The sequence below is a fragment of the Bufo bufo genome, chromosome 1 (genome assembly GCF_905171765.1).
Source record: "Bufo bufo chromosome 1, aBufBuf1.1, whole genome shotgun sequence".
Taxonomy (NCBI): Eukaryota; Metazoa; Chordata; class Amphibia; order Anura; family Bufonidae; genus Bufo; species Bufo bufo.
Window position 1 is genome coordinate 604,979,719 of NC_053389.1, and position 72,089 is coordinate 605,051,807.

General features: G+C 43.7%; 1 protein-coding gene across 1 annotated transcript; it reads left to right on the forward strand.

Moving 5' to 3' along the window:
• The first annotated feature begins 10,388 nt into the window (after window positions 1-10,388).
• LOC120985567 (TRPM8 channel-associated factor homolog) lies at window positions 10,389-48,149 on the forward strand. The gene is made up of 7 exons (XM_040413585.1): window positions 10,389-11,041; window positions 11,244-12,193; window positions 28,639-28,733; window positions 29,623-29,836; window positions 34,455-34,694; window positions 41,074-41,408; window positions 47,674-48,149. The coding sequence occupies exons 1-7, from the start codon at window positions 10,389-10,391 to the stop codon at window positions 47,917-47,919; spliced, it is 2,733 nt and encodes a 910-aa protein (XP_040269519.1). The 3' UTR covers window positions 47,920-48,149.
• The last annotated feature ends 23,940 nt before the right edge of the window (window positions 48,150-72,089 follow it).

A 72,089-nucleotide genomic window follows, 5' to 3' on the forward strand; every position in this document is an offset into this window, starting at 1 on the left:
TTAAAGTGGGGGCATCTGGAGCTGGGGCATTTATGGGGGTGCACCTAAATCAGAGGCATTGGGAGGGGACCTAGGGCAGAGTCCCCCCAATGCCACTCTGAACTCTGCAGAAAGCAGCATACATTCATAGATCTGTGTCTGCTATAAACAAATCCCCTATTTCCCCCTTACAGTCTCCTACAGCTCACTACTGTCACACACCTGAGAAATCAGCCCAGCACCGCAGAGGAGTCCTTCTCTCCTGCAGCCACAGTTTTCTGACAGCAGGGAGGGCAGGAGGATGCCCAGACATGTTCTCTCCTCCATCACTGCCAGCAGCCCGGAAAGTTTAGAAGATACTGTAGGGCCTCCTGTACAATTTACACCAGTAGGAGGCTGCATCACTGTGCAATATTGCCACCTAGTGGCTACAATAATTATCTCTCCTGAGAAAGGAGAAATTATTACTCCTCCATCTTAACTCCGGGCGCAGGAGACTGGGGACCCACCGAGGAATCCCCCACCTCCCCGGTGGGCCAGTTTCAGCCTGTCAAAGTGTGTGGCTTAGCTGGAAAGGAACATTGTATAAGATGCAACATTTTAGCACAAAACTCTTTCACAAAATAAGCCAAACAATAGGTGGTATAAAATTAGAAAAAAGTGTAAAGTCATGCCCCATTAATCATCCAGCCAGAGCCACGGTGAGAAATTTTGATTAAACTTTATAAAAGTTTTAGCTGTCTACATTTTGGACAGGATTAGTAAATCTGTCCAATATACAGTATTTTCTCCAGTGGTGCTATTTTTAAACACTTCATTAAGCACTTCATTAAAATATATTAAAGGGATACTAATGTTTTTATTTTTTTATTTGTTTACTAGCAGAAGGACCCGGCTTCGCACGGGTATATTTCATCTATTTCATTGAATGTTTGTGTGTGTCGTTAAAAGATATTGACAGTATCCACAGTAACAGTGACATCTACAGTGCCCCGCCCCTTCAACAGTGACCTCCACAGTGGCCTGCCCCCTTAACAGTAACATCCACAGCGCCCTCCACTTTAACAGTGACCTCCACAACAGCCTCCCCTTTATTAGTGACCTCCACAGTACCCTGTCTGGTTAACAGTGATTTCCACAATAACCTGCCCCCTTAACAGTGATCTCTACAGAGCTCTATTCCCTTAAAATGTGACCTCCACAACAACCCGCCCCTTAACAGTGACCTCTACAGCACCCTGCCCATTTACACTGAACTTCATAGTCGACTGCCCCCTCCACAGTTCCCTGTCCCCTTAACAGAGACCTCCACCACGCGCGCCCCTTTAACAGTGACCTTCACAGCAGCCCACCCCTTTAACAGTGACTTCCACAGCATCCTGCCCCTTTATTAGTGACCTCCACAGTACCCCATTTCCTTAACAGTGATTTCTACAACACCCCATTCCCTTAACAATGGCCTCTACAGCAATCTGCGTATGTGACCGTGTGTATGGCAGTTGGGATATGAAGCAAAAGACTTGCAGGCTTGTATTGGCTAATGGAGGTCATTTTTTGGGAATATCTCAGGAATTGTACGTCCTAGAGAGCTGTGACCCCCGCAAGATTTTTTCAAGGTAGCAATGGATGTGTATACGAAGTTTCGTTGAAATTGATTGTTGTGTTTTTGATTGATCGCAGAACATACATACACACATAAATACACACCTACATACATATATACGTCCTTTTTTTTATATATATATAAAAAAAATAAGAAATCATTACATTTTCTAATATACATGTATTTAAAATTCTGCATTCACATCTTTCTTATATCAGGCAGTTGACCACTATATGCAGTACCATGGTATAGCCAATGTATCAGTCCTCTGTTATGCATCCATGGCCTAACTGAACCATGGCATCAGTCATGCGACACCCTACACATCATGTAATCTCTGACATTCAGTAAGCAACATGACATACTTGTGATAACTAAACAGGACTAGTGTTGAAATAATCATTTGTATTGTGGTTATTATAACTACATCATTGTGTGTATTCACATGGCTGAGTGTCTCTAGGTGATATAAAAATGTTTGCCTGTCTCTAGGTGATGTAAAATGGCTGCTTGTTGTCATGTTATTAATAATGTTTAATGTTAAAAAACAAACACCTGCCTCTGCATTGACTCTGACAGACAAGATGAACAGATGCTGCTGTAGGTAGTACTGTATACGTTTTGCTCCTCAATACACTATTATTCACCTTTTGTTCTGCATGAGGCAGCCACCTAGCACCAGCTATTGGCTATAGATGCGGTTCACAGGTTCATAGAGACAGCGACAAGCAATCAGCACACAGTGGTGGGGGTAAAATGCCATACTCGCCAGTGTGGGAATTTTTCATCAAGTCGCCGGAGGACGTCAGCGTGGCCATATGTAGGATCTGTGGGCAGAAGGTGAAGCGCGGCCAGGGTGTTGGCACCACGGCCCTGCGTCAACACATGTAGTGTCATCATAAAGTGGCCTGGGAAAAAACGTGGTGGTAATGTAGTGGTACAGCCTGTCGCATTTTCCAACGGCCCTCACCCCTTCTCAAGCAGTCAGGGCTCCACCACCTCAGCAGAAGGGAGCTGTGTTTCCTTCCCCCTGGTCTTGATGCTCCTCTTTCTACTCCTTGTCACACGTTTTGCCAGCAATTGATAATCGAGTCGATTGAAAAAAGACAAAAGTATGCGTGCACTCAACCAACAGCGCAGAAGTTGAATGTGCTCCTAGCCAAGTTGCTGGTACTACAGTCCCTCCCTTTCTATATTGTGGACATTTCAGAGAACTGGTGGCTTGTGCCAAGCCAAGGTGGAGAGTCCCAAACCATCACTACTTCTCTAAAAAAAAGCTGTCTGGTATAGTTCAAGAATAGTGATATATATTCGTAATTTCGAATATTCAAGATTTTTTTTATTGCGAATTTTCGTAATGCAAATTTTTATCGCAAATTTTTCAATTGCCGAGAAAAAACATGATTCCTCCCTGCTTCTTGCTTGTGGGCCAATGACTCGAATATAGAGCAATTTAGCTAAGATAGTGCTATAATCTTTGTCTAAGGCCCCTTTCACACGGGCGAGTATTCCGCGCTGATGCGATGCGTGAGTTGAACGCATTGCACCCGCACTGAATCCCGACCCATTCATTTCTATGGGGCTGTTCACATGAGCGGTGATTTTCACGCATCACTTGTGCGTTGCGTGAAAATCGCAGCATGCTCTATTTTGTGCATTTTTCACGTAACGCAGGCCCCATAGAAATGAATGGGGTTGCGTGAAAATCGCAAGCATCCGCAAGCAAGTGCGGATGCGGTGCGATTTTCATGCACGGTTGCTAGCAGACGATCAGCATGGAGACCCGATCATTATTATTTTCCCTTATAACATGGTTATAAGGGAAAATAATCGCATTCTGAATACAGAATGCATAGTAAAATAGCGCTGGAGGGGTTAAAAAAATAAATAAATATTTAACTCACTTTAGTCGCGCAGCCGGCATCGCTTCTGTCTTCTTTCTTTGCTGTGTGCAGGAACAGGACCTGTGGTGACGTCACTCCGGTCATTACATGATCCATCACATGATCTTTTACCATGGTGATGGATCATGTGATGGACCATGTGATGACCGGAGTGACGTCACCACAGGTCCTGTTCCTGCACACAGCAAAGAAAGAAGACAGAAGCGATGCCGACTGCGCGATCAAGTGGATTAAGGTGAGTTAAATTATTATTATTATCATTTTAACCCCTCCAGCGCTGTTTTGCTATTCATTCTGTATTAAGAATGCTATTATTTTCCCTTATAACCATGTTATAAGGGAAAATAATACAATCTACAGAACACCGATCCCAAGCCCGAACTTCTGTGAAGAAGTTCGGGTTTGCGTACTAAACATGCGCAATTTTTCTCACGCAAGTGCAAAACGCATTACAATGTTTTGCACTCGCGCGGAAAAATCGTGCATGTTCCCGAAACATAATCGCACCTTTTCCCGCAACGCCTGTCTGAAAGAGTCCTAATAGTTGTAATTTTTTTCTCATCTGAAGTTCAGATTGGAAAAAAATTACAACTATTTAAAAAAAAAGATTATAGCACTATATTAGCTAAATTACTCTACATTTGTTTTTTCTAATTTTGGCTGTATTGCTATATATTCTTGTTTTAGAATATTACGAATATTCGAAAAAACAAATATATTCGATATAGTGCTATGACTCATTGGCCCACAAGCAAGAAGCAGGGAGGAATCATGTTTTTGCTCGGCAATTGAAAAATTTGCGATAAAAATTTGCATTACGAAAATTTGCATATTACGCGATCATTACCTTGTCGATTTTTAGAGTTAAAAAAAGTCGTAGAATATAACGAATATTCGAATTTGCAAATATTCGCCGAATATTCTGCAAAATATTCGCGAAATATCGCGAATTCGAATATGACTACTGCCGCTCATCTCTATTCAAGAAAGGAAAAATAAACAGTGACGTAAACACAAACTTACTGCTGACACCCTCTCCACTCTGTCACGGGGGCTTTACTCGTATCAGTGGCTAACAAAATAGATTAGTAATCTATGTGGAAGCAGCAGACAGGGTAAAACGATACAGCTCTTTCACTCTATAGTCGAATCTTGGACCACTGCACCTTATATAAGTACATTATACCTGTCACTAACATTGACCTGTAAGGCTGAGTTCACACTTCAGTTACTGGATGATTAGACAAATCAGGAGCCAATCCTACTCACAGATAACTTATCATGAAAAGATCTGCACCTGTTCTGTGTGACTTTTGACTCCTAAGTGACCAAATAAGTCAAGTGTGAACTGAGCCTAAGGCTTCATGCACACGGACGTTTTTTTTTGCGGTCCGCAAAACGGATTTCCGTTGTTCAGTGATCCGTGACCGTTTTTTCTTCCGTGGGTCTTCCTTGATTTTTAGAGGATCCACGGACATGAAAAAAAAAGTCATTTTGGTGTCCGCCTGGCCGTGCGGAGCCAAACGGATCCGTCCTGACTTACAATGCAAGTCAATGGGGACGGATCCGTTTGACGTTGACACAATATGGTGCAATTGCAAACGGATCCGTCCACCATTGACTTTCAATGTAAAGTCAGGAGTTAATATACCATAGGATCGGAGTTTTCTCCAATCCGATGGTATATTTTAACTTGAAGCGTCCCCATCACCATGGGAACGCCTCTATGTTAGAATATACCATCGGATTTGAGTTAGATCGTGAAAACTCATATCCGACAGTATATTCTAACACAGAGGCGTTCCCATAGTGATGGGGACGCTTCAAGTTAGAATATACTAAGAACTTTGTACATGACTGCCCCCTGCTGCCTGGCAGCACCCGATCTCTTACAGGGGGCTGTGATCCGCACAAATTAACCCCTTAGGTGCGGATCACATATGGGCATGATCAACAGGAGAGGGGAGTCATTGTGAATAGAGATGAGCAACTTTTTCAAAAATTTGATTCGGTTCTTTCGCCGAATAAAAAATATTTTTTTGGTTCGATCTGAATTTGTTCGCAGCAAAACGCATTAAAAAACGTCTATTTCCTGGCTGAAGAGAGCCTTTATAGTGGTGTAGAACACTGTGACTTGCATTAACACGCACAGTCTGCTGTGGTAGTGAAATAATACTGTGAGTCAGTATGACATGCAGATGACAGGCGTCGCTCTTAGGCCTCTTTCACACGAGCGTGGCGTGTGAGGGCCCGATAAGATGCGGGTGCGTTGCGGTAAAATGTGCGATTTTTCCGCGCGAGTGCAAAGCGTTTTAATGCGTTTTACACGTGCGTGAGAAAAATCGCCATGTTTGGAAACCAGACGCAAACCCGGACTTTATCATTGAAGTTCAGGTTTGGGTTAGGTGTTGTGTAGATTTTATTATTTTCCCTTATAACATGGTTATAAGGGAAAATAATAGCATTCTTAATACAGAATGCAAAGTAACATAGGGATGCAGGGGTTAAAAAAAAAAAAAAAAGTTAACTTACCTGCTCCATAGCTGCCGGTCTCTATCTTCAGGACCTGGCAAAAGACCTGTGGTGACGTCACTGTGCTCATCACATGGTCCAATCACATGGTTCATCACCATGGTGAGGGACCATGTGATTGGACCTTGTGATGTGACGTCACCACAGGTCCTTAGCCGGCAGCTCAACACTACAGAAGAAGACAGAGATCCGCAACTACGCGATCAAGTGGACTGAAAGAGTAAATTTTTTTATTTTTAACCCCTCCATCACTATTTTACTTTGCATTCTGTATTCAGAATGCTATTATTTTCCCTTATAACCATGTTATAAGGGAAAATAATACAGATCGGGTCCCCAGCCCGATCGTCACCTAGCAACCATGCGTGAAAATCGCATCGCATCCGCACTTGCTTTTCACGAGGCCCCATTGACTTTTATGGTGCCTGCGTTGAGTGAAAAACGCAAAATATAGAGCATGCTGCGATTTTCACGCAAGGCACAAGTGATGCGTGAAAATCACAGCTCATGTGCACAGCCCCATAGAAATGGATGGGTCCAGATTCAGTGCGGGTGCAATGCATTCACATCACGCATTGCACCCGCACGGAATACTCGCCCGTGTGAAAGGGGCCTTAGAATCACTGCACACTTCACTTATTTGGGCAGTCACAAGGCTAAAACTGACCAAATAACTCAAGTATGAACTGTGGCGATGTTAGCGCCAAGAAGTCGTCAGCTGATTCCACATAGATGTCTACAGAACCTGTTCTATTAAACGCTTATACAAGTAGAGCCCCCGACAGAGTGGAGAGGGTGTCAGCAGTAAGTTTGTGTTGACGTCACTGAACATATAACTGCACCGCTGAACGGCAAATATATTTCACTTTTGCCACTAATACACGACAAAAAGGGCTTTAGAACATATAACTGCACCGCTGAACAGCAAATATATTTTACTTTTGCCACTAATACACGCCAAAAAGGCCTTTAGAACATATAACTGCACCGCTGAACGGCAAATGTATTTTTCTTTTGCCACTAATACACAACAAAAAGGGCTTTAGAACATATAACTGCACCGCTGAACGGCAAATATATTTTTATTTCGCCACTATTACAGGACAAAAAGGGCTTTTGAACATATAACTGCACCGCTGAATCGCAAATAGGCCCTTATTTTTTCCACTTATACACGCCACAGAAGGCTTTAGAACATATAACTGCACTGCTGAACGACAAATATATTTTACTTTTGCCACTAATACATGGCAAAAAGGGCTTTAGAACATATAACTGCACCGCTGAACGGCAAATATATTTTACTTTTGCCACTAGTACACAGAAAAAAGGGCTTTAGAACTTATAACTACACCGTTGAATAGCAAATATATTTTACTTTTGCCACTAATACATGGCAAAAAGGGCTTTAGAACATATACTGTAACTGCTTCGCTGAATGGCAAATAGGCCCTTATTTTTTCCAGTTATGCACGCCACAAAAGGCTTTAGAACATATAACTGCACCGCTGAACCGCAAATATATTTTTCTTTTGCCACTAATACACGACAAAAAGGGCTGTAATTTTCGCACTTCACCACACAATGGCTAATAAGCCCTTTTTTTCCCACTAATATAAGCCAAAATATGCTTTAGAACATATAACTGCACCGCTCAAGGGCAAATAAGACATAGAAATTTTTCCTTGTAATAAATCCTGTTAATGACTGTATCAAACAGCACTTGCACACCAATAACAAGAACGGTTTGCTGGAATTACAGAGCTGTATAATGGCAATTTGGATCCCCAGTCAGTGCAGCAAGGTGTAATAAGATTGTTCCTATTACCCAGGCTGTAATCTCCCCTACTGAACCCTGTTCTACATAAATGCTGTGGAATGATTCCTCCCTATCCTTTCCCTACACCTTGAATAATCTGTCCATCTTTCCCTGCACTTGTAAATAATTTTTTTAGCACAATGAAGTTTTTTCTAGCACTGTCCCTAGTCCCTGCTGACATCTCTCCCTGCACTAAGTACACTGGAAAATGGCAGAATCCAAGATGGCTGAAGCTATTTATAGGGCTGTGACATCACAGGGTTGGCTGGCTGCTGATTGGCTGCATGCATAGCATTATGTGTGATCCTGCCTTCCAAGAGTTCCTTGCTCCATGTTCTTACATGTGCAGCAGCCATTTTAGGAAAAATGCGATTCGTTACCATGAAGTGTGAGGAAATTCGGTTTCGGTGCAAATCGAATTTTTCCTGAAATTCAGATCGAATTCCAATTCGTCAACTTCGATATGCTCATCTCTAATTATGAAGCAAAGGACGCATCGCTAAAGCAGTGCTTGGATGGCATAATCCTGCCTCCGAGTGCTCACATACTTAATTTTCATATTTATAAAAGTTGTTTTTTCTCCACCACCGGAACAACTACAGAAGAAATAAAGGTATCATTTTTGTCATTGTCATCAACCCTACCAGGCTATATGCCTGGTAGGGTAGGGTTGATCTGGGTGACAGAGCCTCTTTTTTACCTGTTTTCAACCCCTAGAGGATATCATCTAATTTTAAAAGCCAAATTAAAACAGCTCACTTGGAGTATTATCAAATTTGAGCTGAATTTATTAAACAACCAAGATTCCCTCTCTCTGAAGGAATGCTCAGATTAATCCAAGCCATACAAAGAAGGAATCACTAGCTTATTTATAACATCTAGGCCACAATATCATAGCTTTGACTGATACTCTAAGAGCATGGACTCTTATGCTATGGAAAATGCTGGCACATATACAACTACTTTGGAGCCCACGATATGGAAAGGGCTACTTCTTTATGAGCTTCTACAAAGGGTGTTCCTTAATATTAAGCAGCTAGATGGTCTATAAAACGTGCTTTAATTAAGTTCTATTGTCATCTTTCAGAAATTGAACTACCGTAATACAAATTCTGAGAGGTGCTACTGTACCCAACAGCTGGTGCTGGGTAGCTGTCTCCTGAAGAACAGTGCACAGTTTGCAGAAATCTATGATCTGCAAATGATATTTGTTATAGGGAAGGGACAGTGGCCCTCCCAATACCCAACCCATTTAGGTTTTCTATTGGTAGCAGGGGATACTAATTAAACTATACAAATGTTCCTTTGGAAAAAAAAAACACATCAAGAAAACCACATTTCTAAAAAGTTAATTGCAGTTGATCAGAGTTTGTATTGCGGAAACCCCTTTAAATGGGTTTTCAAGTTACTTAGAGCGCAGGGCTGAAATAAACAGACACATCTGTAACACCCCAAAATGGTGTTACCACAACTGCACCCTGCTACTGTCTTTATTGGGCTAATACAATGTCATCTATGTATTCTGTTCCAGGTTCACCACAATGTGCATCTATAATATTGTTACATAACTGTTATAAATGTAATGTACCTGGTTCACCAGCAGGTGGCAGCTAACACGGCAGAGCTGTACAGTACTTAGATAGAATGGAGCGTTCCATTCAATTCTAACCCCCCTCTGTAGGGAAGTGGGCTAGTCCTTCAGGAAGGGTGGGGACCAGTTAGAGTGAGTTTAGTTTGCCCCCAGCAAGGGGAAGGGTGTGCAGAGGCACGTCTCTGCTGGACGTGCCCACGCTAGCCAGAGCACCTTAAGCTCTGCTGGCCAGGGAGGCTGAACCATAGAAGCCTCAGGAGCCAGGAGATCAGTTCCTCGGCTGAAGCTAAGTCCGATTAAAGAGTGAAGTGCAGCATAAAGAAGAAGCCAAGTTACTAAGTCAGCTTGTTAGTACAGCAGAGTGAGAGAAAGATATAGCAGAGTTGAGTTTGCCTGCCAGTTTATGCTAAAGCCTGCTCGAACCAAGACAAAGCCTGTAAACTGTTTGAAAAAAAGTTTATTCAAAGTAAACCTGCCATTGAACTTCATCTCAAGGTCTGGACTCAAGTTCTTTCCGAATTTCCTTGCTTCGGAGCCAAAGCCTGTGGTCTAGCAGTATCCAGGTAGGAGCACCGTGACACATAAAGAGACATTTAGGCCGCATGACACCACTCAGCATTTCCTACACCTGGGACGCGATATAGGAGGGCTGTGGGGGGAGGCGCCCGTTTCACATCCACTACCATGTACCATCCACTGCGTCATTTCTCCATGCACCGATTTCCTACTGGGGTTCTGGCAGTATCGTCCTTATACACATGAGGCAGCCTTGTAAAGCATGGAAGTATACAAATTCCTTCATGACTTTCCAAACTGATCAAGTCGCTGCCCCCTGCCCATATAGCATTGCCAATTACGTAACTGCAGTATAAAAGTAATCAAGCAGTAGTCCCCATGACTACAGTATTTCCATACCTTTTTATACTGTTTTGACAAATGTGTTTTACAGTTTTTGTTTTTATGCTTACTTATTATCTTTACAGTTATCAAGAAATCATGTTGGCTAATGAAGATTATGCCTCACTTACCAAAGGCATCCAGAATCTGAATTTTACAGGAGACAGTATTCCTTGTAGGCTTCTTCTTACTGGTGACACAGCATTCCCAGTGCTGGAGACTCCTGCAAAGAATGCTCTCATTGCTGCATCCAGATACGGCAAGGGCCGCTTGATTGTCATGAGTCATGAATCATATTTGAATGAGCCACAATTTAAGGATTTTCTGCAGAATGCGATATCCTGGTTGAAACCATCCTCAGAAGCAGTAATTGGCATCGAAAACAGCCTAGGTCTCCTGGCAGACACTCTATCTATCTCTGGACATAAAATTGACACGACCTCTGGCTTTAAGGAAGATTTGGGAGTGTTCTGCATGACACAATATAATGAAAGCCAATTATCAGAAATTGTCTCATTTTTGAGGGAAGGTGGCGGTCTCCTTATTGGAGCTCAAGCCTGCCATTGGTCTGAATGCCACCCAGAATTAAACGTTTTCTTCGATTTTCCTGGAAACAAAATAACATCTGTAGCTGGAGTCTATTTCACTAATAAGACTGGAGAAAATGGGATTTTCCCAGTGAGTGAGAAACCAACACCATTTCCGTCTTTTGATGAGTAAGTACATATTTGCACCATGTAAGTACTAATGAGGTTTTCTAATTCATCTTCTAGTTCTGTGTAGATAATGCACTTATTTCATGATATTCATTACTGTTTTTCTCTTGCTTTGACATGGTTTAGTTATGATGTCATCCAGAAATTCTTTTCTTTAGTGTGTTACTGAGAAATATTCAAGTCATTATACATCTATTTGCAGTGTGGACTTCTCCATGGACCTAAAACAGCTCTTCAATGGAGTATCCAGTCTGGATATTAGTGGGAGTGCTGTTGCTTCTGAACTCCTGCTACATGGACCGTTGACTTTTCCACTTGGACTGACAAGCAGCCACCAGTGTTTTTTTGCTGCTGCATACTATGGCAGAGGACGTGTTGTAGTGGGGTCACATGAAGGCTTCCTTACAAAACTAAAGCTGAAGTCTTTTATCCTAAATGCCATTTCATGGCTGGATGCAGGAAGAAATGGGAGGATTGCTGTTAACAAGGCAATGCGAGGCCTGATTCCCATACTACAGGCTGAGGGTATCTTGTGTGCGACTTCCAACGTGAGTTCTGAATTCAGCATTTATTGTTGCAATTCTTATGGTGATGCAGAAGTAGACGAAATCCATCAGTTTGTTGCAGAAGGAGGAAGTCTTCTTATTGCTGGACATGCCTGGTACTGGTCATACTCCCATTCAGACGTTCCTTCTCAGTATCCAGGAAACAAAATCCTTAATAGATTTGGGATAAGCATTCTGGAAAGAACCATACAAAATGGCAATTATAAAGTTCCTGAGTCTACTACTAACGCATATCATTTTCTCAGATCAGTGTGTCAGTTTCTGAGAGACTTGAAAAATGGAGTGGAGATCAAACCCCCTCTAAGCTCCTGGTTATCAGAGCTCAATCAAGATGTCTGTAGCTATCTGAAGTTGCCTGCCACGCCTCTTAGGGTGTCCCTATGGCAAGAACTTTCATATCTGGTACAAAAATTTAATTTACCCGAAGTTAGTAAAGAGAATCCAGTGAAAAACCAATCCAAAGAGGCTTTTCTAATGTGTTTGGCTCAAGAAGTCAACTGCCTATATGACTCAGTTCAAGAGGACACAGGAGAGCTTGATGTTCAAGGAGAACCCACACATATAGATATTGATGGCACAACTCCTGGTAAAGTATAATTAAAAATGCATTTGAAAATGTGGAAAATTGTGTGCTCACGTCAAAAGGAATTGTGAACAAATCTGATAAAGATTTTCCATGAAGTGAGTTTTGCATCACAATAGATTTGCTTTGGGTAAAGTTTTAACATTGTATACAAGTGTATTTAGATAAAGGACTAAAAAGGAACTACTTTATTGCCAGCAAGCAAATGTTAAAAGGGCTTTCTGGGAATTGGTTAAAATGGCCACCAGCAACCTGTCCTAGAATGTCTAGAATGTCAACAGGATGGGTCACCTCCACTTGCAGAGCTGCTTGGGGGGGTGGGCATTTTAAATCATTCACGGAGAACCCCTTTAAAGTTATGTTTTTTGTCTTTCATCACTGACAGTGAAGAAATAATTGAGGTCAAGGACACACGGATCAGGGGCAAACACACAATTTTTTGGGGGGTTCAAGTGTATTGAAGTTTACCACAGATATAACAGCACTCCCCTCTTGTAATACATCATGTGTGTACTACATCATACAACTCCAAATCTTCTTCCTTTGACACAACCTTCCAGTTACATGATAAAATACTGCCTTCTGCAGCTGCCACTAGTGGGAGCTCATTGCCACTAGGGGAAGCTCATTGCATACCTGTATACATTTAAACAGGTCCCATATGTAACGGATCACCTGGCACCCCGACTGGGTACCTCCGTTGACGATGCTCCTAGCGTTTTCCTGAGGTTTCCAAGCACTCTGGCAGACACCACAATCACTGAACCGAAGCAGCATATAAATCCTCTATAAGCCTCTGAATGCTGTAGACAGTTGAATAGGAACCATACGAATAGGTTTTCACTCCTAGCAGTCAAACTGGGACAGCATACCATAAATCCTCCCCCAAGAATGAGACGACACTTCACCTTGAGGATTAAAACAGGAACTGACTGTACTTCACGTACAGCCTCTTTTATTCACAAACCAAAAACATAGTACTGCCCACAGGGTTTTGAAATACAACCAATCAATATATTACAACACATCCCCACAATGCATCATGGTTTCCTCCTCTCTGCCCTGGACACACCCGGGGAGTAATCCAATTATCTCTCAGGACAAAGGGAAATCGCCAATACACATGTGGAACAACAGGACAGGAATCCCCACCCAAACACACAAAATCCTCCCTTCTGTCTGTGATATAATTATGGATTAACATAACTATCACAGACAGTAAAAATACTGTTTTTAAACATACTCTATAACTTTAAAACCATACATTCCATCTCCATAAAAATTACATATTTAAACTCAGCATGCATCAAATATAACCACCCTCCAGAGGATCAAAAGTTAAGTGGAAGTCCTTTATGACCGACCGCAAGCACAATTTCCTTCCCAAAACAGTTCCATAGATTTGGGCTGTGCGGTCGGTCAATTTCATGCAGAAAAATGACTAAGTCCCATCTTCGAACGGGACTTAGTCTCTGGAGCTGAAAGTTCCGTATGGAAGAAGGTAAGGGTCAGCGGTGTTCGTGTATTTGCGCATCCGATTTTAGTTCCACAGAATCTTTAGTATACACTGCTGACCGCGTTCGGTCCTATTAACAGTCCAGACATGCGGCATAGTTCTGTTACACTGTTCTTGAAGGGTAATATGTCCCGGGGCCATAGTCGTAGGGCAAGAGGCTGGTAAACAGGCCTCTCCAAAACCCAGTGGCAAAGTTGGTTTCGCCACACATCTCCCCCTCCCAGGGAAGACTAACCAGATACCTGACCTCACGGTCAGTACCTGAGTTAGTCTGGCAGTCCAACCACAACCCAATACTGGACCTGTTGAATCTTGGGGCCTGGCTCTGTTCTGTATGTCCCCAGCTGTTGAGTGGGCATCTGCTACTCCTTGCTTCCTTGTGGTTCTCCAGCTTGGAGCTGTGGGTACTTGGTGGGCAGAGGCCGACTGCGCTCTGCCCAGATGCCAGCTCTTCCGCTGGGGTAGCCTGTGGGAAGTCCGGCTCTGGAGAAGAGGATAGGGGAGGGCAGAGCCCGACTGCGCTCTGCCCAGATGCCAGCGCTTCCACTGGGGTAGCCTGTGGAAAGTCAGCCTCTGGAGAAGAGGATAGAGGAGGGCAGAGGCTGACTGCGCTCTGCCCAGATGCCAGCTCTTCCGCTGGGATGTGGTCAGGGAATCCTATCCCCAGGACCTTGTTGCAGATCGGCTGTGGAGAGGAGGAATCGCTTACCTCCTCCTCCTGGCATTCCTGCAGGGTTGGTGGGGGATCTGAACCGGCCGTCCAGCATCCCGGTAGGCCTGGTGCAGAGACCGCGGTCCCATCTGCACCATCGGAGTTAGGGGTGCTGTCCCCCTCCTCCTCCTGGTATCCCTGCGGAGATGGCTGGAGATCTGGACCGACCGTCCAGCATCCCTGTAGGACTGGTAGAGAGACCTCCGTCCCATCTCCACCTGCCATCTGTGGGTCCTCCCAGGACCAGTCTGTGAGGTCCCTCAACATTTGCGAGTAAGGACCACCTGCGTCCACACCTGGCAACTCCGGCTGCTGTTGAGGGTCTGGGCCAGCTGCCCAGCATCCCGGTGGAGAGACCTCGGTCCCGTCTCTACCTGCCTGTTGTGGTTCCTCACAGGACCAGTCTATGAGGACCCCTACCTCTGTAGCTGGTACTAAAGCAGGGGATACTTCAGTCGGGCCTTCCCAGCTGTAGGGTTGTAGGTCTGGGACTGCCACCCAGCTCTCTGGGAGTGTATATTGGGACCGAATTGAGCTGAAGAAGTATTGGTAGTCCTGCTCCAGCTCCCACTCCTTTGTCACTAGAGATGCCAGGTCTTGTCTCACCTCTCTCGCTGTAGCCCAATCATGCATAGCCTCCTTGTAGTCATAGATATCCCAGAACCGGGACCCTCCAGCATCTCCGAACTCCAGTTCTGCGAAGGCCTCAAACAACAGGCCAGGGCCATCATAATTCTCACCCTCGGGTCTGTCGTGCTCAGCCATCCCGGGGGAGTGCCGAATCACATACCACCAGAGTGCCTGGTAGGCGTCATCTAGCCAAAGCTCCTTCCATACCAGGCTCTCCAGTTCTGTCACCCACTCATTCAGGGGCTTCTCTCCCAGAAGGGGCATTCGCAGGGCCACTCGCATCCGCAACTGCTGTTCCTCACTGGGCAGACACTCGCCCCGCCGCCGCTGGGCATTTTCCAGGGCATCATACCAGACGCCTTTCCGAACTGCATCCCTCCAGTCCGGGTCATCCTCCTCCTCATAGTGGAACGCTGTTCGAAGACTAGCCGATTCCATCCTGCTGTAGCCAGGGGCGCTGTACGGATACTAGCGTTACCCTCAATTTAGTAAATCCATGAACGGTGTCTCCGAGCTGCTTCTCCTCACACTAGGACGCCATCCCACTGCTTGCCACCAATGTAACGGATCACCTGGCACCCTGACTGGGTACCTCTGTTGACGATGCTCCTAGCGTTTTTCTGAGGTTTCCAAGCACTCTGGCAGACACCACAATCACCAAACCGAAGCAGCATATAAATCCTCTTCAAGCCTCTGAATGCTGTAGACAGTTGAATAGGAACCATACGAATAGGTTTTCACTCCTAGCAGTTAAACTGGGACAGCATACCATAAATCCTCCCACAAGAATGAGACGACACTTCACCTTGAGGGTTAAAAAAGGAACTGACTGTACTTCACGTACAGCCTCTTTTATTCACAAACCAAAAACATAGTACTGCCCACAGGGTTTTGAAATACAACCAATCAATATATTACAACACATCCCCACAATGCATCATGGTTTCCTCCTCTCTGCCCTGGAGACACCCGGGGAGTAATCCAATTATCTCTCAGGACAAAGGGAATCCCCACCCAAACACACAAAATCCTCCCTTCTGTCTGTGATATAATTATGGATTAACATAACTATCACAGACAGTAAAAACAGTTTTTAAACATACTCTATAACTTTAAAACCATACATTCCATCTCCATAAAAATTACATATTTAAACTCAGCATACATCAAATATAACCACTTCCAAAAATCACACAAATCCCTCCAGCGGATCAAAAGTTAAGTGGAAGTCCTTTATGACCGACCGCAAGCACAATTTCCTGCCCAAAACAGTTCCAAAGATTTGGGCTGTGCGGTCGGTCAATTTCATGCAGAAAAACGATTAAGTCCCATCTTCGAACGGGACTTAGTCTCTGGAGCTGAAAGTCTCTTACAGCCAAATGCGTTTTGGGGTATACAACTGCCCCCTTCCTCAGTGGTGCTATTTTTATACACCATTGGATGGTTGTTCCATTGCACTTATTTCCTCCATATTCTATTAATGATACTAGGACCATCATGACCACGTGACATATCACGTGACCAGCCAGCACTTCCTGCCAACACATCACATGACAAGCCAGCATTTCCTACCTTTGTTTGGTGTGGTTTTCGTTTGGGCCCGTAACAGCAGGGCGCATTACTTACTGTGAGGACGGTATTTCCACCTGAAGACCTCGGAACAGGTAACAAGTAGTGTCGGTCTCACACAGCCGTGGGATGCCTCGGCGTGTGGGTTACCAATACCGCGCCACATCTACCGAACTTTGTTTGGATTTAACTATTGCTGTGTGTCCTTCTGACTGGCAGGTTTCTTCAGAGTTAATTTGTGCACATCCATGGTGTTCTATAGGCATTAGCCCGTTTGAAGTTGCATGGACTTTATCCATCGTCTTCAGGACATTTTATTCTCCTAGGAAATATACTTTCAAGTACAAGCACTCTATATAGAGTATATCTCCAACCAAGCCCCCCTAATCAGAGTTTCATTATCGGATTTATTTTTTATATTTTTTGCTTTTGTTCATTTTTATTTTTAATTTTTTGCTTTTGTTAGTTTTGTTTTCAGCTTTTATATTGTATTGTATTCTGGTGTTTATTAAATGTTTTTATTCATATTAATGAATGACTCATCTGGGTCTACCAATTCAAACATGGTACTGCAAGATGTTGAACGTTACAGGAATGCAGGACCCTTAAACCATAGTCGCCTGGTCTTCAGGATTATGGTGTGTGGGCACGTAGTACCTTGTTTATGACAAGTGGATCTCCTGGTCCTTAGCACCCGATTGCTGACATAGACGTAAAAGCGTCTGGTTTTGTTACAAATATATCCTAGGACTACTTTGCTGTCCATGTAAAACTCGACTTCCTCAATTTCCAGGTTAATTCCTGATGTTATAAGTTCAGCCAACTCCACTGAAAGCACAGCAGCACAGAGTTCCAGTCTGGATATTGTGTGTTCACGGAGTGGCTCCAGTTTGGTCCGGCTCATGACAAACCCTATATGGCATTGTTCTTTGACATCTATGGTCTTTCGGTATGCTACGGCTGCAATCGCCTTGACTGAAGCGTCGCAGAAGATACATAGTCTTTCAGTGGCGTATCCAAGCTATGGCAGCCATGGCTAGTGCCATAGGCGCCAAGCGGGGGGGGCGACAAAAAAAAAAATATCATGAAAAAAAAATTCCCACCCATTCTGCAGCCACCTCCTTTAGCCCCAGCGCTGGCGGCGGCACGCAAATTAACTTGGAAAGTACTTTTACCTTGGCTGGACAGTCTGGACTGAGGGCTGGCATGTAGGAGAAAGACAGGCGCCCCCATGATTTTCTATGAATGGGATCGCCCAGTCCGTCCGTGTATCTGCTAACTTGCAGAGGCTCCGCCTCCAGCTCCGCCTCAAGCTCCGCCTACCCTCCTCTGCGTATCGTAGCTTCATTTATCCAAGCGTGTCACTCGTGAGGTGACTGACTGCACTGAGGTGAAGTGAGGAGAAGAACTGTGAGAAGTTGGACGATTGGACCCCCAGCCAGGCAGCACTGCTAGTCTGCTACGGTACACACACACATCATGATCACACTGTATAATGATGTACTGACATTCTGCAATCTGCCAAGCACTGCAGGCAACCTAATAAATGTAACCTTGCTAAATACCTAATATAGTACTGCTAAATATATGGAATAAATAAATTAGAATTATGCATAGATATCCTAAATAAAGTGATTTGTGCAAGTTGTACCTGCTGTTGCACAAATCACTTTATTTATATCTATGGCTATGCATAATTATAATTAATTTAATCCATATTGTGCAAGCACTATATTGGATGGGCTGCTTGCTTCTGTTTGAGACTGTCATGATGCCAGGCTTAGGCTATTGTCACACTGGGGCGTTGCGCTATTGGCGGTAAAGCGTCGCTATTTGAGCGGCGCTTTACTGTAGTTTTTGCGGCGCTATTCAGCCGCTAGCAGGGCGCCCGGCGCCTCAAATATGCGGCTCGCAGGACTTTGAGCTTCCACTAGCTGCCCAAAAAGGGTTAAAACCGCCCGCAAAATGCAGCTTGCAGCGGTGCATTGCTGGCGGTTCGGCGGCGCTGCCCATTGATTTCAATGGGCAGTGGCGCTTTCGAATCAGTGTGTACACTGTTCCTACAGCGCCTCAAAGATGTGGCTAAAAGGACTTTTTTTATTGTCCTGCCAACGCACCGCTCCAGTGTTAAAACCCTCTGGCTTTCACATTGGAGTGCTCTATTTTGTAGCGCTGTAGCACCTGCAAAGCGCCCTGAAAGAGCTGCTCCATTCACTCCTGTGTGAAGAAAGCCAGAGGGCTTTAACACTGGAGCAGTGCGTTTGCAAGCAGCATCTTTGAGGCGCTGTAGGAGTGGCTCCTAAAGTGCCCCTGCCCATTGAAATCAAAGCGGTGCTTTGCAGGCGTTTTTTTTAACCCTTTCTCGGCCGCTAGCGGGAGTTAAAAGCGCCCCGCTAGCGGCTGAACAGTGCCGCAAAAAAGACGGTAAAGCGCCGTTAAAAATAGCAGCACTTTACCACCGACGCCCCCACGCCCCAGTGTGAAAGAGGCCTTAAAGTCATCATCAGGTGCGATTGTGCGTATGTGCTAAGCAGACAGGGCCGCTGGTGATCCTACTTCCTCTCTCCCCCCAGGGGCGCAGTTTCAGTGCTTGCCATAGGCGCCATTTTCACTAGATACGCCTCTGTAGTCTTTGCATCTTGACTTCAGTTGATTGCATGGAAGCATACGGTCATGCCACATGAAGGCTGGACAAAGCTTCAAGAGACTTCCTCCAGGTCTTTTTTCTCCATGGGAAGCGGATCATCCCAATCAGACGTCTCTGTGGTGAAGTCTCTTAGCATCATTTTACCTTGGATGGTAACAGGCGCTACGAATCCCAGAGGATCATATAAGCTGTTTATGGTGGACAGAACTCCTCTACTTGTGAAGGGCTTTTCTTCCTTGCTGATTTGGAATGTGAATGTATCTGCCTTTAAATCCCAGAGCAAACCGAGTCTACGCTGCATGGGAAGGGAGTTGGTGCTAAGATCCAAGTCCTTTAGATCATTTGAATGGTCTTCAGGTGAGAAGGCCTCCATTAACTCACGGCTATCAGAGGCGGTTTTGTGCAGCCTCAGATTAGATAGAGCGAGCATTTCTTGGGCCCTTTTCAGGAGACTGATTGCAGTCTCGTTCGTGGGTGTGGATTTCAAGCAGTTGTCCACGTAGAAATCTTTTTCCACAAAGGACCTGACATCCGAAGCATACTTTGCTTCACCATCTCGGGCTGAATGTCTGAGACCATAGATAGCGACTGCAGGGGAAGGACTGTTTCCGAAGATGTGCACTCTCATTCGGTACTCTACAATGTCTTCATTGGGGTCATTGTTGCAGTACCAGAAGAACCTCAAGTAGTTCCTGTGTTTTTCCTTGACGAGGAAGCAGTGGAACATCTGTTGTATGTCGGCCATAAATGCTACGGAATCTCTGCAGAAGCGGAGAAGTACCTCCAGAAGTCTGTTGTTGAGGTCTGGACCAGACAGTATGACATCGTTTAGCGAGACGCCTTTGCACCTGGCGCTCGAGTTGAATACTACTCTTATCTGCCCTGTTTTTTTAGGATGATACAAGCCGAATATGGGTAAGTACCAACACTCCTCAGAGTCTTGGAGCGCGGGTGCCATTTCTGCATGGTTGTTCTGGAATATTCTTTCCATGAAGGCAAAGAAATGTTCTTTTGTCTCTGGTGTCCTCTGAAGTTTGTGTTTGAGGGAGATTAATCGGCTGTAGACAAGTTCTTTGTTGTTAGTTAAGCATTGTCTTCGGGATTTAAACGGTAAAGGTGCGACCCAGCTTTTTGACTTGTCTTTTACTATTCCTTGATTCATGATATCCAAGAACAACCTGTCTTCTATAGACATTGCAACCCTGTTGTCTTCTCTTGTCCTGTGGAAGACTGTGCACCCTAAGTGATCTTGCCCATCATCGCAGGCGTGGTCTTCATAGGAGGTTTCTACGAAAGGACAAGGCACAGGAGCACTGTGTGGCAGTTCTATTATCAGGAAACTGCTCTGACATGGGTGAAATAGGGAGGGATGTCCATTTTCAAATGTGTTGGTGAGCATACTATGGACTGAGGTCGGCTTGTGGGCTCCTCCTAGGCAGACGTCTCCTATGATGACCCATCCTAGGTCAAGTCTCTGGGCGTATGGAGCGTTTTGGGGACCGTTATTCTGTCCTCTAGCCTTATGAACTCGTAGTATGTCTCTTCCAAGGAATAAGACTATCGGGGCTTCTGGGTCCAGTTCTGGTATCAGGTGAGCTATACACCTCAGGTGGGGGTGGTATGCTGCTACCTCTGGTGTAGGTATCTCAGACCGGTTGTCAGGTATGTGATTGCACTCCAGCATGATTGGCAGGGACAAGCAGGTCTGACCATCTATGGACTCTACCTTGTCCCCAGTTGCCTTCCTCCCCGCCGTCTCAACGGTACCTGCATATGTCCTTAAGGAGTAGGGAGAACCGGACCCTAAGATGTTGAGGTTGTCAAAGAAGGTGGATTTAGCTAAATACCTGTTGCATAGATTGCATATACTTTGATTGCCTTATCTCGGTGGCCGATTGGATAAACTCTGACAAGGCAAATTTTTGAGCAGGACTTCCCTCCTGCGAGTCCTTTACAGTGAGAAGTGACTACTGCGGTGCCTATGTCAGTGTCTATCTGCTTCCCGTCATGCTCCTCTGCTCGGGGTGATACCTGAGTGGGTGGTCCAGGGTGTAAAGCCATGTTGTGTTCTGTGCTACCGCATTCTGTGCATGTCACACTGACCTTACAGTTCCTGGCGAAGTGAGATGTTGTGGTGCAGCACCTGAAGCAGATGTTGTTTTCTTTGAGGAATTCCTTGCGGTCCTCTAAAGACTTCTCCCTGAAGGCTCTGCATTTTAGTAGAGGATGTGGTTTCTTGTGCAGGGGGCATTCTTTGGTAAGATCTTTGGGTTTGTTCACTTCTTCAGAAGACTTAAACTGCCTGTAAGATGAACCTGTGGAGGCAACGTTAGTTTTGTGGACTGCCACTGGTATTTTATGATGTTTGACACCAGGGGTAGTGGGACATGATAAAGTCAAAACTGGGATCATTTCTGATCCTTGCCTGTTGAGCGACAAAGTCTACAAACACCACAAAGGGGGGGAATGGTAGATTATAAACCTGTTTGTAACGGGAACCATGTGTGATCCACTTCTCCTGTAGTGTCTAGGAATGCTAGCCCTTGCAGATCTCCTTTTGCTTGAGCAACCTGTACCTCTATCAACAAGTCGCTGAGTTCCCTGAGATTCTGGTAATCACTACCCACTATTCTGGTAAAATTATCAATTCTCTTATATAAAGCATTTTCTATAGCTTCTATTGACCCATAACACTCATCAAGTCTTTCCCACACCATATTTAGGCCTTTGCCCGGATAGTTTATGTTAATGTCTCTGATTCTTTTGGCGTGTTCAGCAGACTCGCTTCCAAGCCACTTAATGAAGAGATCTAACTCCTCACTACAGGAAAGATCTAAGTCCCTCATGGCGTTCTGGAAGGAGGCTCGCCATGCCCTGTAATTCTTGGGGTGATCAGTGAACCAGCTCCCGTTGAGCAAAGAACTTAGCAAAGTCCATGGCGGCCTGGTTAGCAACAATACTACCCGGTGTGCTGTTGTTATTCTGCGTGTGTGGTGTATCACCATACCTTTTAGAGGTTTCTGGCTTAGGGAAGACTGTATAATACCATTCTGACGGGAAGGGTGTCCCTTTAAGTAGAAACGAAGGTTGTAGCTTCTGTTCTGTAGGGCGTTAGTTGTGGTCAGCATTGCTTTGTCGCATACCGTCATGCTCGAGGTACTGCGGTTCAAGGTAGGATCTTTGGCATTCTGTATAAGCTGGCTGATATACTGGATCATAGTAGTCATCTGTCTTGGGATGCTGATGGACATATTCTGAGATGCACTGTCCTGGATCTTGTTCATCTAGGTCTGGTCTGGCTGTGTTTCTCGGATTCGGGGAACACCATGGCTTATAGGAACTCTGCTTTGGCTACTGCAGCTGTCAATTCTTTCTCTACAGCGAGTTTTTTCAGTGACACTTGCAGGAGTACTCTCTCCTTTTCCATTGACGCTTTATGGCGCACGCTCTTTTCTTCCAGTGACGCTTGCAGGCATGCTCTCTCTTCTTCCAGTGATGCTTGCAGGCATACTCTCTCCTTTTCCATTGACGCTTGCCTTAGCTTTAGTTGCATCTCTTGTGCGGCAAAGGAAGACCTTTCTTTTGCTGCTTTAGCTTCTGCACGGGCGAGAGCAGCAATCATCAAGCAGCTGACGGCTCCATATCGCTGCTCTCAGACCTTATAAACACAAAAAGCTCAGTTTTTATCTTACTGATAAGAATGTGGCTTAAATAAGTGTTTATGACCTCTTAGTAATTTAACCACTTCCCATCTGGGCCCTTTGCCCCCTTCCTGACCAGGCCAAATTTTGCAAAACTGACATATCTCACTTTATGTGGTAATAACTTTGGAACACCTTTATTTATCCAAGTCATTCAGAGATTGTTTTCTCGTGACACATTGTACTTCATGATAGTCATAAATTTGAGTCAAAATATTTCACCTTTATTTATGAAAAAATCCCAAATTTACCCAAAAATTTGAAAAATTCGCAGTTTTCTAAATTTCAATTTCTCTGCTTTCAAAACAGAAAGTGATACCTCATAAAATAGTTATTATTTAACATTTCCCATATGTCTACTTTATGTTGGCATCATTTTGGAAATGTCATTTTATTTTTTTAGGACGTTAGAAGGCTTAGAAGTTTAGAAGCAATTCTTCAAATTTGTAAGAAAATTGCCAAAACCCACTTTATAAGGACCAGTTCAGGTCTGAAGTCACTTTGTGGGGCCTACATAGTGGATACCCCCATAAATGACCCCATTGTAGAAACTACACCCCTCAAGGTATTCAAAACCGATTTTACAAACTTTGTTAACCCTTTAGGCGTTCCACAAGAATTAAAGGAAAATGGAGATCAAATTTTTAAATTTCACTTTTTTGGCAGATTTTCCATTTTAATCAATTTTTTTCTTTAACACATCGATGGTTAACAGCCAAACAAAACTCAATATTTATTACCCAGATTCTGCGGTTTACAGAAACACCCCACATGTGGTCGTAAACTGCTGTATGGGCACACGGCAGGGCGCAGAAGGAAAGGAACTCCACATGGTTTTTAGATGCCATGTCCCATTTGAAGCCCCCTGATGCACCCTTACAGTAGAAACTCCCAAGAAGTGACCCCATTTTGGAAACTAGGGGATAAGGTGCCAGTTTTATTAGTACTATTTTTGGGTACATATGATTTTTTGATCATTCATTATAACACTTTATGGGGCAAGGTGACCAAAAAATTGGTTGTTTTAGCACAGTTTCTATTTATTTATTTTTACAGCGTTCACCTGAGGGGTTCAGTCAAGTGACATTTTTATAGAGCAGATTGTTACGGACGTGGCGATACCTAATATGTATACTTTTTCTCATTTATTAAAGTTTTACACAATAATAGCATTTTTGAAACCAAAAAATTATGTTTTAATGTGTCCATGTTCTGAGAGCTATAGTTTTTTTATTTTTTGAGAGATTTTCTTATGTAGGGGCTAATTTTTTGCGGGATGAGGTGACGGTTTTATTGGTACTATTTTGTGGGACATACGCGTTTTTGATCACTTGGTGTTGCACCTTTTGTGATGCAAGGTGACAAAAATTGCTTGTTTTGACACAGTTTTTTTTTTTTTTTTTTTACGGTGTTCACCCGAGGGGTTAGGTCATGTGATATTTTTATAGAGCTGGTTTTTACGGACGCGGCAATACCTAATATGTATACTTTTTTTTATTTGTTTCACTTTAACACAATAATAGCATTTTTGAAACCAAAAAAATGATGTTTTAGTGTCTCCATGTTCTAAGAGCTATAGTTTTTTTATTTTTTGAGAGATTTTCTTATGTAGGGGCTCATTTTTTGCGGGATGAGGTGACGGTTTTATTGGTACCATTTTGTGGGACATACGCGTTTTTGATCACTTGGTGTTGCACCTTTTGTGATGCAAGGTGACAAAAATTGCTTGTTTTGACACAGTTTTTTTTATTTATTTTTTACGGTGTTCACCCGAGGGGTTAGGTCATGTGATATTTTTATAGAGCTGGTTTTTACGGACGCGGCAATACTAAATATGTCTATTTTATTTTATTTTTTCTATTTTTTTTTTTATTTTTTTATTCCTTACTTGGGATTTTTTTTTTTTTTACATGTGAACCTTTTTTTTATTTTATTTTTTCAACACTTTATTTTATTTTTATTTTATTTTACACTTTTCGTCCCCCATAAGGTCATGCAAGACCTCTGGGGGACATTTACTTCACTTTTTTTTTTTTTTTCACTGTTGATTTCTCCTGTAACTGGGGCTGACATAGTAGCCCCAGTTACAGGACAAATGCACCCCTATAGAGGCTGTACAGCAGCAATCCTGCGCTGTACAGCCTCACAGCAGGGCTGATCGAGGTCTCTGAGAGATCTCACACAGCCCCTGCACTCTCCGGTCCCGGCGGTCACATGACCGCCGGGCCGGAACAGGAAGCGCACAGCGCTTCCTGCTCTGCAGACACAGCGCTCGGTGAGCGCTGTGTCTGCAGCGATCGTGAAGGCAGGGACACCTGGGCACTGTCCCTGCCTTATCTCTGGGTTGCCCTGCTGTCACTGACAGCGGGCAACCCGATCAGCAGCTGCACGATTAGCGTGCAGCTGCTATTTCTGACAGGACGTTTTAAAACGTGCTGTCAGAAATAGACGTCCACCCATAGGACGTTTATATCCTATGGGCGGACGTGAGGCGGTTAAAGATAAGGGTAATTAGATGACCGGCACAAAGTGAAAGTAGGATACACGCAGCTAGAAAAACAGTTAAACCTTTGTGATATAACAGCTCAATATTTTTAATAAAGACCAATTGAAAAAATGATTTTTAACCCCAAATGAGTAAAATGCAATCATAAAAAGATTGCACCCAAAGGTGTACATAGCCTTTAAGGCTCAAGAATACAGGTCACCCAGATAGCAAGGATAACTTGCCACAAACTTGTGGCAGGGTTAAATTGTAAGTCTTGTTAACTTGCTGCACACATTCTCTGGCAAGTTGTACACTTGCAGAGCACTTGCAGCACAAGTTCCAGTTAACACTTTTGCAACTTGCAGCAAATTTGCTTGGCAAGTCTCTAGCAAGAGCAAAATAACTTAACGAGAACTTGCAGCAAGTTTGCAAAAGCAAGTTAATCTGGAGACTTGCAAAGCAGACTTGCTGTAAGTTTTCAACATACTTGTGAAGCTTGGCAAGTCTGCAATAGCTTAGCAAGTCATTTTCAAAATTGCAGCACAATTGCTTGCTATCTTATTATTTGTGAAGTCAGATACAGGTACTACAGACAATCGTTAGCCCTAAAACTGATGCCAGTGCACAGTGTACCCCATCCCCGGATTAAAGGGAGGGCACCTCAGGCATGAGCCCCGGGGCCTCCACCACTAAACAGGAAGTTGGGGCCTCCATCACATCTGCAGGTTTAGACTGATGACACTGCCGAACCTGCAGATGTCAGTGCCTTTCAGGAGCAGCAAGACACTACAGCAGAGGTCAGCAACCTCCTGCACACCAGCTCTTGTGAAATTACAACTCCCAGCATGCTCCATTCTCTTCTGTGGGAGTTGCAAGAAGAGCTGAGCAAATGTGCATGCTGGGACTTTCACAACATCTGGAGTGCTGAAAGTTGCTTACCTCTGCACTATCGGCTAAACTAGCCCCTAAATAAGAGTGAGCCGCTGCTGTACTGCACCCGCAGTCCGTCCATCACCTAGTGCTGTATGGATAAAAAAGATGCACACTCTCTCCTGTTTTAGAGAAGAGACATTTTATAGCCAGCCGGTGGCAGAATTACAAAACCATGCTGCCTCCTACTAGTACTGAAATAACGTTTGAGATGATCCAGAGAATATGGCAGGTGCTGGCAGCAGGCAATTATAGAAGGGGGAGAGAGAAAAGGATCTCTATAACAAGAAGTGGCTGCATGAGGGGCTCCTATGTTTGGTGAGGGACTGTGGGAGGGGGGGCAGCGTTCTCCTGAAGCTGCTGCCTGTATGTGTTTAGCACAGGCAGCAGATTCAGATGATTAATCTTAAATGTGTTTCTGTACACCTCTCAAGAGCCCCTGACAGTGCACCCACTGTCTCCGCCTTACCCCTCAGGAGTGAATTTTCTTTGCTCCGTGCCTCCTTCACAGAGCTCCTGGAAGTCTGTGGCTTCCCACGATGCCCCTTTCTGTTGCTTATGTCCCCTCCCTCAGAGATTGGACCCTTTGTGTTCTCAATAGCCCTTTCACACAGTAATTGCCACATCATGTCTCCCCTTCACCAACAGGCCCCTGACAAGTAGCATCACTCCTCTGCACTGCCTCTGTCTCCTGCACAAGTTTCTGTTCCCCATTTCTGCTTCCAGAGAGAATCCTGTTAATAAGTGTCTCCCCGTTGCCCACAGAACCCTGCCATATAGTGCTGCCCCCTGCAGAAAGCTCTCTCCTGTCTCCAGGCTGAAAGTCTTTCACTCCAAAGTAAAATCCATTAAAGATTAAAAAAATATATTTTTAATTTCAAAATAATTATTATAAATGAAATACAGAAAGTGTATACACTAGACCATGGAGTGACAACTAATTGCAGCATTTACACTACACTGTGCAGTGACTGAGCACATCGTTTACACTAGACTATGGAGTGACAACTGACTGCAGCAATAACACTATACTATGCAGTGACAGAGCGCATCGTTTACACTAGACTATGGAGTGACAACTGACTGCAGCATTTACACTACACTATGCAGTGACTGAGTGCATCGTTTATACTAGACTATGGAGTGACAACTGACTGCAGCAATAACACTATACTATGCAGTGACAGAGCGCATCGTTTGCACTAGACTATGGACTGACAATGCATCATTTACACTAGACTATGCACTGACAATGCATCGTTTACACTGGACTATGGACTGACAAGGCATCGTTTACACTAGACTATGGACTGACAATGCATAGTTTACACTGGACTATGGACTGACAAAGCATCGTTTACACTAGACTATGGACTGACAATGCATAGTTTACACTGGACTATGGACTGACAATGCATCGTTTACACTAGACTATGGACTGACAAGGCATCGTTTACACTAGACTATGGACTGACAATGCATAGTTTACACTGGACTATGGACTGACAAAGCATCGTTTACACTAGACTATGGACTGACAATGCATAGTTTACACTGGACTATGGACTGACAATGCATCGTTTACACTGGACTATGGACTGACTGATGACAGAGCTTACACCACACTATGGACTGACTGAGGCATTTACACTAGACTTTGGACTGACAATGCATAGTTTACACTGGACTATAGACTGACAATGCATCGTTTACACTAGACTATGGACTGACAATGCATCGTTTACACTAGACTATGGACTGACAATGCATAGTTTACACTAGACTATGGACTGACAAGGCATAGTTTACAATGGACTATGGACTGACAATGCATCGTTTACACTGGACTATGGACTGACAATGCATCGTTTACACTAGACTATGGGTTGACTGACCACAGAGCTTACACCAGACTATGGACTGACTGAGGCATTTACACTAGACTTTGGACTGACTAACCACAGAGCTTACACCAGGCTATGGACTGACTGACTGCAGTGTCTACATTAGACTATGGATTGACTGATGATTGCAGTGTTTACACTAGAATGATGGATTGACCAGCGGCAGCCTGTATGCCAGACCTTAACGTGGTAACAGCAGATAGACATATAGCTCAGGTACACCACCTTTCCCCCCAGCTAATTCAAAGATTTATATTATGGGGCCACTACCAGACTTTTTGCCCAGGGGCTTACTCCAAGTTTAATCCAGGCCTGGTGTACACTGTATTAACACTTATGTTGTGCTTCCAGATGGTGATTCATGGAGAAGTACAGGGCTATACTTGCCTCCTAACAAAAAAGCAACACTTGTATTTCCAGCCTCAGCTGCAGGGAAGGGCCTCCAGGTAACTCTGACCTGCTTTGTAAAACCAGTTCCAGTGTAATGTTACCATTTATGAAAGGTGAAGTGATATCTTTGTACAGATCTCACTAATTGGCTCTCAAGCAAAGTCCCCTTCTGTCTCTGCTCCAGAACAGATGAGCTCATGCTACGGTATGCCCTCTCCTACCTCATTGCCTGGATTCTAGAGCAGAGATTGTTACATTTCTTACCTACCTGCTAGTTCCCATAAAATCTCTAAACAACATTATTTTACTGATGACCTATCCATCTGATTGTGGGAGTCCGACACCCGGGACACCCGCTGATCAGCTGTTTTGAGAAGAAAGTCGCACTCCTGTGAGTTCTCGCAGCTTACACCGTATAGCAGCTGTGCTTGGTATCGCAGCTCAGTCCCATTCACTTGAATGGGGCTGAACTGTGCCTAGGCCACGTTACATATGAACGTGTCATCACTTAGCCTAGAAAAAGCAAAGAGAAGGTCAGGGAGTCACAGAAGTGCCACTGTCTTCTCGAACAGCTGATTGGCGGGGGTCCTGGGTGTCAGATACTGATGACCTATTCTCTGGATAAAAATACTGTATTGGAAAACCCCTTTAAGTGTCACATGTAAGAATCACATAGTTTTAAATTAGTTTTCCTGTAATAGTAATCATTCCGTTACTTTAATGTTTACTTGTTATGTTAAATTCTATGAGCTCATACTGCACCTCTGTATGCCTCTGTTTTTATATGGAGATGTATGGTGGTTTTTATCATGTTTAATCCATAAGAAGAAATTCTGCAGCATAAAGCTGTTCTGTCTTATCATACTTCTACAGATGCACATGCTTTGTGCATATAGTTTTGCCAGGTGTATGAGGCCTTATAATGTTGCCTGATGTCTATTCCAGGTACAAGTTGGCTGTCAGTGTGATAACCTGAGCGGAGCATCACAGTTGTGTCGTGCTCCGGTGGTTGTACATAGAAAGAATGTTGTTCACGAGAAGGTTGTGATATCCTGTGTCTGGGGAGGACTTCTTTACGTTATTGTAAATGGGAAGAGTCAACTAGGAAATGTTCCAGTTACAATCTATGGGGCAGAACCAGCTCCAACATTTATAAATGGTAGGTATAGACATTCTTTATGGTTACTTTCGCTATTAGTGGTACACAGGCAATAATACTTATTGCAGTCTCCAGAAGAGGTACAAAGCTTAGTGGTTAGTCTTACCTGTGGTGGGCAAAGTATATTGAACAATAGATCAGAGGAACAGATGTACGACATTTGTAAAGCCTCTGGTCAGTCTATATGCTCCGGTTGCGCCCAAGATGACTGATGGTTATTGCTTGAACCTTACGTTCTGCTGTAGTTTTAACCGAGTATAGCTCCCACTACAGCACGCAGCGTGATCAACTTCATCTGCATCCCTGCACCTTGGATGGCAACACTTGCAGTTTTCTCAAAGCATGGACCTTTTTTTTTTTTTAACACGGTTCAAATCCAATCTCTGTGTGACCCTTCTAAGGGCTTCAGTGGGTAACACTGACATGGAAAAGGACTTAGGAATTTTTGTGAACCGCAAACTAAGCTGTAGAAACCAGTGTCAAGCAGCTGCTGCCAAGGCCAATAAGATAATGGGTTGCATCATGATAATAACATAGTTCTGCCACTTTACAAATCACTAGTCATCAGACCACACATGAAGTACTGTGTACAGTTCTGGGCTCCTGTGAACAAGGCAAACATAGCAGAGCTGGAGAGAGTTCAGAGGAGGGCAACTAAAGTAATAACTGGAATGGGTGGACTACAGTACCCTGAAATATTGTCAAAATTAGGGTTATTCACTTTAGAAAAATAGAGGGGAGATCTAATAACTATGTATAAATGTATCAGGGGTCAGTACAGAGATCTCTCCCATCATCTATTTTTCCCCCAGACTGTGACGAGGGGACATCCTCTGCATCTCTAGGAAAAAAGATTTGTACACAAACATAGAAGAGGATTCTTTACGGTAAGAGCAGTTTGACTATGGAACTCTCTGCCTGAGGAGGTGGTGATGGTGAGTTCACTAAAAGAGTTGAATAGGGTCCTGGATGTAATTCTGGAGTGTAATAATATTACAGGCTATAGCTACTAGAGATGGGTCGTTGATCCATGGAGTTTTCTGATCTGTTTTTTTTTTTGCCTTCCTCTGGATCAACTTCCAGGGTAACAGGCTGGACTGGATGGACAGATGTCTTTTTGACATATTTGATATGTTTATACATACATTAATTATTAAAGGGGTTGTCCGAATTCAGAGCTGAACATGGACATAAGCTCCCCATCAATCATTACCCATGTATGAGTGGCGCATTAGAGTATTTCTACCTCAGATGCTCCCCCATGCCTTGCGTTGCATCATGCAGTACAAGGGCTGTTTGTCTACTGCCAGTGACGTACCAGGCTTTTTTTCAGTATGCTAGGAGGAGTCTTCCACCTAGCAGTGATTCTGGCACTAATGGGTTATCTTTATTGCTGCTCTAGGTTATTTTACAGGGCAGCGCCCATTTGTGGCGGTCACGTCACTGGACTCACTGCTAGGCAGAAGACTCCGCCAAACATACCCATTTGAAGACCGCTACGTCACCAGTAGTAAAGAAAAAGCCCTTGTTCTGCATGATGCAGTGCAGGGTGAGGGGCAAGAAATGCTCTGATGCTCCACTCAGACATAGTAAATTAGTCAAGGAGAGCTTATGTCCAGGTTCAGTTCTGAACCCAGACAACCTTTTTAAATCTCTCCTCAGTTGTCTTTTTTTCTAAAGTGAATAACCCTAATTTTGACAATATTTCTGGGTACTGCAGTTCACTCATTCCAGTTATTACTTTAGTTGCCCTCCTCTGAACCCTCTCCAGCTCTGCCATGTCTGTCTTGTGCACAGAAGCCCAGAATTAAACACAATACTCCATATGCGGTCTGACTAGTGATCAGTAAAGTGGTAGAACTATGGGGGTCAGCAGTATTTGTCCAGCTGCCTCTCGGCATATTTGCCATGCTGCGGCCGGATCTACGCCACTCCCCATTATAGTGAATAGGGCCAGGCGGACCTCCGGCAACACACGGGTGTATACTGTAGTACGGATCCAGTAGGCTGTTCCCCTGCCGGAACGAGTAACACTAGTGTGAAAGAAGCCTAAGTTAAACTGCCCAGTCCTAGCCATCATCCAGCCATTTCAGTTATTCCCACTATTTCATAGTCCTATTCAGACATTACTAATTTCAGTTTTATTAGTGAGGCTTAGAGGTTAAGAGGTTTTTGTATATTTTTTACCTACATCTTTCCGTATGAACTATTCTAATCCCTCCCTCTATTCCACCTCCAGTTCCATTACCTCGCCTCAGGTCCCCATCTTCCCGATTTTCCCCTCCCATAATGTAATTACCCTCCCCCAGTCCCTAGTTTAGATGCTCCTCCAGCCTTCTAGTGATCTTCTTCCCCAAAACAGCTGCACCTTCCCCATTGAGGTGTTGCCTTCCTTCCTACACCAGTTCTTGAGCCACTTGTTAACCTTCCTAATTTCCCGCTGCCTTTCTGGTGTGGCTTGTGGTACCAGTAGCATTTCCGAAAATACCATCTTTGAGGTCCTTGCCCTGAGCTTGCGATCTACAGTTGTGTTCAAAATAATAGCAGTCAGACATCACTAACCTGATCAATCACTGTTTTTGGTACAAATGATATTTCTACATGGCAAATAATTTACTAGCAGGTGTAGTAGAGTAATAGAAACCCAACAGACCCAACAGGTCATGCTGCTAATTCTCTGTAATTCAATCACTTATTGAAAGGGGCATGTTCAAAATAATAGCAGTGTGGAGTTCAATGAGTGAGGTAATTTATTCTTTGAAAAACAGGTGGCAATTATTGCCCTTATTTAAGGAAGCTATGCAGCAAATGTTGGACATGCTGGCTACAGTGCATTTCTCCCTGAAATTCTGGGGAAAATGGGTCGTTCCAGACATTGTTCAGAAGAACAGTGTACCTTGATTTAAAAGTTGATTGGAGAGGGGAAAATATATAAAGAAGTGCAGAAAATGATAGGCTGCTCAGCTAAAATGATCGCAAATGCTTTAAAATAGCAACCAAAACTTGAAAGACGTGGAAGAAAGCAAAAAACTACCATTCGAATGGATAGAAGAATAGCCAAAATGGCAAGGACTCAGCTAACAATCAGCTCCAGGAAGATCAAAGAAGGTCTAAAGTTACCTGAGACTACTGTTACAATTAGAAGACGCATATGTGAAGCCAAGCTATCTGCAAGAAGCTCCCGCAAAGTCCCACTCTTGAAAAAAAGACATGTGCTGAAGAGGTTACAATTTGCCAAAAAGCACATTGACTGGCCTCAAGAGACATTTTGTGGACTGATGAAAGTAAGATTGTTCTTTTTGGGTCTAGTGGCCGGAGACAGTTTGTCAGATGACCCCCAAACACTGAATTCAAGCCACTGAACACTGTGAAGACAGTAACACATGGTGGGGCAAGCATCATGATATAGGGATATTTCTCATACTAAGGTGTTGGGCCTATTTATCGCATACCGGGGATCATGGATCAGTTTGAATACATCAGAATACTTGAAGAGGTCATGCTGCCTTATGCTGAAGAGGAAATTCTCTTGAAATGGGCGTTCCAACAAGACAACGACCCCAAACACACCAGTAAATGTGCAACATCTTGGTTCCAGACCAACAAGATTGACGTTATGGAGTGGCCTGCCCAATCCCCGGATCTTAATCCAATAGAAAACTTGTGGGGTGACATCAAAAATGCAGTTTCTGAGGCAAAACCAAGAAATAGAGAAGAACTGTGGAATGTAGTTCAATCATCCTGGGCTGGAATACCTGTTCACAGGTGCCAGAAGTTGGTTGACTCCATGCAACACAGATGTACAGCAGTTCTCAGAAACAGTGGTTGTACAACTAAATATTAGTTAAGTGATTCAAATGAAAACAAAATCTTCAAACATTTTTCAGTTTATATAGTGAATGTTTGAGTTTGTAAAGAAGAATACAAACACTGCTATTTTTTTGAACAGTCTAATAGTCACTTTTCTTAAATTTTTTTAGAGGAACAACACAAATTAGATTTATTTTTCTTCATGTTTCGATTAGAATAGAATGTGTAGTGTTCCCAATGCATTTGTGTGTATGGAAATAAAAGCTATTAGAAGGATTTTGAGCTTTATTCACTTTTTTAAACACACTGCTATTATTTTGAACACAACTGTAAATCCCTAAAATCATTTCTAAAGACCCTCCACCTACCTCTAACTTTGTCATTGGTTCCAATTTGGACCAATTTGGACCATGGGTCTTTGCCTGCCTCTCCCAGAATCTATCATCCCGATCTGTGATATGTCGAACTTGAGCACCAGGAAGACAACACACCGTTCGATGATCCCAGTCTTTGTGACAGATTGCCGTATCTGTACCCCTAATGATCAATTAAGTCTGCAAATGTATTGTTCATACAATATAAATTAAATATGTTGCATATATTACCGTAAATATGTAGTTTAGTACTGTATGCTCTTTTAGCAACAGGAAAAATTCCAGACCCAAGACTGTTCTACATTTTTTTTTGTCTGGTGCAATGCCATACATGCAATATATAAATTAGTTTTTCCTAATATTCTTATATCATTATATCATGTAATAGCTGGTTTCATATACTGTGTAGTCACCTAAATGTGTCTTGTCACCAGGACAAACTAAGGTTTCTTCGTGGTTGGATACATTACGCACCTCAACATCTCCTTGGGCTGAGCTTATTACAGAGAATATTATCCTGACTGTCCCTACTGATGCAGTCCGCTCACTAGAGGATCCTGAATCGCTTATGTCTTTATGGGATAACATCATGTCAACAGTAGCTGATCTGGCATCTGTCCCAAAGAAACTGCCTCGTCCAGAAAGAATTGTGGCCGATGTTCAGATCTCAGCAGGTAAGGTGGACTATTCATCACATCCAGGTCCAGGTCATGAGGTATAAGACATTTGAACACCTTCTGCACCTTACCAAGTAAAAATTATTAGCAAGATATAAACGGCACTAACCCTAAGTTATTGTGTATATGTTAAAAGGGTTCTTCAGGATTTTAAGAAACTTAGGAAATTGTATGAAATAAAGTAATTACCTATAATGACTATTAAATTCCTTGTTGCTCCAGCATCGCCGCTCTGGTGTTCCTTGACGTTCTTCGGGGGTGCCGTCAGATAAATCATTTATGCGGCCTCTGCATTCAATCAATGTAACAGTCATGCGAATGATGTACATTATATCATCACTGCAGGACTGATAGGGAACACTAGAGTAGCAGAGTATACGCTTTTTCTTTATTTTAATGCATTTACTGCTTCACCTCAAGCAAAAACCCCAGACAACCAGTCTTTAACATGCACATAATGACATGCAGATTGTACAAGACTGCAATATTTTTTTCTATTAGATACCTGCATGATACCTGAGCAGACGCATGAGTCCAGAGCTGCTGCTAATACTGAGCCAAATCCTCCTTTTATCACTGCTCCACAGTTTCCAAACTTCATCCACCAATACTGTTCCACTACCTGCCTAGTATCTATGAGCATCACATTTGTGTAGATCCGTGCACTCACAGTTGCGTTTCATGTCAGTACCGAAACAGTCACACTGTGGCCTACAACACTTACTGAAGGTGGCAGCTAAACCAGCATCATGGTTACTGGACTCTATCACTCTACCGAGTCTTTGTACATCTACACCTAGAGACTCAGCTGTACCAGACACCCACAAATAGTTGAGGCCTCTGGTAGATGTCCAAGGGCCGCTGGATCCTCATGTGTTCAGGGTGATGTGCAGTGTTAGTTTTTGGCCATGCATAGCATTTTACATTAAGGCCAAAAAGTTAAACTTTGGTCTCATCTGAGCAGAGCATCTTCTTCTACATGTTTGATGTGTCCCCAACATGGCTTTTGGCAAACTGCAAATGGGACTTCTTATGGCTTGCTTTCAAAAATGGCTTTCCTCTTGCCACTCTTCCATAAAGGCCAGATTTGTGGAGTACATGTCTAATAGTTGTCCTGTAAACAGATTCTCCCACCTAAGTTGTGGATCTCTGCAGCTACTCCAGAGAGACCATGGACTTCTTGGGTGCTTCTCTAATTAGTGCTCTCCTTGCCTCGGCTGTCAGTTTAGGTGGACGGCATGTCTTGGTAGGTTTGCAGTTGTACCTTACTCCTTCCATTTTCAGATGATGGATTGAACAGTGCTCCATGAGATGTTAAGAGCTTTGGATATTATTTTGAAAACCTAACCCTGCTTTACAAATCTCCACAATATTATCCCTGACCTGTCTGGTGTGTTCCTTGGTTTTAATAATGCCGTTTGATCACTAATGTTTTCTAACAAACCTCTGAGGCCTTCACAGATAGCTGTAGTTATAAAGAGAATAAATTACCCACAGGTGGACTCTATTTACTAATTAGTTGACTTCTAAAGGCAATTAGTCACACTGGGTTTTATTTAGGGGAGTACAGTGGGATGAATAAAACTGCACACCACACTTTTGAGATTTTTATTTATAAAATCTTTTGAAAACCATGTATAATTTTTTCACTTCACGCATACTTGCTACTTTGTGTTGGTCTATCACATAAAAATCCCAATAAAATAAATTTACGTTTGTGGGTGTAACGAGAAGAAATGTGGAAAAGTTCAAGTATGAGTACTTTTTCAAGGCACTGTATACTATGTGTCTCTGACGCTACTCTGTGGCAGTTAACACACATCACTTGAGACATGTAATGGGTACTTTGCTCTACAGCTTTGACCACGAATATCTGCATAGCTGCATTCGATCCATCTATATGGTTAAAATCAGTAGACAAATGAGCACTATCTCGGTTTTAGATGGAAAAGGCACTTCTACCTGGGGAGATATTAATAAATATTTGTGTCCACAATCCTGCTCTGAATCAATAATACCTTTGTCGCCAAAAAATACTTCCCAGCATCTTAATACACAAATACTAGTAATACTGCAGACTAGATGAGCTTTTTCTCTCAAGCATTGAGCAAGACTCTTCACCCGGTATTAGACAAACTTTCTGATATCAAGCAAGATGTTCTGCAAGATTGTTCTGCACATTGTCACATTCTCAAAATCAGCCTCTAACAATCTCACCAAATGTCAACTCCATTTAAACAGATTTTATGATTATATTGAGGATTATGATAATTGCGGTCGCAGAAACAAGTTACGCTTCAGATGCGTTCTAGAATCAGTTGCATCAGAGGCCTCATCTAAAGAAATATGCAAATAACTACTGGGCTCTACCTTTACCACAGACAGAGCTCTGCACACAGAGCTCTACTGACAACTCCTAAACCCAGTGAACCACCCAGAGACATTATGTGTCGCTCCCAAAATTTTCAACAAAAAGAACAGATCCTGGCCAAAGAGCGAGAGAGAGATGGAAGAGATTACAGATGAAGGAGCTGTTATTACAGTCTTCCAAGATGTAGCACCCATGACCCATGGAACTGTAAATAGAGAATCCTTAAAGGGAATCTGTCAGCAGTTTTATGCTGCTTGGTACTAACAGCTCCAGTACATGCTGAGTCGTGATATTCATGAGCTTCTGCCTTTCTCCGCATTTTGCTAAGGGGATCTGTCACTAGTTATGTTGCCCTTAGGGCACCAAAAAAAAATAATTTGTGACAGATTTCTTTAAACCAATCACAGATCTACTAAAGAAAAAAAATAATCTCTTTCCGATGGCTGTTCCCCTTGGCATATTTATATCTCTAAAATTGGTTATCCAATCTCCTTGTGATTTGGAGGCAATGTTTGGATAGTCTCGGTTTTGGATATCCTGGACTGGTCGAGTGCTACAGTATCACACCTCAGACACCTTGGGAACAAGCTGGCTCTCCCTTTTTTTTTGAAAATCCAAGAAAAAAAATCCAAGAAAAAACTAGAAGAATGACTCCAAGGAGTTTTGTAGCAGACATTGAATAACATTCTGATACTTGGATTATATTTTTTTCAGTCAAACTTTCTTCATTTGATCTCTAAAGTAACTATTGAATCTATGACCCAGTCAGATTGCTCCCCAGTTTTTCTTATTTTCCATACTCATGTCCAACACCCTAAATATTGACACTGGAGACTAAACAAAACATTACTGAATAAAAAATAAATTAGTGACAGGACACAGAAATAATTACAAGAGTTTTTTTTTTTAAGTGAACACTGTCAGGATCTTGCCTGATTCCCCAGTTCGCAGTACCTGATCAGACCGGGATCAGGCACCCGCGGTAAATCGGGACAAGTACTGACACTATACACACTATCGAATTTGATGACTCTGCTTCCTACAATCTACCAGATTGCACGGGAGATCAAATTGTTGCCAGTTCCTTCTAACAACTAATAAACTTCTAAGATTCGCATTTTAAAGCAAACAGGTAGCTGAAAATTAGGAACTCTAATTGCCTTAAAAAATATTGCCCGTGCTAGGTTAAATAATTGGTTTTAATAAAAATTGAAAGATGTAAAAAAGAGAAGCATACAAATATACACAGAACAGTTTTTAAAATAAAAAGAATGAAAGAAAACCGATGCCTACTTTACTCACACAGAGACTTGCAGCTATCAGGTCCGGAGGCAAGACAGAAAGACACGGATCCTCATTCAATCAGATTGGCCTCAAAATGGGGAGCTCAGTACAATCTGCTCTGTCCAATTTATAAGAATTGGTCCAGGCAGTCTGTAAATCCACCTTTAGGGCGTGACATATGGGTTGGCTTTGACTTTTATGACCGGTCAGTCACGCTGAAATCTGGTCTAAAATTGATTTCTGCACATAACTCTACACAGGAGAATGCCTGCCCGATAATTGTGGGCTTATTTTTCAGCTCTCAGTATTGGGGTCACAGGGGTACCAAACACGGGGTGTCCACGTGACCCCAATCAGAAGAACTGATTTTCTGAGCCAGGATTTAACATAAGTGGGTGTTTTTTGGTATGTGTGGCACCGTCACCTCCTGACCGTTAAAATGGCATACCTCAATAATCTCTATTGAGCTGTATTTATGACCGGAGTACGATTTTTGGATATTCCCGATGACAGCAAGGCAAGGAGAGCAGCTTGCCCCCACCGTCCGGAAGCGTGCCCCTATCATAAAGTAATAAACCCCTTTGAAGCTGTCCACTACACAGGCATGCTTATATAAAGTGTCGTGGAGGCCAGTGATCGTTGTCACCTCTGGGTCAGGGACTAAGAAGTTTATGGCGTGGTCTGGTTTAGGATGTTGGGGAAGATGGAGAGGGAGAGAAGGGACAGTTATTTGTTTGAATAAGGGGGAGCTCCGAGTCAGAGAAGGGACAGTTATCTGTTTCAATAAGGGGGAGCTCCGAGTCCCCAGAACACAGGCCAAGCACTCATACTCAGTATGCCACAAACACAACCCCAGAGACCTCTTCACATACAGTAGATTGTGGGAATCCCACAAATTCCTGATTAGGGGTGAACTGATCACCATAGCCTCATATCTCAAAAAGCACTTTAAGCTCCCAGTCTGCCCCTGGCCAAGTGTTTCTAAAATCTATGAAACACTTGTTGGGTCAAAGGATTCATTTCACCCCTCAATCATCTCCTTGAGTGGTGTAGTTTCCAAAAGGGGGTCACTTTTTTGGGGTTTCCTTTCTAGGGTTACCTCAGGGTCTCTTCAAATGTGACATGAAACCTAAAACCATTCCAGCAAAAGCTGCCCTCCAAAAACAATACTGTGCTCCTTTCCTTGTGAGCCCTGCTGTGTGAAGAGATTTTCAACTACATGGGGTGTTTCTGTAAGACACTGAATTAGGATACTAAATATTGAGGTTGGTTTTACTGTCAACCCTTGCTGGGTTACAGGAAATTGGATTAAAATGGAAAATCTGCACAAAACAATTTAATTCTTAAATTTCACCTCCATTTTGCTTTAATTCCTATGGAACAGCGAAAGGGTTAACAAAGTTTGTAAAATCAGTTTTTAATAAAATGAGAGTTGTAGTTTCTAAAATCACTTCATTTTTGGGTGGTTTCTATTATGTAAGCCCTTAAAGTCCCTTCAGAACTGACTTGGTCCTTACAAAAATGGTTTTGAAAAATTTCTTGAAAATGTCAAAAATTGCTTCCAATATTCTAAGCCTTCTAATATCCTAAAAAAATAAAATGACATTTACAAAATGATGCCAGCAAAAAGTAGACACATGAGAAATGTTAATTCTTAACTATTTTGCAGGGATTCACTATTTGTCTTAAAAACTGAGAAATTCAAATTTAGAAAATTGCAAATTTTCCCAAATTTTCTGTAAATTTGTATTTTTTTTTAAACATAAAGGTAAAACATAACTCAAATCCACCACTAACATGAATACGATGTGTCATGAGAAAAAAAATCTTAGAATCACTTAGATATGTCAAAGCGTTCCAAAGTTATTACCTCATAAAGTGGCACATGTCAGACTTGAAAAATGGGGCTTCGCCAGTTGGTCCAAACTGGATTTTGCTGGAAAGGGTTACAATTTAAAGGGAAGCCTGCCATGAAAATGCAGAGCAATCTGCAGGCATTATGTTATAGAACAAGAGGAACTGAGCAAATGAATATAGAGTTTTGAGGGAAAAAGATTCAGAATAACTTCGAAATGTATTTATATAAATCTCTGCTCTTTCTATGCTTAGTACATAAGAGAAGAAACAAGGTCTGCACGCTACTTTTCACATGGTAAGTGTAAGTTTATTAGGATGTTTATGATAACGCATTTCGGAGCCAGACAGGCACCTTCTTCAAATCACATCTGCCTCTTTCTATGCTTAGGAGTCATGTGGGTGGTCCTACTCAGTGATTGACAGCCTTCCCTGTATGACCGTGCATAGAGACCACCCACATGACTTCTAAGCATAGAAAGAGCTGAGGTTTCAAAGAATAAAGTACAATTTCTGGTTCTGGTACTTCAGTACAAATACTGAATCTTTTCCCACAAAACTAAATCTGCTCAGCTCCTCTTGCTCTATAACATGCTGCCTACAGATACTGTAGGTCTGTGCATACAAAGTGACAGGCTCCCTTTAATGAAGTGGTATTGTTTTCCATCAGGCACATTAAGGTTATAACATTTCCACGACAGTGAACTATTTACAACGTAGAAGGGAACTTCAGAAGACTTTCAGGTGTAGTGTTTACTCAAACGAGAAAGTGACATTACTTGAGGATGGAGATTCTTCCTTTTATGATCCTTTTATCAACTCAACCTTGCATCCTTTAAATTGCTTAACCTTTTTCTGTTGCTGTAGGTTTTATGCATTCTGGATACCCAATAATGTGCCATGTGCCAACAGCACCTTCTTTAGTAAGTGTTACATCATTGAAGAAAGGCATGTGGGGGGCTGCACATGAGCTTGGCCACAACCAGCAGAGAGGTGTTTGGGAATTCCCTCCTCACACCACAGAAGCCACCTGTAACCTGTGGTCAGTATATGTGCATGAAACCGTACTGGGGATCCCAAGGGATAACGCTCATCCTAGTCTCAAGCCAGGAGACAGAGAAAAAAGAATCAAGCAGTATCTGAAGAATGGAGCCAACCTTGATGAGTGGAACGTGTGGACAGCGCTTGAGACTTATCTTCAGGTACTATACACTATTAATGCACAACTTCTTTTCAGATGTCCTCATGGGTATGTGTAGCCTACCCTACCACTATATATTTATTTCCTGTTGCTGTTTTTTTTTATTGTTTCTTATATAGCTTATATAGCTCCTCTGTACTCCGCTGTGATGTACAGAAATTATCACATAAAATAAATCCTTGTCCCCAACAGGGCTTACAATCTAATTTCTAATTCAGCATGACAGTTCTACAAGGCAACATTGCTAAACAGCCACTGTGATGCTCAACCATGTTAGATTCATTCTGTCCACACTGATATATCTAAAAAGCCAATCTAACTTTTCACACCTTGAAGGGACACTTGAAGGCACTTTAAGTTACATATATATATATATATATATATATATATATGATTACTACTAGAATGCGTTTTGACAAATGTTGTATTAGGGGTTAGGGGACAGTGATAACAATGGCAACAATCCCTGCAGAATGCCTAGGAACTCTCATGCCTCTATCGCTAAACTCCCTTGCAGGGCCGGCTATTTGGGTGTGTGACCTGTACGACCACACAGGAAGCACACGCAACCAAGATGAAGGGGTCCAGCTGGCTGCAGCCCCTGCATGTGCCATGCATGTGGGGGGGGGGGGGGGGGCGTTGCTAGTCGAAGTGATGTCCCACTCCAGTGGTGCTCGAAAACACAACAGCCGATCAGAGTGAGCACCCTCAGTAGTAATAGCGGCAATCCACTCCACCCCAGCGACAGCCGTTTCGCGCTAGTGCGCATCCTCAGGCCAATGATATAATCAAGCAGTTACGTTGCTCTTTTTATGCTGGTTACCAGAATCGTCATAGCAACAAGTGACGCGTCTGATGTCTGGCTTGTAACACCCCATGCATCAAACATGAACATACTTATTAAAAGACAATACAATATTCCCTCCAAAAATGCACTCAGATCATTTTTAGCATTGAGGTCCAAAGGACCCATTGCTACCGAGCGTATAATCCAACTGGCTCCCTTACATAACAACGTACGATGTCTATCTCACCCTTGCGGAGGATATAATACCAGCTCTATCCCTGAAAAATTCAGGACATTGGGGTTACTCCCATGTATAATCCTTATATGTTCTATTAAATGGGGACCCCTCTTACCTGAACAAATCAAGTTTACATCCTCCCTAAACCTTTCAAGTAGACTCCTAATTATCGTACCCTATATAAAATCGGCCCCATGGGCACATTATTAGGTACACCGAGTATTTACTCTTACATGTGATTAGAGTGTTCACTTTATGATGTACCCATCCAAAGTTCAGGTACTTAAATTGCGGGTTATTTTTGCAAAGGGAACAACTTCCGCATCTGCGGTTCCCTACAGGCATAAGATCTCTTAACCAAGTGTTGGGCTTTTCCTTCACAAAGCGACTCCTCACTACTTTATCCTTAAGAGCATGACTTCTTCCAAGGGTCCATTCACACGTCCGCAAGTGTTTTGCGGTCCGCACTATAATAGAAATGCCTTTTCTTGTCCGTGACCGCGGACAAGAATAGGACATGTTCTATTTTTTTGTGGGGCCACGGAACGGAAGTGCGGATGCGGACAGCACACTGTGTGCTGTCTGCATCTTTTCCGGCCCCATTGAAAATGAATGGGTCCGCACCCGTTACGCAAAATTGCGGAACGGATGCAGACCCATATTGCGGGCGTGTAAAGGTAATAAGTGCCTTCTTATCAGTTAAATCACTAAGGCTATCATCCTTCATTAACATGTCCCAGTTATAAAATATAGCTTTACGAATGGCCTCCGCCATTGGGCTATACTTAAACGAGAAAGCAAAATGTCTCTGTCTTCTCCCCTTTTTACCTGAAGTGACTCTTCTAAATAGAAGGTCACTCTGAGTAAATCGGGAAGCCTTGGTCATAGCCTCATCCAATCTCTCCATCGGGTATCCCCCGGAGAGTAGACAATTCCTGAAATCCAAGGCTTAGGACCTATAATCGTCCTCTGTACCATTGATTCTCCTCAGTCTAACAAATTGCACATATGGGACTGACTTCTTTACAACTGAGGATGAAAGCTGTTGTAGTGCAGTAGAGAATTGGTCACTGTGGGCTTTCTATAGCCCTTAGTAACCAATCCATCACCCTCCACCACAACCGCAACATATCAAAACTCCAAACTAGTCTCAAAAATTACAGGTTCCCGTTCGTCTTGTTGTCTGATCCATGTACTGTGTTTGGTTGGGTTCCAGTCCTGTTGTCCGTGGTTCTCTGCAGGTAGCGGCCAAGTGTACCGGGACCTTCCTGGAGGTGAAACCAGTGAGCCCTCAGCCCAGTTCATCCCCACCAACAGAGGCTCTGTGAAGAACGGGGCTCACTGGTTCTCTGCCCTCTCGGTTTTGCCTCTGGTCTGCCTTTACACTTGGTTCTGTGGTAGTTCTACCACTATTGCTTAACCTGCTGCACTGTCATGTTCCTTTATTACATGTGTAATAAAGTACTCTGTTGGTCCCTGGTCTGTTTCTGTCTATGTCCAGTTTGCAAGACATTCCGGAGGTCTGCCTTTGGGCCTCCGGCACGTGACAACCTCATTAAGATGCGTCACTAAACCCTGAAATTGCAATTAAGTACCTGACCAGACAATGAATATATCATCAATGTACTGTAAAAACTATTGAATATGACTCAAAAAAGGGTTATTCAAAGAGTATACATATTTGTCCTCAAATCTAGTAAGATAGATGTTAGCAAATGTACAACGCCCTGATGTCCCCATGGCTGTACCATGTTTCTGTCTATACCACTGGTTTCTAAATCTAAAGGTATTATTAAATCAGAATCAATTCCAAGGCTTCCTTCACAAAACCATTGTACTTTTTACTCTTATTAGTTCCCTCTAACACTTACAACACTGACCTAATTCCTATTTCATGCGGTATTCGAGTATACAAACTCTCCACATCCAGGGATCCAGGGACATCAAACGATATCCCTCCTGCCACCGAAAAGACTTTAATGCCAGGGGGAAATCGTTTGTTCCCCTCAGGTATGATGGTATGCGGTCTAGGAGTGCCCTCAATAGCCAATCAATTTATTTTGATAACTGTTCAGTCACTGAGCCGATCCCGGCCACAACAGGTCGGACTGGAGGTCGTTCCAGCGACTTATGTATTTTCGGTAGAAAATACCAAGATGGCTTGGATGGATAAAGCGGTAAGAGTCTCTCCGCTACTTTCCTGGACAAAACATTACATTCCACATATTTAGGAAGAAAACTCCTCAAATGGGTCTGAATTCTAATGGTGGGGTCCACTGACAGTGTCTCATATGTGTCCACATCTCCCAATTGCCTTAATGCCTCTGCAACGTAATACTCCCTCATCATCAACACCACATTGCCCCTCTTGTCTGCTGGTTTCACCACAATGTCCTTACAGGACAGTAACCATTTCAAAGTTTTCCTTTCACCCAAACTACCCTGGATACACTAATGCTCTTACGTCTTTCAAAACCTGATGGTAAAACACATCAACGCTACTCCCAGCAGTCATGGGGGGACAAAATGTGGATCTAATACCACCAGTAAATTCACGAATAGGTACATTTTCAACCTCATTCCCATCACTATTTTGATCTGCCAAGAATTCAACACATGACACTTCTGTCTCATCAAATTTGGCAGAGGTACTAAAACTCAAAGGACCAATTGTGATGGGTATTTCACCATCTCTCCACGCTCGCTCTTCTTGGGTTACATTTGTAAACATGTTATGCAAATTAAATTTACGCACAGCCTTAAATTGATCAACCTAAACAATTAACAGGTTGAATTGCTCAACTAGACTGTAACTAAGTCCCTTACTAAGACACAGTCCGGTGTCAACTCGAACCCGGTCAAATTAACCACAATACTATTCCTCAACCCGATTTGGGATGGTTGTGCTATCGTCTTCATGAGACCTGTTTCCGTTTGCGACCATATTTTCTGTTCATTTGTCCTCTTCCTATGGCCCCTTCTGTTATTCCGCCTAAAGGGGTCATACGCTCGCCCACATCTGATCTCTTAGCTGGACGATTGTTGGAATCATCAGAGGCACTTAAATCTGTGGTCCAATAGTCATTTTTGCATGAGTATCGCTTCCTCTGTTGTTTCCTTGAACTCCATTCAAATACTTTGCCCAAATCATAATCCTGCTTGTCCCTCGGCTTGGGTTAATACCAACTTCCTATCCAGTTTTTATCAAAGGCCTGGAGCTGGTTCTCTGTTAGTCTAATTTGCAACTCTGCTTTGACTTTTGTTAGCTCCACCTTGATACTAGCATACTCAATCTCTTTCCTATTCAAAACCAACTCCAGGATCTGTGGTGAGAACTCAGAGTGTAAATGTTGCCACTTAGCTACAAAATCATTATCATCCTGATATTGTGACATTTCTTTATAAGCACGTAAGTCCTCTTGGGACCGATTACTGTCTTTATACAATCTCAAGTTGTTCACTGTCCAAAAATAACATACTTCTTTGTCAGCCAGTTGTGAGATGTTCAGTTCTAAATCTCTAGTGGTCAACGTCTGCAACATATATTTCTGATTGCACTGTGTGAAAAAAGTGTCCGCCCCTTCCTTGCCTTCTATAAGGTCCATTCCAGTACTCTCTGGCACCAAATCCATCTCTGATTCCATTCTAATATAGACAATCTTTATTGGAGTCAGCTTAGCGTGCTCTACCCCAAACAAAAAGTCCAGAAAAGTCATAAGACATAACATAAATAACTATATGGAGAAGAAAAGGGTGGCACTGTTAGCTATCTTTCCTGTCTCCAATCAGATTGGATAATGAGCCCCGGTACCGGGCACTTTGTCACTACTGGAGATGCTCAGCCTTAAAAAGGTAACTTACGGCCCATAAAAAAGATATCAAGGCAGCACTCACCGTTGTAGTCAAAGCATCTTCTTTTTATTCCGTCAGAAGAATAAGAGGCAAATTACAAGGCATAGGCGGGCAACCTAGATGCCACACAGGCAAAAAAAATTACCCCTAGTTTAAGTACCTGAACTGTGGAGGGGTACATCATAAAGTGAACACCCTAATCACATTTAGGTGTAAATACTTGGTGTACTTAATAATGTGCCCACCTACGTGGCCGATTTTTTTATAGGTAAGATAATTAGGAGTCCATCTGAAAGGTTTACGGAGCATATAAACTCGATTAGTTCAGGTAAGGGGTGTCCCTGTTTAATAGAACATATAAGGACGGTACATGGGGGTAACCCCAATGTCCTGAATTTTTCAGGGATAGAGCTGGTATTATATCCTCCGCAAGGGCGAGATAGACATCGTACGTTGTTATGTAAGGAAGCCAGTTGGATTATACGTTCGGGAGCAATGGGTCCTTTGGGCCTCAATGCTAAAAATGATCTGAGTGCATTTTTGGAGGGAATATTGTATTGTTATTTAATAAGTATGTTTATGTTTGAAGCATGGGATGTTACAGGCTCGACATCAGATGCGTCACTTGTTGCTATGACGATTCTGGTAACCGGCATAAAGAGCGACGTAACTACGTGATTACGTTGATGACCTGAGGAAGTGCACTAGCGTGAAGCAGCCATCGCTGTTTGTTTTTTGCCTGTGTGGCATCTAGGTTGCCCTCCTATACCTTGTGCCATCCAGTTTATCCTGTGTCTCCCACGATCTATTCTCCAAGTAAGCCTTCTGGATTTCAGAAACTTACATTCAAGTCTCAGTTGTGAGTATACCTGTGGGTTTCCTACATTTTTGGTGTGTTTTCTGTATCGTTTCTTGAGCTTGCACCAGAGTCCCTGACCCCAGTGGGCTAGCTGCCAACTACATCAGAACTATCCCAGGAGGTAAGAGTCTAGTTGCTTCCCTACATCCAAGGCCAGATTCCTGTACAGGGGTTAAAGGGTGAATACCAAGGGAGTGCTAGAGTAATGCCCTTAAGGTTTAGTCCAAAGCCAAACTGGTTAGTTGGCACAGTGAGTCCACACTCACTGATCCGTAACAATTCCCCAGTCAATATGATTTTTTTTTCTTGAACTGGAGGGTCGCTTTAAGCATTGCACTATTCATTTTAGTACTATTTATCAGTAGTCCAATGGTAAATGCCCAACAAATATATTGTAGCCCTCTGAATACTTTTACATTTATGCACTTCACATAGTAATGCTGATGATATATCCATATTCATCCTTGCCTAGAAAGAATGATATAAAACTGTACTCCTAAATGTACTTTGTCTTTTCTTTATTGTTTCAGCTACAAGAGGGCTTTGGCTGGGGTCCCTTCAAGCAAGTTTTCTCAGAGTATCAGACCATGTCCAATGTCAGTAATGTCAAGAATGTTAAGATGAATCTTTGGGCAGAGAAGTTTTCCCAAGCAGTCAATAAGAACCTGGCTCCATTCTTCAAAGCCTGGGGATGGCCCATTGATGATGCTACCACCGAAAAATTATCCGTATTAAGTGAATGGGAAGAGAATCCAATGAATAAATATGTCAGCTAAATTTCATAAAAGAAATATATAAAATGATCCTTCTATATTAATATGCTTTCGGTGGCTTAAGAGGAATGCATTATAGGCTCAAAAGTGTTAAAGGAAAATATAAAAATCACATCATAATAATATTCTGCAACAGAGCCTGTTAGATTATCATCTGAATATGGAAAACGAATAGAATATAATCATGTGCAATGCATGCATTGTTCAATAAATAATTCAGATTCCTGATCCAACTTTTTTTTAGTTTTTTTTTATAACTAAACTCATGATGCAAAAATAATTAAAAAAAATGTGAAGGATGTTTCTGGCTTGCAGTAGCTTGGGGCAGTTAAGATTATATTATAGTCAATGGAGATAATAATCAGTTGTGATTTGTCATTTTTCAGCAATGGCTGTTTATTATTTACTTTTATTTATTTACTTTGTTGTAAATATTGTACATATTTACAACAAAAATACTTATAGTGCATAGTGCACAGAGAGCAACCATTTTTCATTTTGGACATGGGTATGTGGACATCCCTGAGCATAGTCCTCCAAATGGAGCACCCATCTATTAGTAATAGTAGAGATATGCTTTAAAAAGAGGAGTGATTGGTGCAACCAGGTAATACCAGGTCACCTATTGACTTCACGATGTAAAACCTCCCAGCGCTGAGTCTGACTGCTGATCTCTGGAGCAGTTGGAAAACCACAATCAGCTCACTATTGGGAATGCTGAAGCCTGCCTTAGATGAGAGATTGATTGGCTGTATTGCAGGCGATTAGTTGTCCATGGGATGATTTCTATGAACGATCCTGCCAGCAACATTGCAAGCTAACCTGGCTGGTCAAGGAGTCAGATTTTCCTGGTCCTTCAGCACAGTGGCGAATGGTTGCCAAATTTAGTCTATCATGCCATACACAGGCTCGGACTGGCCCACAGGGATACTGGGTAATCCCCAGGTGGGCCCCTGAGCAAGGTGGGCCCCTAGTCTCCCACCCCCTGCACAAGTGGCACATAACACATTAGACTTACTGCACTACATACATATATTCAAAGTACAGCACCTCAACCAGCCTATGTTCATATAAATGAACATTTTTTTGCATATAAAAAACAGATAGGTTAGATTATTTATTATATTTGAATGTATCCGTAAGGTGGGCCCCCATAATAAATTATACTGGTAGGCCCTAGGTACCCCAGTCCAACACTGGCCATACACATGTTATTTTGACCAACCATCCTGGTTGTTTACATTTTCAGCATGCAAAATTATACAGTGATCCCTCAAGATACAATGGCCTCAGGAATCAGGATACAATATTTTCAACATACAATGGTCTTCTCTGACCCATCGTAAGTTGAAAATAGACTCAACATACAATGCGTCAGTATCAGATCCAACCAATCAAGGTGACTTCTCTGGTAAAATAGCTGTATCTGTTGGTAGTTATCAGCTATTCCTGACTGTTATATGTAAGGACTTGTTTTATCTGCATTTTGTTCTTAAATCTTTACTTTCTATTATATTGGATGACATTTGGAGGTTTGGAACCGAATACTCAACTTCCAAAGGTTTCAACATACAATAGTCGTCCTGGAACCAATTAATATTGTAACTTGAGGAACTACTGTATCTTCAAATGATCATTGGTCAAAATAGCTGAAATCATCCATTTTGGCCAACTATAATGTGTATGAAGAAAACACCCAAAAGGTTTTGCACAGCTCACCCTTAATTTACGTAATCCAGAGACTTCCGTAATGTAAAGGAAAAGGTAGCATGTATGAATTCCCCGGATCTGGGGTCATTAGAGACTTCAGTAACAAATTTTAAATGGATCCAGCGCCTTGGAATTTACAATAAAACGTAACCTTTTTTACATGATTAAAAGAACTACATGGTGTCCTCGGGGGGATGCGTTTTACTCAGATTGCGCTTCATCAAGCTCTAGTCAGGACATTCTCCAGGAGAAAGTTAAAAGGCAAATTGACATATGGAGTGCAGAGTAAACCTGATACGTCCCCGCCCCTCTCCTACAGCTGTCCGCATGGCTGAATGATTCGCCGAAATCTCAGATGGGCAGAACTTCTCATGTCAGTGTAATTAAAAACAAGTGCTGGTCATATTAGGTATACGTCCACTTGCATAAACAATAAAATTAGTAATAATAAGATTAGGCAGAGTATCACAGTGGAAAAACTGATCCACTATTTAAGGCCTCTTACACACGAACGTAGTTTATTTCCGTTTCCGTTTCGTTTTTTGTGTGTTTCGTTTGCGGTCTGTATGCGGAACCATTCACTTCAATTGGTCCGCAAAAACAGAGGAAGGTAATCCGTAAGCATTCCGTTTCCGTATTTCCGTTCCGTTCAAAGATAGAACATGTCCTATTATTGCCCGCAAATCACGTTCCGTGGCTCCATTCAAGTCAACGGTTACGCATGTACCTGCCCCCCCCAACCACACATACAAATATAAACATATATGTGCAAATGTTGTGAATATGTTTACATCTTGTATATATATTCTATTCATACTAGGTCACGCCTCTAACCCTGCCCAAAGCATAACTATACACACCCAGTCCCCTTAATGCCCTCACATAGTAATTATTCCCCCTTTGTGCCAGTGCATAGTAGTTATGTCCAGATATGTGCCCCCTCACAGTAGTAATGGTCAGATATGTGCCCCCTTCACAGGATGTTAAAAAAATATACTCACCTAGTTCCTCATGATCACAGTTCAGCCGCTGGCGCTCCACAGCAGTAGCAGGATGTAGTGTCACACATTGCTCTGCTGGTCTGTGTAGGAGAAGGAGAACAGCAGATTCCCGGCCGCACCGCTCCTCCTCCTACACAGACCAGCAGTGTGATGTGTGACACTACATCCTGCTACTGCTGTGGAGCCAGGTCCATATTTAGATTTGATGCTGCCCTAGGCACTTTAGTGCCAGCTTTCTCCCCCAATGAAGTCCATAGCTGATGGTAAAATGCTCCCTAGGCCTTCAGCTATCCCTCAGGACTCCCTCATACACTTAGACAATTAAAGGACTGACCTGTTACGTGTGCGCTTGGCAGCTGAAGGCATCCGTGTTGGTCCCATGTTCTTATGTGCCTACATTGCTGATTATATACAAACGGGGGCGTTACCATTACACCTAGAGGCTCCGCTCTCTCTGTAACTGCCCTCTGCACTTTAAAATGGCCTGGTGGGATGACATTTTCACTGCCAGGCCCTGTCAAAGTAGACAGGGAGTGGCAGTTGCAGAGCCTCTAGGTGGTAATGGTAACGCCCCGTTGCTCCTAGAGGATCATTTGCATATCTTCAAATTTTGATTATTTTTCTCAATAATGCAGGCATATATGAACACAGGCCCAACACAGACCGGCACTGATGGGTGGCTTTAGCCATTTTACAGGCTAAGGCAGCGCTAAAGCATGTCCACTAGTGCCAGTGACATCACCGGGCTCACTGCCAGGCGGAAGCCACCCCCAAATAGTATCCCCAGTGGTCATAAGGCTCCCTACAGTGCCCTCAGTACTAATAAGGCCTCCCTATAGGGCACCTCTTATAAATCGATAAGGCACTTCTATAGAGCCCTCAGTAGTAGTGATGCCCTCCACCACTGCCCACAGTATTTATAATGTTCCCTGCAGTGCCCCCTGTAATTATAATTCCTCCTGATGTACCCCCCAGAGTTATAATCATCTCTGTAGTGCCCCCATAAATTATAATGCCCGTCCTCTCCCTCCAGTCTTCTATACCATGCAGTCCCATGTAAATAACACCAGTCGTCTTCCACCAGTCTTCTATATGATACAGTCCCATGTAAATAACCTATCTTCCCTACAGTCTTCTATACCATGCAGTCTCATGTAAATAACTTCACTCATTTCCCTTCAGTCTTCTATACCATGCAGTCCCATGTAAATAACACTAGTCCTCTCCTTCCAGTCCCATGTAAATAACTTCTCTTCCTTACAGTTCTCTATAACATACAGTCCCATGTAAATAACTTAAATCCCCTCCTTCACCCCCCTCCAGCACATAGTCCCATATAAATAACATCACTCCTAAGGATACTTTCACACTAGCGTTATTCTTTTCCGGCATTGAGTTCCATCACAGGGGCTCAATACTGGAACAGAACTGATCAGTTTTATCCTAATGCATCTGAATGGAGAGCATTCAGAATGCTGTTACTGCCATGGGGGGAGCAGGAGGCACTTGATACTGGCACATGGGGGGAGGGGGGTTGGCACCTGATACTGGCACATGGGGGGGGAGGGGGGTTGGCACCTGATACTGGCACATGGGGGGGGTTGGCACCTGATACTGGCACATGGGGGGGGAGAGGGGTTGGCACCTGATACTGGCACATGGGGGGGAGAGGGGCACTTGATACTGGCACTTTTTTTGGGGGGGGGTGGCACTATGATACTGGGACATGGGGGGGAGGAGAGAGGCACTTGATACTGGCACGTGGGAGGGGGGTTTGGCACTTGATACTGGCACATGGGTGGGGGGAGGGGCACTTGATACTGGCACGTGGGAGGGGGGGTTTTGCACTATGATACTGGCACATGGGGAGAGAGGCACTTGATACTGACACTTTTTTGAGGGGGAGAGGGCACTATGATACTGGGACATGGGGGGAGAGAAAGGCACTTGATACTGGCACATGGGGGGGGGGGCACTTGATACTGGCACGTGGGGGGGTTGGCACTTGATACTGGCACATGGGTGGGTTTGGCACTATGATACTGGCACATGGGGGGAGAGGCACTTGATACTGCCACTTTTTTTGGGAGGGGAGATGGCACTATGATAATGGGACATGGGGGGGAAGAGAGAGGCACTTGATACTGGCACATGGGGGGGTTTGGCACTATGATACTGGCACATGGGGGGTGGGAAGGAGAGAGGCACTTGATACTGGCACATTGGGGGGGGGGGAGATGGCACTATGATACTGGGACATGTGGGGGGGGGGAGAGGCACTTGATACTGGCACATGATGGGGGGCATCTATGGGGCACACTAGGCCGGCAGCCTATCAGAGGCCAGACACTGAGGGCATCTACTGGGGCACTATATATGGGGCATTTTATACTGGTACATTATGGGGGGCACTAGCAGGAAGGGGGGAGAGGAGCACTATGGGGGAATTTACTGGGGGCAATATATAGGGGTATTTTATACTGGGACATTATGGGGGCACTATGGGGACATTAGTTCAACTGGGGGCATTACAAGGGGGTATTTTTGCACTGTCACATTATAAGGAGAATTATTTCTACTGGGGGGTCCTTAGGGTGGGCTTTATTACTCCCCCATGGTATGACCCCCTAGTAGCAGCACCAGCCTCTCCCTGCTCTGCTATTCCTCTGCCCCTTCTCCAAATCCTTATTATGAAATCTTTCTCATTAGGATAAAGTACAACATCAGCTCCACCGAGCCCCCGGCCAAAGTGTGGAAGTGGCGTCCGAGATCCCCAAGGGCCAAGCCAAGTAACTAAGTTTTCATATGATTATACACATATAGCATACACTGTGCCCCACAATATACAGTATACCGCTACACTGTGCCACACAATATACAGTATACCTCTACACTGTGCCAAAGGAGTGGGGTTTACACAGGAGGAGGGAGGTGCGAAGCGCGCTGGAGGGGCCCTTACAAATATTTGCTGTGGGGCCCAGTCACTTCTAGTTACGCCCCTGGAAACGGACAACCCCACCTGTGCTGGCCAGTGCAGAATCTATGTCAGAGGCCAAAGACAAGAACCTAGCAACTGAGAGAGGAAGGAGGACTGAGCACAAACATGAATAGAAAGGTTAATAGTGTGGGTGATGCTGTTTAAAATGCACTTTACCTTAAAAAAAATCCCTTCACTGGGTTCTGAGAAATCTGTATTTATCCAAATGTATTTATTTATTTTACAATGTAGGCGTTCTCTAGAAGGGAGAAGCATTGCTGCGAAAACTGGAGACCGCCTCCACTGCTCAAAACATTATATTCGCCTAGTTGGATAAATACAGATTGCTCAGGAACGGCTGAACATATTTTTTTCAGGTAAAGTGCATTTTAAACAGCATCACTGACACTATTATCCTGTATATTCAGGTTAGTGCAGGTGATGTTTCTGTCAGTTTCCCTTTAACCAGCCAGGATATGAAGGGTTACACACACTTCAGCTGCCCTGCAGACCAGGCTTAGTTCAGGCTTCCTGCATTAAACAACTGCATTTAGGGTCCATTCACACGTCCGTAGTGCATTGTGGATCCAGAACACACACGGCCGGCACCTCCCATAGAACTGCCTATTCTTGTCCGCAATTGCGGACAAGAATAGGACATGTTCTATTTTTTTCCGGAGCCGCAGACCGTAAGATCGGTGGCGCGCTCCGGAAATGCGGATGCAGACAGCACACTGTGTGCTGTCCGCATCCATTCCGTCCCCATAGAGAATGAATGAGTCCGCACTTGCGGACGTGTGAATGGACCCTGAGGAGGGATGTAACACAGGGTGGCAGGAACCTCTTCAAATTATCTAGGGAGTCATGTCTTGGCTCAGTCCTCCTTCCTCTCTCAGTTGCCAGGTTCCTCTCTTTTGCCTGTGACAAACATGCTGCACTGTCCACCACAGAGGGGGATCTCTTGTCCTCTGATATTCATGGTTACCTTGCACTGTCCCTCTCTAGTAGCTCTGCTTGCTTTTTTTTTCTGCTCTGCCCAGGAAGCTCCACCTCCCTTTGCATCACTTCCTCCTTGGCCCAGCTTACTGCCCTAGATAGAGATGGGCAATGTAGCTTTGCAGCCTCTCTTAGAAACTATGCCTGCTGTTTTCAATAAATCCCTATCAGAGGTTGCACTTAAAAACGGTCTAACAGACTCTGATCAACAGTTAAGTCAAAAACCCTTCCCTGTGTGAAAAGACACTGGTGCTACAATGGCTTCCTGCAACAAGGTATATATGTGTGGCTGTAATGATTTATCATTAGAAAATGTCTACAAAATACTGTGTAAAAAAGAATTTGATAAAAGCACACTCATTTCAAAGCCACCTGTACTACCAAGAGGAGGGGAGGTATTTCTCTATTGCCCCCAGATACAATTGCTGGTCATGAACATGACTTCCAATATGATCAGTACAGATGGATATCCAAAGGATCAAACTTTCATGGTAAGCACAAGTATCTTCTAGAGGTACTTAAAAGATATTACTTCTTAAAGGATCCATATGGAAAAAAATATATATTCCCTACATGGTTTTCGCAAACACGTATACTGCTTATGAGAATCTAAAGATTCAAGAAAGTTTTATCTTCTACATTACTTAGGTGACGAACGATTACATCGTGCAGTATGCCATGGGAACAGTAACATTTCTAAAATGCCTTTTGTTTCTACTATGAAAAGTGCCATCACAGAAATAAAGGATTCTGTGCTACAGAGTCAATGAGCGCCTACAAACATTTGCTAAGCCAATATTCGTACCATGGTTCTAACATGCACATGAGTGTTGATCGGCCTAGAAACTTAAATCAGGTGCAGAATTTGACTTATCAGGAAAAGAGGGGAAAAAATAGTCACCAATGATGAAATATTAGTCTTCTTAAAAATGGCAGTCCACCTTGAGGATTACATAAAAAAAGGTAACAATTTTTTGAGATCTAGCGGTAACCTTTGGGCACACAGACATGTTAAGGCTACTTTCACACTTGCGGCAGTGTGATCCAGCGGGCAGTTCCGTCGTCGGAACTGCCCACCGGATCCGCCGATCTGGCTGTGACTGAAAGTATTTGTGAGACGGATCCGGATGCGGATCCGTCTCACAAATGCATTGCAAGAACGGATCCGTCTCTCCGCTTGTCATGCGGACAGACGGATCCGTCTTGTATCTTTTTTCACATTTTTACCGGTCTGCGCATGCGCAGGCCTGAAGGACGGATCCGGCATTCCAGTATTTTGAATGCCGGATCCGGCACTAATACGTTCCTGTGGGGAAAAATGCCAGCATTCAGGCAAGTCTTCAGTTTTTTTTGGAGATAAAACCGTAGCAAAACGACTGAACTGAAGACATCCTGATGCATCCTGAACGGATTACTCTTCATTCAGAATGCATGGGGATATGCCTGATCAGTTCTTTTCTGGTATAGAGCCCCTAGGACGGAACTCTATGCCGGAAAAGAAAAACGCTAGTGTGAAAGTACCCTAAGTAAAGCTCAGAAGCTTATTTGAATATCAAATCAAGATGCTTCATTGCCACAGCATTTGTCCTATGATACCACATTTAATGTTGGTGACTTTTATCTATCAACATTTGTAATGAGAAATGTCACTTTATATGGTAATCCGATTTTTCCTGTTGCTTTTCTTCTACATGAGAGAAAATTCAAAACATGCCATAAAGGGGTATTGCAGAACCTCCCCAGACATATTTTCCAAACATACCTCATTTATTCTGCACAAACCATATTTTGCGAGATGTGGATACCTGGATACGGAAACATGGTGGAAAAAAACGATGATTTAAAAGTGTTAAGGGATAACATCACACAGCTGATTGATGCAGAATCGCTTTTGATGTTTGACAGTCTTTACAATTTAAAGACTAAAGGATTTAAAGACTAAAGAGTGCATCTCAAAATATTCTGCAGAGTTCCTAACTTCTAAATTTGCTGCCTTTGTAAATGACAGGAATGCAACCAACAATATCAGCAAAAGTTTCAATAAAGTTATAAAAAAACAAAATGAATGGAAAGAACTGCCTATTGATCTACTCGTTCTTGCAATATTTTATATGCAATGTTATTACCTGCATGAATTTGAATGAGCACTCTGTGGACTTGAAAACTATGAAGTGAAAGAAGAGTTTTCACATCTGAGAAGAAGAGTGGCAGATGTAACATTCCCTGCCTTTTATCCACGTGAGACCATAATGGATAAGATCAAAAGTTCAGATCCTGAGCCAGTGAAAGGACTGGAAAAGTGTAAGCAACACCGAATGAGCCAAAGGTCTTTAGCAAAATACTGGATAGAATCAGGTGGTATTACCCTCTGTCCACAGTCCTCAACATTTGTTGTACGCGGTATTAGGCCTCTTTCACACGGGAGTTACGGATTGGGGCCAGATAGGATGCGGGTGCGTGGTGGGGAAATCGTGAGAGTGAGCACACAATTTTAGTCAGTTTTGACTGCGATTGCGTTGCATGGTTCAGTTTTATTAATTTTTTCGCGCGAGTGCAATGCGTTTTGCACGCGCGTGAGAAAAAACTGAATGTGGTACCCAGACCCGAACTTCAATGAAGTTCGGGTTTGGGTTAGTTGTAGTGTAGATTTTATAATTTTCCCTTATAACATGGTTATAAGGGAAAATAATAGCATTCTCAATACAGAATGCTTAGTAAAATGTGGATTGAGGGTTAAAAAAATAAATAAAAAATTAACTCACCTCCTCCATAGCTGCCGGTCTCTGCTCTTTCTTCAGGACCTGTGGTGACATCACTGAGCTCATCACATGGTCCAATGACATGGTCCATCACCATGGTGATGGATCATGTGATTGGACCACGTGATGTGATGTCACCACAGGTCCTTTAGCCAGCAGCTCATGATTAAGAAGAGATCGACAACTACACGATCAAGAGGAGGAGGTGAGTAAATATTTTTTATTTTTAATCCCTCAATCCACATTTTACTAAGCATTCTGTATTAAGAATGCTATTATTTTCCCTTCTAACCATGTTATAAGGGAAAATAAAAAAGATCGGGTCCCCATCCTGATCGTCACCTAGCAACCATGCATGAAAATCGCACCGCATCCGCACTTGCTTGCGAATGCTTGCGATTTTCACGCAGCCCTGTTCACTTCTATTGGGCCTGCGTTGCGTGAAAAACGCACAAAATAGAGCATGCTGTGATTTTCACACAACGCACAGGTGATACATGAAAATCACCGCTCTTGTGCACAGCCCCATAGAAATGAATGGGTCCGGATTCAGTGCAGGTGCAATGCGTTCACCTCACGCATTGCACCCGCGCGGAAAATTTCGCCCGTGTGAAAGGGGCTTTAGTGGTAGAATGCATGCAGTCGAACTTCTTTCTGAATGTGCCGTTTGTTCCTGTCCCAGCACAGGGCTGTGCCATCATGTTATAGCAGCTCAAATGTCAGTTGGATGGAAGGAGGCAGTGGACAGGCAAGCATACTCATTGTCTATGCTCTGCAAAAAAAAAAACAATGGCGATCAAAAAGATCAGAAAGAAAGAAACCAAGGAAAGGAGATTATGAATATGATGTTGAGCCAGCACCTGATTCAGTTCTTTTTTGTTCACTAGATAGAGAACATTTCCAACAATATGTTCTGAAGATGAGATATCTGAATCCAAAGTAAAGACTGATTTTGATATTTCTGACATAATAATTGAAAACCAGCTAAAACGCTCTACACCTAAAAAAGAAGAACATGAAACGGATGTATACGATGAATTATTTCCATGGGATGTGCCAGCAGAAGACCTGGATAACAGATTGTTGGATACAGTAGAAAAAAATATTCTAAAAACATTGGATCCTGGACAATGGCTTTGTGATGAAGTTATAGAAGAAGTAATAAGCAATTTTGTCTGTCAAAGAAATCTCACAGAAACAGTTTTGCCATGTTCCACCTTCATTTATCAGAGTATGGCAAGAGGCGCAGCAGACATTTTTTTCTTGGGAAACATGTTGCCTTAAATAAAGACATTCTTCTGCTTCCTTTCAACACGGATACCTGGGGCCCCGGACAACACTGGTGCCTTTCTGTCATCCTTTTAACACCAAAGAAGTACCGTATTTTTCGCCCTATAAGACGCACCGGCCCATAAGACGCACCTAGGTTTTTGAGGAGGAAAATAAGAAAAAAATAAATTTTAACCAAAAGGTGTGCTTTTGGTGGGTTTTGAACTAATGGTGGTCTGTGCATGACACTACTATGGGGGATCTGTGGATGGCACTGTTATGAGGGGGATCTGTTGGTGGCACTGTTATGGGGGGATCTGTGGATGGCACTGTTATGGGGGATCTGTGGATGGCACTGTTATGGGGGGATCTGAGGGGGCACTGTTATGGGGGGGTGATCTGTGGATGGCACTGTTATGGGGGGTGATCTGTGGATGGCACTGTTATGGGGGGAGATCTGTGGATGGCACTGTTATGGGGGAGATCTGTGGATGGCACTGTTATGGGGGGGTGATCTGTGGATGGCACTGTTATGGGGGGTGGATCTGTGGATGGAACTGCTATATATGTGTCACCCACAGATCCCCCACCCCATAACAGTGCCATCCACATATCCCCCACCCCATAATAGTGGCATCCACAGATCCCCCACCCCATAATAGTGGCATCCACAGATGCCCTAATATACCGGAGCTAAACCTGTGGGAGGTGCCGGTGGCATGCAAATGCGGTGGGGCCGGTGCGGTCACTGTACTCCGGCCCCGCCGCTCACTCACTGCTTTATTGCCTAAACGATGTCACGTGCCTGCACCGCTTCCTTATGAATGAAGTAGGCGGCGCAGGCACGTGACATCAGTGAGTTACGGCCGGCCACCCTGCTCTGCCTGCTACAGGACATTTAGTAAGTAGTACAGATGGGGCTGGGGATCGGAACTTCAATTAAAGTTATTATTATAAAAGGTTTAGGCAATAAAGCAGTGAGTGAGCACCGGCCCCGCCGCATTTGCATGACACCGGCCCCTCCTCCCTCCCCATCCATCTGATACATCGCAGTCTGCGATGCTGCAGCATAGCAGACTGCAATGTAAAATGGCAGCATTCGCCCCATAACACGCAGGGTCATTTCCCCCCCACTTTTGGGGGGGGGGAAAGTGCGTCTTATGGGGCGAAAAATACAGTAATTATTTTGGATTCCATGAAAGAAAAAGAAAAAGAACATGCTGATGTGGTTTCATCAATTGCTGCTGCATGTTACCAATTAGCCAAAATATCTTTCGCCAAAGAGGAATGGACAGCTTACCTTTGTGAAGATGCAGTGCAGCAAAAAATACTTTTGACTGTGGTATCTACACTGTATTGAACGCTTATTCTACTATTTCTGGAGTTCGATATCATAGTGTTGTAAGTCAACACGTTCGAAAATGGATAGCATTTAATGTAGCACAACACAAACAGTGCAACTGCAAGAGGCAAAAGAGAAACAAATGCAACAAAGGTTCATATAGTAAAAAACACAAAGCACTTCTGTAAATGAACATGAATGTCACTGTCATCAAGAAGCCATTGGCTAACTACATATTAACTCTTGTACATAAGGACAGCAGTAGATGGTCCACATGTGCACAAAATACATGCCCCGGGACATTTACCCCCACTGAGTGTATGGTTTTTTGTTGCAACTGTAGCCAGTGGTATCATGCATCTTGCCTGATACAAAAACCGTCAAAGCTCCTAACATACTACCTCTGTCAGCAGTGCTCAGGATAAAGGGTCCTGCGGCTGCTCCGCCTCAGCGCAATTTCCCTCTTTTCCCTATTTACCCTTGCCATAGAAAAGAATTAAGCTATGGTCCCAGTAATATCACATTTCCAGTAGGCTGCCGGGTTTGGGGACCCCCCGTAGTTAAGGTTCAGTGGACATGAATCAGTTTATTTTTTTCAACTCTTTTATACATGTATGCAAGTTAAAGTAAGAAAAGGGTGACTCTGATAAAAAGGAAGCTTCGGGGGGAAGGGGGGGGGGGGGGGGCTTGCATTGCCTTACTGCTTGTCCTACTATTTTGCTTCAGTTCTCATTCATATCCTGGATTGTTTCCATTGTGGAACCACTAAATGGTGGGACCGCTTTACCCGGCTACCCTCCTATGGCTTAAATACCTGCAACTTAAAGGGGTTATCCAGCAGTTTAGGGAGGGGGGTTGAAAAGTATGTCCATTGTGTGGGGTATAACAAAATAAACCTTTACCTTACCTTAAGCGCTCCTCCAGTTCCTCTGGTGTCCTGCTCCAGTCCCCACAGCGATCGTCTTCCCGAGCAGCAGTGTGACATGTCGGGCCCGGGAAGCACTTTTGAAACCCCCCCCAGCCACTGGATAACTCATTTAAAACACTTTTTAGAGATACATGCATTGTCTTTGTCACTCTAAGGCCCCATTCACATAGCGGAATATCCCTCTGGAAATTTCCTGGCAGGCATTCCGCAGGCTGCAGGCGCCGACACAACAAGCCGTCGCTAGGACTGCTTGGAAGTGCACTGTTTTAATTCTTTCTGCAGAGTCTGTAATCAGAATTTCAACAACAGATGTTTCCACCATGAAAATTCCGCCATGTGCACGGTGCAGCAGAATCCTATTGAAAACAATGGGAGACTGCTACAGCCAAATTTTCTAGCAGAATTTTCCGCCGGATTCCGGTCAAAAAATCCTGCTGTGTAAATGGGGCCTCACTCGGGATAACTGTTTGTAACAATCCAAACTCATTGTTATTGTCCCATGATACCAGGCTCTTAAAAGGGGTTGTCCAGTGGAATTTTGAAATTTGCTACTGTCCCCAGCCTGCATAAAAAAAAAATTATAAACATTTTAACTCAACTTTCTCCGCTCCCTCGTACCTCCAGGATCAGGACGTCCTGTCTCCGGCCTGAACTTGGAGAGTATGTCTGCTAAAGATTTATTTGATATGTTGAATCGTTCACACTCCAAATCACATTTTACTTCCCATTATACTGTATGGGCATTCCATTCTGTCATTCACATATTATTCCATAGAAAAGTGCTTTAATCCCAGATAGTTTTAAATTTACAATGTGCTACTCTATCCAGGGAACACTTGCAGTAAAGGTTAATTTCGTACATAACACAGATTTTCCTGCAAATGAGCTCATAGTTTACTTCCCATTATAGTCTATGGGCATTCCATTGTGTCATTAACCTTCGTCATTCTGCAGAAAACAGTGATAATTCCACTTAATCTGAACATTAAATAATCTCACTGAACTTGGAGAGTATGTCTGCTAAATAATTATTAGATATGTCAAATGGTTTTGTCTCTAAATCAATCAATGCGTTCCTGAGATTCATTATTCTGCCAGATTTATTTCAGGCTGGCAGCTCAGGGGGTGTATGCTTTCTGTATCTGCTACATATACTAACAGAAGATATGACTGGTATCAGCTAAAGATTTAAACAGAGCATGTGTGACCATCTCAGTTAGGTGGACAGAGAAATAAGAAATAAAACAAACAGCAGGTGGCGCTATAGAGATACACATTATTAAATAGCTCACTGGCTATACAAAATGTTTAATTACATGCAGTTACAAAGTATTCAGGTTCTAAGGGATTTAAGGTGTTAGTTTGAAAAATGTAGAATATAGACAAAGCCCCATTTTAAAGGGCTTCTGTCACCCCCAAACTCATTTTTCATTTTTGGGCATATTAAAATCCCTTATTGGACGACTATTCCCTATATAGGGCTCTTACCTTGTTCTGTGGCTTCGTTTCATAAAAAAATTCAGCTTATAAAAAAATACGCAAATGACTTCACTACCAGCAAGTAGGGCGTCTACTTGCTGGTAGCCGCCGCATCCTCCTTTTAAAAAAACGCCCCCTCCTCCAGTGATTGACAGGGCCAGCGAGCGCTCTCCTCCTCTCCTCCTCCGGCTGGCCCTGTCAGCATTTCAAATCCCGCGGCCTTACGTGTCTTTACCTCTAAACCTGAAAGAGAAGACGTCAACGGTGCAGGCGCACTGAGGGAGTGCGGAGGAAGCGGAGCGTCCTTCTCTCAGAGCGCCTGCGCCGAATGAAGACACGTAAGGCGCAGGCGCGGGATTTGAAATGCTGACAGGGCCAGCCGGAGGAGGAGAGCGCTCGCTGGCCCTGTCAATCAACAGGAGGAGGGGGCGTTTTTTTAAAAGGAGGATGCGGTGGCTACCAGCAAGTAGACGCCCTACTTGCTGGTAGTGAAGTCATTCGCATATTTTAAAAGCTCAATTTTTAATGAAACAAAGCCACAGAACAAGGTAAGAGCCCTATATAGGGAATAGTCATCCAATAAGGATTTTTATATGCCCAGAAATGAAAAATGAGTTTTGGGGGGTGACAGAAGCCCTTTAAGCATGATTTTGTAGTATATTTAACACAGACAAAGATAGCATTGTATTACAAAGAAATCTTTAGAAGTGAAAGGCTTGGGCAGGGTAGATATAAGGATATGCGAGGGATAAGACAACAAATTTAATGATTACCCTAACGTTTACAAGCAGTGTCAGACAGCTGCTTCCGAGGAATATACAATCATGGGAATTCTAAAAGTTTGATACATATAATGACTTAGCTTTACTATTGTACATCTCTAGTCAGACCACACATGGAATACTATCAATAGTCAATAGAAGAGATCTGTCAAATCTGATTTTCATACCCCAGCCTGTAAGAATAGCACAGCACATGAAGATATGAGTTCCATCATAAACAGAGATTATTTAATTACGAGTAAAGGCTCCCATACAGTGTAGTGCAATGTAAGTGAAATCTGTTGGATTCAGTGGGGTTGGCTGATGATATAATGCTTAGGGAGAACCCCCAACAGATGATATTGGGACAGAAAAGGATTGGGCACATTGAATTTCCTTCAATTCTCTCAGGAGATAAGCCACCAGAGGTGTTTGTCCGTGACTTTCTCCTCTCTCTTAATTGAAAACACAATTACACAATATCTGTGAGGTTTGTACGCATTATATTACAGAGAGCAGGATATTTAAATTTGGTATTTATGGTGAAATATGTTTCATTATTTTATTTCCAAGTGATGATGCATGAAGAAGTACTGGACTTTACTTGCCTCCCGAGCAAAAGAGCAATTCTTGTATTTCCTGCTTCAGCTGTGGGTAAAGGTCTCCAGGTAATTGCTTGAGAAGGCTACAATGACTTTAGAAAGTCTTTAGATCCTTTCACCATTCCACACTTTGTACAAGTACAACAAATACAAAAATTTCCCGCATAATTCTGCACTTAGTACCCCATAATGAGAAAGTGAAAACAGAATTTTAGAAATGTTTGCAAATGTATTAAAAAGGAAAGACAAAAAATTTGCATGGACATAAGTATTCAATTTCAGACCCTTTGCTATGACCCTTGAAATTTAGCTCTGGTGGCTCCTGGTCATCTTTGAGATGTTTCTACACCTTGATTGGAGTCCACTGGTGGTAAATTCAGTTGATTGGACATGATTTGGAAAGACACACTCCTGGCTATATAAGGTCTCACAACTGAGAATGTATATCAGAACAAAAACTGAGCCAAGAGGAGATAAGAACTGCCTGTAGAGACAGGATTGTGTGAAGCACAGATATGCTGGAATGTACAAAAACATTCTGCTGCATTGAAAGTTCTCAAGAGCACAGTGGCCTCCTTAATTCTTAAATGGAAGAAGTTTGGAAGAACGGGGACTCTTACTAGAGCCGGCCATCCCACCAACTAAGTAATCGGGAAAGAAGGTCCACGGTAAAGAAGAAGTGACCAAGAACCCAGTAGTCATTCTGGCCAAAGTTCCAAAGATCCTGTGTGCAGATAGGAGAATCTCACAAAGGTCAACCGTCATTGTAGCCATTCACTAACCTGGGCTTCATGGCAGAGTGCCAGAAAGAAGCTTCTCCTCAGTAAAAAAAAAAAAAACACACATGAAAGTCCATCTGGAGTTTTCACAACTGTAAAAAAATCTCTCCAACTGTAAGAAACAAGATTTAACATTTTAGCCTTAATTCTATGTGTCATGTCTGAAGGAAACCAGGCATTGCTCATCACTTGCCAATACTATTCCTACAGGGAAGCATTGTGATGACAGCATCATGCTATGGGAGTGGTTTTTAGTAGCTGGTATAGAGCGAGTGGTCAGGGTCAGTGGCATACATAGAGAAGTAAGGGCCAAAGGTTCAAACCAGCCCCCCACACAGGACATATACCCTTTTCAATTACCTGGGCCATTTTCCCACTGCCTCATTTGCTAAAAAGTTGTGCCTTAGGAGGGTAGAGTCCTGACCAAGTTTTCACCTACAGTAGAAGAGGGGATGATCACAACTAATACTGGGCCCCCTCTTGCCCTGGGCCCATAGCAGTCGCATGGTCTGCTGCTATGGTAGTTACGCCCCTGGTCAGGGTTGAGGGAAAGCTGAATGGAGCAAAGTATTGAGATATTCGTAATGAAAAACCTTATGCAAAGTGAATTGGACCTCAGACTGGTCCCTTCAAACAAGACAATGACCCTAAGTACACAGCCAAGGCAACACAGAAGTGGCCTAAAGGGGTTGTCCGGGTTCAGAGCTGAACCTGGACATATCCATAATTTCACCAGGCAGCCCACTGATGTTAGCATTGAGCAGTTCATGCTCCAATGCGCTCCCTTGCCCTGCGCTGGATAGCACAGAGCAAGGACTCTTTTATTTACAATTATACACTGCAGGCGGAGGCTTCCGCCCAGCAGAGTGTGTTCAGTGAAGTCACCGGCTCATCACAGCACTATGTCTGTAGCATGTACGTATGGACAGCAGAACCTATCACACTGCCTAACACCCTGCACTGGAACTATCAGCTACACTATATGAATAGATCAATCTAACCTACACTGACTATCTCCACTAACTATCTGAATTATATATATGTTAACTGTCTAATGCAATACAACAAGCAAAGAGCACAGGAATGACACTGCTGTCTCTTTCCATAACTGCAATAAACTTTAGAAAATAGCTGCTGGGAGGTTTTTATATAGTAAGGCGTAGGCAACTTCTCTATTGGTTGCTAGGGATGTTGCTAAGCTGTGACAAAGCCTTTTCATTGGCCAACAAGCTAGAAGAAAGGAGGGATGATCACCTGATCTGTACTGTGTTAAAAAAAATTAAAATAATAATAATATTCGATTTTACAAGATGTGCTTTAACTGCAGACTGTCAGCTTTAATTTGAGGGTATTTACATCCAAATCAGGCGAACGGACCAAAAGTACTGGGACATAATAATAATCATAAATCAAACTTTCACTTTTAATACTTGGTTGCAAATCCTTTGCAGTCAATTACAGCCTATAGTCTGGATGCATAGACATCACCAGATGCTGGGTTTCATCCCTGGTGATGCTCTGCCAGGGCCTCTTCAGTTTCTGCTTGTTCTTGGGGCATTTTCCCTTCAGTTTTGTCTTCAGCAAGTGAAATGCATGCTCATCTGGTTCAGGCCAGGTGATTGACTTGGCCATTGCATAACATTCCACTTTTTTCCCTTAAAAAACTCTTTGGTTAGTTTTGCAAAATGCTTTGGGTCATTGTCCATCTGCACTGTGAAGCGCCCGTCCAATAAGTTCTGAAGCATTTGGCTGAATATGAGCAGATAATATTGCCCGAAACACTTCAGAATTCATCCTGCTGCTTTTGTCAGTAGTCACATCATCAATAAATACAAGAGGGTAATATGTCCCCGGGGCCATAGTCGTAGGGCAAGAGGCTGGTAAACAGGCCTCTCCAAAACCCAGTGGCAAAGTTGGTTTCGCCACACATCTACCCCTCCCAGGGAAGACTAACCAGATACCTGACCTCACGGTCAGTACCTGAGTTAGTCTGGCAGTCCAACCACAACCCAATACTGGACCCTGTTGAATCTTGGGGCCTGGCTCTGTTCTGTATGTCCCCAGCTGTTGAGTGGGCATCTGCTACTCCTTGCTTCCTTGTGGTTCTCCAGCTTGGAGCTGTGGGTACTTGGTGGGCAGAGGCCGACTGCGCTCTGCCCAGATGCCAGCTCTTCCGCTGGGGTAGCCTGTGGGAAGTCCGGCTCTGGAGAAGAGGATAGGGGAGGGCAGAGCCCGACTGCGCTCTGCCCAGATGCCAGCGCTTCCACTGGGGTCGCCTGTGGAAAGTCAGCCCTCTGGAGAAGAGGATAGAGGAGGGCACTGAGGCTGACTGCGCTCTGCCCAGATGCCAGCTCTTCCCGCTGGGATGTGGTCCGGGAATCCTATCCCCAGGACCTTGTTGCAGATCGGCTGTGGAGAGGAGGAATCGCTTACCTCCTCCTCCTGGCATTCCTGCAGGGTTGGTGGGGGATCTGAACCGGCCGTCCAGCATCCCGGTAGGCCTGGTGCAGAGACGCGGTCCCATCTGCACCATCGGAGTTAGGGGGTGCTGTCCCCCTCCTCCTCCTGGTATCCCTGCGGAGATGGCTGGAGATCTGGACCGACCGTCCAGCATCCTGTAGGACTGGTAGATGAGACCTCCGTCCCATCTCCACCTGCCATCTGTGGGTCCTCCCAGGACCAGTCTGTGAGGTCCCTCAACATTTGCGAGTAAGAGACCACCTGCGTCCACACCTGGCAAACTCCGGCTGCTGTTGAGGGTCTGGGCCAGCTGCCCAGCATCCCGGTGGAGAGACCTCGGTCCGTCTCTACTGCCTGTTGTGGTTCCTCACAGGACCAGTCTATGAGGACCCCTACCTCTGTAGCTGGTACTGAAGCAGGGGATACTTCAGTCGGGCCTCCAGCTGTAGGGTTGTAGGTCTGGGACTGCCACCCCGCTCTCTGGGAGTGTATATTGGGACCGAATTGAGCTGAAGAAGTATTGGTAGTCCTGCTCCAGCTCCACTCCTTTGTCACTAGAGATGCCAGGTCTTGTCTCACCTCTCTCGCTGTAGCCCAATCATGCATAGCCTCCTTGTAGTCATAGATATCCCAGAACCGGGACCCTCCAGCATCTCCGAACTCCAGTTCTGCGAAGGCCTCAAACAACAGGCCAGGGCCATCATAATTCTCACCCTCGGGTCTGTCGTGCTCAGCCATCCCGGGGGAGTGCCGAATCACATACCACCAGAGTGCCTGGTAGGCGTCATCTAGCCAAAGCTCCTTTCCATACCAGGCTCTCCAGTTCTGTCACCCACTCATTCAGGGGCTTCTCTCCCAGAAGGGGCATTCGCAGGGCCACTCGCATCCGCAACTGCTGTTCCTCACTGGGCAGACACTCGCCCCGCCGCCGCTGGGCATTTTCCAGGGCATCATACCAGACGCCTTTCCGAACTGCATCCTCCAGTCCGGGTCATCCTCCTCCTCGTAGTGGAACGCTGTTCGAAGACTAGCCGATTCCATCCTGCTGTAGCCAGGGGCGCTGTACGGATACTAGCGTTACCCTCAATTTAGTAAATCCATGAACGGTGTCCTCCGAGCTGCTTCTCCTCACACTAGGACGCCATCCACTGCTTGCCACCAATGTAACGGATCACCTGGCACCCTGACTGGGTACCTCTGTTGACGATGCTCCTAGCGTTTTTCTGAGGTTTCCAAGCACTCTGGCAGACACCACAATCACCAAACCGAAGCAGCATATAAATCCTCTTCAAGCCTCTGAATGCTAGTAGACAGTTGAATAGGAACCATACGAATAGGTTTTCACTCCTAGCAGTTAAACTGGGACAGATACCATAAATCCTCCCACAAGAATGAGACGACACTTCACCCTTGAGGGGTTAAAAAAAGGAACTGACTGTACTTCACGTACAGCCTCTTTTATTCACAAACCAAAAACATAGTACTGCCCACAGGGTTTTGAAATACAACCAATCAATATATTACAAACACATCCCCACAATGCATCATGGTTTCCTCCTCTCTGCCCTGGAGACACCCGGGGAGTAATCCAATTATCTCTCAGGGACAAGGGAATCCCCACCCAAACACACAAAATCCTCCCTTCTGTCTGTGATATAATTATGGATTAACATAACCTATCACAGACAGTAAAAACAGTTTTTTAAACATACTCTATAACTTTAAAACCATACATTCCATCTCCATAAAAATTACATATTTAAACTCAGCATACATCAAATTATAACCACTTCCAAAAATCACACAAATCCCTCCAGCGGATCAAAAGTTAAGTGGAAGTCCTTTATGACGACCGCAAGCACAATTTCCCTGCCCAAAACAGTTCCAAAGATTGGGCTGTGCGGTCGGTCAATTTCATGCAGAAAAACGATTAAGTCCCATCTTCGAACGGGACTTAGTCTCTGGAGCTGAAAGTCTCTTACAGCCAAATGCGTTTTGGGGTATACAACCTGCCCCCTTCCTCAGTGGTGCTATTTTTATACACCATTGGATGGTTGTTCCATTGCACTTATTTCCTCCATATTCTATTAAGATACTAGGACCATCATGACCACGTGACATATCACGTGACCAGCCAGCACTTCTGCCAACACATCACATGACAAGCCAGCATTTCCTACCTTTGTTTGGTGTGGTTTTCGTTTGGGCCCGTAACAGCAGGGCGCATTACCTTACTGTGAGGACGGTATTTCCACCTGAAGACCTCGGAACAGGTAACAAGTAGTGTCGGTCTCACACAGCCGTGGGATGCTCGGCGTGTGGGTTACCAATACCGCGCCACATCTACACGAACTTTGTTTGGATTTAACTATTGCTGTGTGTCCTTCTGACTGGCAGGGTTTCTTCAGAGTTAATTTGTGCACATCCATGGTGTTCTAGAGCATTAGCCGTTTGAAGTTGCATGGACTTTATCCATCGTCTTCAGGACATTTTATTCTCCTAGGAAATATACTTTCAAGTACAAGCACTCTATATAGTGTATATCTCCAACCAAGCCCCCTAATCAGAGTTTCATTATCGGATTTATTTTTTATATTTTTTGCTTTTGTTCATTTGTATTTTTAATTTTTGCTTTTGTGTTTGGTTAGTTTTGTTTTCAGCTTTTATATTGTATTGTATTCTGGTGTTTATTAAATGTTTTTATTCATATTAATGAATGACTCATCTGGGTCTACCATTCAAAACATGGTACTGCAAGATGTTGAACGTTACAGGAATTGCAGGACCCTTAAAACCATAGTCGCCTGGTCTTCAGGATTTTGGTGTGTGGGCACGTAGTACCTTGTTTATGACAAGTGGATCTCCTGGTCCTTAGCACCCGATTGCTGACATAGACGTAAAAGCGTCTGGTTTTGTTACAAATATATCCTAGGACTACTTTGCTGTCCATGTAAAACTCCACTGAAAGCACAGCAGCACAGAGTTCCAGTCTGGATATTGTGTGTTCACGGAGTGGCTCCAGTTTGGTCCGGCTCATGACAAACCCTATATGGCATTGTTCTTTGACATCTATGGTCTTTCGGTATGCTACGGCTGCAATCGCCTTGACTGAAGCGTCGCAGAAGATACATAGTCTTTCAGTGGCGTATCACAAGCTATGGCAGCCATGGCTAGTGCCATAGGCGCCAAGCGGGGGGGGCGACAAAAAAAAATATCATGAAAAAAAAATTCCCACCCATTCTGCAGCCACCTCCTTTAGCCCAGCGCTGGCGGCGGCACGCAAATTAACTTGGAAAGTACTTTTACCTTGGCTGGACAGTCTGGACTGAGGCTGGCATGTAGGAGAAAGACAGGCGCCCCCATGATTTTTCTATGAATGGGGATCGCCAGTCCGTCCGTGTATTGCTAACTTGCAGAGGCTCCGCCTCCAGCTCCGCCTCAAGCTCCGCCCTACCCTCCTCTGCGTATCGTAGCTTCATTTATCAAGCGTGTCACTCGTGAGGTGACTGACTGCACTGAGGTGAAGTGAGGAGAAGAACTGTGAGAAGTTGGACGATTGGACCCCCAGCCAGGCAGCACTGCTAGTCTGCTACGGTACACACACACATCATGATCACACTGTATAATGATGTACTGACATTCTGCAATCTGCCAAGCCTGCAGGCAACCTAATAAATTGTATCCTTGCTAAATACCTAATATAGTACTGCTAAATATATGGAATAAATAAATTAGAATTATGCATAGATATCCTAAATAAAGTGATTTGTGCAAGTTGTACCTGCTGTTGCACAAATCACTTTATTTATATCTATGGCTATGCATAATTATAATTAATTTAATCCATATTGTGCAAGCACTATATTGGATGGGCTGCTTGCTTCTGTTTGAGACTGTCATGATGCCAGGCTTAGGCTATTGTCACACTGGGGCGTTGCGCTATTGGCGGTAAAGCGTCGCTATTTGAGCGGCGCTTTACTGTAGTTTTTGCGGCGCTATTCAGCCGCTAGCAGGGCGCCCGGCGCCTCAAATATGCGGCTCGCAGGACTTTGAGCTTCCACTAGCTGCCCAAAAAGGGTTAAAACCGCCCGCAAAATGCAGCTTGCAGCGGTGCATTGCTGGCGGTTCGGCGGCGCTGCCCATTGATTTCAATGGGCAGTGGCGCTTTCGAATCAGTGTGTACACTGTTCCTACAGCGCCTCAAAGATGTGGCTAAAAGGACTTTTTTTATTGTCCTGCCAACGCACCGCTCCAGTGTTAAAACCCTCTGGCTTTCACATTGGAGTGCTCTATTTTGTAGCGCTGTAGCACCTGCAAAGCGCCCTGAAAGAGCGGCTCCATTCACTCCTGTGTGAAGAAAGCCAGAGGGCTTTAACACTGGAGCAGTGCGTTTGCAAGCAGCATCTTTGAGGCGCTGTAGGAGTGGCTCCTAAAGTGCCCCTGCCCATTGGAATCAAAGCGGTGCTTTGCAGGCGTTTTTTTTAACCCTTTCTCGGCCGCTAGCGGGAGTTAAAAGCGCCCCGCTAGCGGCTGAACAGTGCCGCAAAAAAGACGGTAAAGCGCCGTTAAAAATAGCAGCACCTTACCACCGACGCCCCCACGCCCCAGTGTGAAAGAGGCCTTAAAGTCATCATCAGGTGCGATTGTGCGTATGTGCTAAGCAGACAGGGCCGCTGGTGATCCTACTTCCTCTCTCCCCCCAGGGGCGCAGTTTCAGTGCTTGCCATAGGCGCCATTTTCACTAGATACGCCTCTGTAGTCTTTGCATCTTGACTTCAGTTGATTGCATGGAAGCATACGGTCATGCCACATGAAGGCTGGACAAAGCTTCAAGAGACTTCCTCCAGGTCTTTTTTCTCCATGGGAAGCGGATCATCCCAATCAGACGTCTCTGTGGTGAAGTCTCTTAGCATCATTTTACCTTGGATGGTAACAGGCGCTACGAATCCCAGAGGATCATATAAGCTGTTTATGGTGGACAGAACTCCTCTACTTGTGAAGGGCTTTTCTTCCTTGCTGATTTGGAATGTGAATGTATCTGCCTTTAAATCCCAGAGCAAACCGAGTCTACGCTGCATGGGAAGGGAGTTGGTGCTAAGATCCAAGTCCT

Excerpts from the sequence above, each read along its gene's own strand:
- LOC120985567 (XM_040413585.1), top strand. The coding sequence starts at position 10,389 with ATGCTTACTTATTATCTTTACAGTTATCAAGAAATCATGTTGGCTAAT. Across the intron at positions 12,194-28,638 it reads TATTGATGGCACAACTCCTG|ATGGTGATTCATGGAGAAGT; the intron begins GTAAAGTATAAT and ends TTGTGCTTCCAG. Across the intron at positions 29,837-34,454 it reads AGCTCCAACATTTATAAATG|GACAAACTAAGGTTTCTTCG; the intron begins GTAGGTATAGAC and ends TCTTGTCACCAG.